Below are 72,089 nucleotides of genomic sequence, written 5' to 3'. Positions count from 1 at the left end.
TCTCTGTTGAGCAGTCTGGGGCTGAGTTGGTGGAACAAGGATAGTTTGGTTCCAAACGTCAGCTATTAGGAGAGCTCCGGACAAAAAAAACCCTGTAAACCAGAAAACAGTAGTAGCTCCTCCTGGTTTTAATTACATTGTGGGACCATCAGCCTCACAGTGACTGGATATTATTATTGTTATTGTTGTTGTCGTTTCTCACACCATTGTGGCTACCAGCACTATTCATGAGGCTGGGCCTGTTGTGCTAAACTCTGTACAAACACAGGCCAAGAGCTGACAAGTGTAAGAAAATGAACCACAGGTGGAGCTAGACAAAGAGCTGGGGAAGGTGTCAAAAAGGAGTGGATCCATATCGGTCGGAGAGGGAGCAGAAGGGAATAGAGGCTGCACAGCTCTGTTTCTGCATCTCACCTTGCACTGCATGCTAGAGGGGGGAAGAGGTTCTGTAATTCATTGCAGGAGCTTCTCCAGAAGCTGCAGGGCTTGCTTTGCACCCCTCCTTGTAAATGCAACTCTTCAACAACCAGGGATGCTCCATGGTATTTGGGGATTCATGTTTCTTCATTACTTCATTATACATGCAATTTATCTGCAGCTGGATTGCAGTCATCCTCTGCTTGCTTGCCCTGGCTTCAGAAACTGAAAGTTAACATGATTTTTCAGCTGATGTGTATTTTGAACATGGGGATTGGAAAAAAACAAACCAACACTGTGTGTGTTTGTGTGCATGCACACACATATATGTATGTGCACTGCCAGTTAGCTGGAGCGCTAAGAAACTGGAGAGCGGAATTAGAAAGACAGGTTGATGTGCTGGGGAAGATCAATGAATATGAGAGGTTCACTGATGACAGATGGCTGGTTTCATACTCTGAAGGAGTGACAGAGGAGGAGGAGAACCAGCTGTGAGCGAGTTGCAGGATGAGTGCATTGGAAGCACAGCCTTGTGCAGGAGAAGCAGCCCTGTTCCAGCAGAAACAGGAGGATATAAAGGGCAGGGGCTGGGTAACTGAGAAGTGGTAGTAAAGGAGGGAAGAAGTGTAATAAAGAGATGGGGGGTTGTGCCTGCGCCCAGTGCATTTCCCAGAGTTTTAACGATTTGGAAGACAGGATCTCACAAAATGATGAAATGAGCATGGGGAAATCTGCAGCAAAATTAGATCAGGGAAGTGTTGATAGCAGAGTTGATGTTGCAGATAGTCACTGCTGTTTAAAACACCAAATCCTTGCGCACACACACACGAGTCAAATGCTTCCAGAAGAAGGGGCTGGGGATTTTTAGCCAGTGGACTATGGCAAATGAAATAGCTTTAAAAAGAGCCTGGCATAACTGATGGTGATTATACAAATGATATAGAGGGAAGGCGTGCAGGTATTGTAAAAGAAAGCCTTACACCCCTTAGCTAACCAGTGGAAGAAGAGATCAGCATAATGATGTTTTCTAGTATGTAAGTGGCTCTTTTTACTGAAGATAAATGTAGTGTCGGGGGTGGGGGGGGAGAGATGTGAGAGGTTTGGGGATTTATAAACAACAACACTGAAAAAGCAAAATGGCAAAGGAGAGATGGCCCGTATTATTCCCAACCCTATGGGAGCAAACAGATTGTCCACTAATAAGGAAATGATCTAGCCATTTTTTTAGATTAGTGGTGTGGGAGGAGAAGAATTTAAAGGAGGGAATGCATGGATCTCACAGTAATGTATCCGCTGGTTGTCGTTGTAGGAGATAATGAGAATGTAAAGCAAAGGTGGGAGGAGAAAATATCTTCTATACAAATGCTGTGAGCATATTAATAAGGTCACCAATTGGAAATATGCATTTCCAAGGCTAAGTGTGATATTCCTGGAATGTGCGAGCTAAAAGGGACTGAAAATGGAGTAGGGAGATACAAAGTTTATTAAAGGGGACAGGCTGTGTTCTTCAGTCACAGCAGAGGCAGCAGTATATATCCATGTCCAAAGCAGGAAACACTACAAATGTTTTGCCTGTCAGAGCAGAGGCTGTTTGGGCAGAAGCTGAGGAAGGACGATGAACGCAGTCGTGTTATTCTTGGATGTTGCTACAGACCCCCAGGGCAGGCAGAGAAAGTAGGTTGGCAAATCTTTTTACAGACAAGAGAAGTCTGTAAAACAGCTAGAACATTGATCATGAGGGATTTTAATTACTTGGCTATCGATTGGGATAGCCACGATGCAGAAGTGAAGCAGAGGAATGGGTTTCCAGAAGTAATGCAAGATTGCCATCTCACACAGCTTGCTGAACAGCCAAGCGTGCATAGTCTGAGGCTATTCAGGTCCTAAGTCTAGGAAATGTGCCAAGTCTGATCAATTAAGTTGAAGTTGGGGAGTACTTAGGATCCAGTGACACCATCTATCATTAGAAAGAAAATGTACAAGAGGTAGCAACACAAACACTCCTGACACAAGGAGAAGTTAAGCAAATGAAAGTTGTCCTAATGAATTTTGACTGGAATATTGTAACGTGTTGGAACTATGATAGAGAATATTTCTTGAAAGAAGCCATAAAGGGGGAAAGGAAGGGAGTGGAGCAGTAATTGAAATTCATCCTAGTTCAGCCTGGAGAGGGAATACGGCAGCAGAGGCTAATAGCTGCAATGATCCTTGGCTAATGGAGAGATCAGTGGGGGTCATGAACACCTGCATATTTTAGAGCACCCCTGACACTCTTCTAAATTATGTGGCCATCTCTGGCTGTCCCTGGCAAATATAATAATACCTTTACACCTTGTCCCTCTCAGGTATATCAATTGATGCTCCAGAGCATCTAAAACATAGCCTTCCATTTTTCTGTGGCATGAGTAGTCTAAAGTCTAAAGTCTGTGGCAAAAGTAGAAACAAGAAAGAAAACTAATTCCTGTCACAAGATATGAGAATAGAAAAGGACATAATTCAGCTAGGAAATAACAGCATTAAGAAAGAGAAGTTCTGTTCCTTCTCTTTTAGCTGCAGCAAGTGAGGAAAAAATGCCTTACTTCATGGTAAGTAATAAAAACTTCTAAATCTGACAGGTGATAGGACAAGTTCCTAGCATGGAAAACGCTAATGTTCTGTCAGTTTAAGGAAATTATTGGGCAGTACGTGATTGTTCCCATCACAAACTGCGCCCATGAAGCCTTCTGGGGCAGTGTGGAAATCAGTGTGTATACATAGGCACAGCATGAAAAATGCAGTGGTAACTGCAATGCGAGCACATGACCTGGTATGGACTTTCTGGAGGATGAACTGACAGGTATGAGGTATATCACTGAACAAGGATTAGAGCAATAAAAATAAGTGGGAGAGCAGACCAGGAAATGGCATCGCCCAGCAAATTCTCAGTGTGGAAGTGGTTTGCACACATCAGAGAAGGGCAGATGACATTGGAGGAACAGAGCAGCAAGGATCAGGGAAAGGCAGCTCGTCTGGGCAGCTGGCTGTACCTACAGGTGTTGGAATGAGCCTCTACTTTTCCTCCTCAACCTCATTCATTTTGTAAAGTTGACTGAGTGGTCAGTGGTCAGACCTCTTCCTCAGCTGCTGAGGAAGACCTCTCCATTTGATTCCCCCATTTGCCTCCATTTATAGTTGGTGGAGAGCAACAGTCATACTTAAGGCTTAAATAATGTGTGCTAACAATTCCTTCTTTTCTCCAGCAGCCATAAGGCAATATGGATGATGAGTTCAGACGTGGAAGGCTGTACTGAAGGCATCTAAAAGTGGCCAGATGAAGCTTGACCAGATGAAGCTTACAGTCAGCTTGCACGACCAGGGCCACTGTTTAGGTTGTAGGATGTTCCTGATTATGTTAGGTAAAGCAGGAATAGACTGTTGTCTCCTACCTCCCTCATTACTGCCATATCTGCTGGGCTTCTGGCAGACTGGGATGGGGCTGTCCCCTGAACCTTGTTTCAGTACCTATCAATAATAAATGTCAGTGTTGAAGAAAGACATTGCTCCAACTAGGTCATAGAATTGAATGGTTCCAGGTGAATTCCAGTAAGAAACTCTTTGCTTGCAAATTTGTCCCCTTTTGTTTCATGCTGATCAATATGTAGAGAGATCTAACAGAAGAGAGAATGCCCTGAAGCATATATATATTATTGAACATGTGATATGAAATTATCCATTGCTTTTTGATCAAGTATTGTAAAGAGTGTGCAATAGTACTTGAAAATGTATCAGAAGCTGATAGTGTATCTTAATCTACACAGACAAAACCCAACTTAGAATAGTGATCCCTAGTGCTGCTGTACCTGTAATGCAGCCAAAGACTATTTCCCAAATTCACAAGAAATATCAGAATAACAGAATTAGAAAATATAATATGGAAAGTTCATTCACACATAAGCAATACTAGCCTGACACTGAGCAGCTGCCTTTTTCTGTGGGTATCAAAAGACATATCAGCCTATGATGTTGTCAGAGGAGTTATATAGAGGATACTCCCTTATGCTTTGGAGTATGCATTTAGTTCTCATTTGCCTTCAGCTGCATGAGTGGTTACAAAGACCAGCATCTGCAATTTTGGTGTGAATACTGTGAAAATTACCTTTTTTCTGATGTATTAGACACTCTAGTTCTAGTACAACACTGTCAGAATCATCCATAGGAATATAAGAGAGTAGCTCAAATGACGTGTTTCCATGTGTCTGTATCTCTACTCGTGTGCAAAACTCTACCTACTCTTTCCACTTATATGTAGAGATGGGGAGGTAGGGAAGGAGCTGCAATGAGGAGATACAAGGCAGAGGCCAACCCCCAAATTAAAAAGTGAACAAACAAAAATATGTTAGACTGTAGACCTTAGAAATAGAGTTCATTGTATTAGAGCTAGAAAATTGTCCCAAGGAAATACCCACAGAATGGAGGAGGCTGGCAGGCAGGTTTCAGCAAGGAAACACATATCATGTAACTTCATTTTTTATTTTAACTTCTTTTGTTCCTGGCAAGGTAATTTTATTTGGGTTAAGGACTATAAGTCCATGATCAGCCCAAATTCAGATGCAAATCATATTTCAATATTAACATTGATAGAGTATTTTAGAAGGAAGTAAAGATGAAGAGATCTGTGATTTAGCTTCAAAAGGGAAACAAGTGTAGAACATCATTTGTCCTCCAAACCCAATGATTAATGAACAAATATATAACAAATATGTGAGAAGTGTTGCATGTGAGATATTAAAAAGATGTTCTGAGCATGACTACAAAATGAGACAGCAAAACAATGACAAGGCAAGAACAGGTAAAAAATGCAGTAAGATTGCAGAGGAGGTTAACATAAATAATAAGAAAGTACTCAAGTATGTAAGGAACAAGGGGTCACTGAAGGAGATATGGTGAACATGATTTATTGACAGCATAGGTAGACAGCCAGAAACATTAATGGATTCACTGCCTCGGTGTGCTCACATTAGAGGATGGGAAGCAGGTTCAGAGGCAGACAATAATTTCCTGGGACTGTGGTGCTGGGGGGAGGGTGAAGAAAAAGAAACACTAAAGAGAATCAGAAAGCTCCTACCAGCTTGCCCCATGTCAGAACAGATTTTTCAAAAAGTGACTGATTTATAAGTAGAGCTGAAGCAAGAGTTGTCTTTCCTGTAGAGGTAAGTAATGCAGATTCTGCAATTTACTACACAAACCATTTTATTTGAGGTAAGAAATTGGAAATGCATTCAAATGGGGATGACATGGTGACAGAGAGGAAACATACATACATTTTCAGGATAAATTAAATGAGAGTAATGCCTAAGAGTTGTACACAATCCCGGTAATAAACCCACCATGAAAGGAAAGAAAAGCAAAACAAAACAAAACAAAACAAAAAGAATAAAACTTATGTGGATCACCAGCGAAGGGAGAATATAAACTAACTGAAGGAGGAGGCATCTGATACAGTAGAGTGTATATAAAGAGTGGAGAAGTGGCAAGTCGAGTTCAAAGTCTGGCAAAGTATAAAATGGTGTGTGGTGAAGGACATGGAGCTCACATGAAGAACCTAAGGATGTGCTCTTGGAACCAGCCTGTGCCGAAGGCAGAATGAGAGCAGGGGCCTCAACTCACCACAAACACGTTTGCTCTTCTGGTGAATGATCTTAGAAACCATGTGGTTAAGGAGAAAATAAGGCTGATTTGTGCTGTAACCTCACTGTCCTCTAAGGATCTTGTTTATGAGTTGGTGTCAGCTACAGAAATTTTTTTGGAGTGGGTGTTTAGTTTTTTTTTGAAACTTCCTAATACTCTTTGCTTGTCCTGTGACCCGGGGTTGTGCTAACTGTGCTGATCTTCCCAACCAGGGCCAGCCAGCAGGATCAGGAGACACCTCACCTCATCCTGCTACCTTGAGCTTCACCATCACTCATCCCACTCCACAGCAAGGAGATACCCCACGGGATGTGCTGCCATCCTCCCCACTACCCAGGGGTACATTTTACCTCGTCGTGAAGAGGTAGAGGAGGTGCTAGGCTTTGGACAGAAGATCTTCTCAAGGTATAAGAGATATTGTGTATTAAAGCATAAGAATTACTTGGATCAAGATGTTGGCTTTTATGCTGGGGAAGCCAATGCTAGGTTTCCCCAGGGTCATGTTTCTCAGAGGAGGATAAAAGAAGGCTTGAGTAATCACATTCATGCCAAATGAGAAATGAGTCAAAATGCTCCAAAGCAGGCAAAGAGCAATGTTCATGGAGTGCTCACCTTCTGATTGGGAAGCAAGTGTCACATCAAAATTAAAATCTTATTTGTGAAGACGAGGCTTTGGCTTCTTTGCTAAACCTGTTCTTTTTTTTTATTGGCTCATCCCACCTGTTTTTCTTTTTCACACTCGAGTTGTTTCCTGACTGCCTTGTTGACTATCTGTTTTGTGGGGGCAAAGGCCGTCTCCTTTGTCGCTTAGCCTTACCGTGTCACACAGGCCCTGATCCATAACTGAAATTTGTAGATGCCACCATAACCTAAGCGTTTATCACGAACGAAGCAGCTAAGCCTTAACCTAACTACAATTACGAGTGCTAGGCTTCTTCACAAGCACAATCTCAGTGGGCTGTTGGGTGAGGCCTCCTGTTCAGGTGAAGATGAACACGTGCAGGCCCAGGAGCGGCTGGTGCCGGGGGAAGGTGGCTGGGTGCTGCAGGGAGCAGTGCGTGGCCGGCTGAGCAGGCACCCTTCCAGCGAATGTTTGCTGAGAGATTTGGGGCGAGAGGCGTTTTAAGAAATAATCTGAAGTCCAAGGGTTCTTCTTATGCAAACCATCAGCAGCTGGCAGCAAGGAGGAAATGACTAATGTTGTATTTGTTGTTTCCCGTGTAGCGCTTGTGTGTGCAGAGCCTGCAGGAGGGGGCAGAGGGAGATTTTCTCAAACCTCCTCTGCAAACAGCACCTGCTGATTGCTTTGCTTTCGCTGCTGGCAGCCTGGAGGGGAAGGTGTGGGGCTCATGGCGGTCAGCCCCCCTTCACGTGGGCAGAGATGCACTTTTCCTCAGCAAAACGACAAAGGCAGTGACCGGGGGGAGGGAGCTGTGCAAGGTGTTTGATGAGTAACACTCCAGGTGTTCACCACGTTTCCTGCAGGGTTAATAAAGAGGCATGAACTCCTCCAGGTTCGGAGGTCTGCCTCGCCTGCTCTGGTCTCCAGCAGTCACACACAGGGAATATACCCCTTACTTAAGTTATTTAAGTCCCGAAGTTAGGCCGAGTCAAAACTCTCCCTTACTTCTGAACTTCCACTCCCTCCACAGAGCTGGCGTCACCTGCTCACTGCCTCACCTCCTGGGTGGCTGTTTTGGCATGTAGAAGGTCACCACCATAATCCTGCAGGGAGAGAAGATGAAGATGTAAGGGAGAAGGAGGCAGACTCCCCTCTCTCTTCCTGGGAAGCATCGGTGCCCTCGGGATAGGGCCGGGTGCTCCAGTGAGAGAGAGAGATTTATGATGAAAGCGTGCTGTGACTGAAATAATAAAACAAATCCTGAAACAGGGATGTGCAACTGGGAATGGGGTAGCGAGAGCTGGAACAAAAAGCTTGACAGAGGCACACAGAGACTTTCCTTTGGCTTCCAAGGGCCAGCAGCAGGGCTGAAAAGGCAACTGGTAGTGACACGTTTCGAGGGAGAACAGAGATACTGCAAGGCTGCCTGAGAACTGCACCAAATGCAATGATAAAAAGAAATGAACACTTAAAAAAAAAAAAAAAAAAAGCAACCTTATGACATTCAAGGAGCAGCTGAACACAAAGGAAGGGGAAATTTCGATAAATACATTAGGCTCCCTGCGGCGATATATCAGTTTTACTGAGTCAGGTCTTGCTGTGAGCGGGTGTCCACTCAAGCGCAGTCCTTGTGAACAAACACAGAAAAAAGCTGGAATGCACTCAGATGTGCCGAGGTCAGGTGTTTCTATTGATGGGAATATTTTCTCCTCAACAGTTGGGGCATTTGGGGCAGTTGGTTGTTGCTGCTTCATATCTGAGAAAAGTTCCCAAAATCAGAAGTTTTTTTCTGTCACTGAGGCCACCTGGTCAACTTTCCTTCAAAGAGGCACATCTTGTTTTGTTTATGCTATTGTTGTTGATTCTTCTATTGTTACAGTATAATCATTTTGAAATGGTTTTAACCCTAAACACTTTCAGGATTATTTTGTTAAGAAAAGCCATAAACCCCATTTATTGAAACTGTTCTGTAAAGCCTTTAGTTCAAAGAGCTTTCAGTAAAATAAAAGGATATCCAAGTAATTTAAGAGTATTCTAAATAAGAGTGCTATCCTACCTGCTTTCAGAGAGGGCATGGAAGGAAAATGTATTTAGCAAGAACTGGTGGATTATTAAGTGGTTTTATCTCCACTCAACATCTCTCTGTAAATAAGTCAAGGTTTGTTGCAACCTTGTGCAAGTGCTGGAAAAATTTTAAGCCTTAAATAGTGAACTGCTTTGAAGAAAGCTTATCTTCCTAATGGAAACAAATTGTGCCCATTATTTATGTATGTGGTAAAGCCTTATTAAAACAAAGTGGGGGGGAGCTTTTCTTTCCCATTTAAATAAGTTGACTGTTTAACACCAGAGTTAAACTGTAGATTACAGCACATTGATAGAAAAAGAACCATACACTGTAACAAAAGCAAATAAACTCATTCTTTATATAACACCAGCAACATTTTAAAACAAAGGTGTTTGTTCAAAATTATCCATTAAAGAAAATAATGAAGCACCAGGAGGATATTAACTTGAACGAATGCCTGTAGAAGTCACCGGGATAATCCTAGTTGTCCTCCATGGGTGTTGGATCACACCCTCAGGAATCTAATGTATCTGATACATGTATTTCTGCTCTTGAATGAAGCATACAGTCATCACAGAGAAATAAATGCAGAATACATTTCTTATTACCACCAAAAGATTTCACAGGTTTTGATATGATGGATAGCAACTGGCAAAAGAAACAATTTTGTTTACTTTTGATTATTTAAACTCTTGAACAGTTTTTCTCAGCTTTATATTTTTTTTGTTTGTTTGTTTGTTTTTTCAATTCTACAGTCTTGATAATTGCAGCTTTCAGTTACAGACTTAGCGTGTGGATTTGCAATGTTAGGAATCCCAATACCTCAAGTAAGTACTCCCCTATTATTTTTTTCTTTTTAAAAAAAAGTAAAAATGAACACCGTTGGAAGAGGTTTTGTTCACAGTCTTAGTTTTAAGTTATTTAGAGCTTGCCCCGTGCTTCAGTTTAAGGTCTGCCTCTACCGTTTTAGGCTACCTATTGCAGTGCAGAGGACATGTGTCAAAGTCAATACATCTGGCTGACTATTAGTAATCAGCACGAAACCATACCAGTGGCTCATAGAGGGTGCAACTGCACCACTATTTTACCTGTTAGTCTGCTGAGCGACCTCACAGTCTTTCAGGTTCGCTGGCATGGACCAAAGCTGGGCATTTCTCTGGGGTGCCTGCTCTGATCAGCACCCAAGCTCCTGGGTCCAGGTGAGGTAGAGCAGAGTCCCCGTAGCCCTGCACCCCGAGGTACAGCCTGGGCACCCCATGGGCACAGGCTCCAGAATCTCCTCCACTGGATGGGACCTTCTGGGATGGTTCCCCAGATCTGTGCTGTGCTGACAGCCTTGAGTGGGAGGTTTCTGCCTGCTGCCTGCCAGTCTGACCACCCCCTGCTCCCGACCACCATGTATATATATATATATGGTTTGTATTAAATTTCATAAGAATAAAAGAAAAAAATATTTAAAATGAAAATGAGAAAACAAGTTGGGATAGCCAAAAAAAAATCTCACAAAGCAAGTATCCTTACCTTGCACCCACAGTGCTGTAAGCCAACAGCTCTGAGCTGCTATGTTCCCAGAGCAGAGCAACCTCATCGCCTGTCTGCCATCTAGATGAGTTCTCCTAGCCTTTGGGCTATTGTCCATTTTTGGGAAAGATTGTTCAAGATGACGTGTCTTGTGTGCTCTACAGTGAGGTCTTCACTACACAGAGCCTCAAACGTTCGAAGTTAGGTGTTTTGGGACTTGCACAGCCACTGAGGACCTTACAACCTTGCTGTATTTGCTTCCTCGACACCCAACACAGCTGGAAAGCAAGAAGGTCCTACTTGTATCCTCATACTGGGTGGGGAAGGAAGGAAGGGACAAACTGAGGGACAGACCCTTTAACACATAGCTCACTTAAGAGCCTAGGACACGGTGGCTGGGCCTCTGGCCACAGAGGGGAGAAGACCAGGGAGCTGTACCTGGCCTCTAAAATTATGCAACCCCAGGCATGGGGCTGGTTTGCCTTCCTTTTAACTTTGCTTGCAAACAGATAGAGAAGTACAGAGAGAATATTGTTATTAAATGTAACATGAAAAAACAAACAGAAGCGTCTCTCTCTAAATGCAGAAAAATAAGTTTGGTCAGAAGCACTTTGTTGACCTTACTGAAATAACTCCTTCTCTGACCCAGATACAGCATGTGTAATCCACTTTGTAATGTCACTACAATGCTCATCAAGATTTCTACCTTGATATGACATCTATAGATCAGGCATTCATTGTTCTGATCAGCAGCATTCTCGTGGTTGTGTTGCTACCTGGGCAGCTGCTGACACCAAAGAGACTTTGGCTGTATAAGATCATTTGAAATTTGAAGCAGCGGAGCATTTAGGATCTGCAGACAAAACCATTAAAGTATGGGCAGGATAGTTTTCTTTCCCTCTAAATATGAAGGAAGAGGACACAGGGATGACACTTTATTTAATTTGGACTAAAAGAATGCTGTGAGGTTTCATTTTTTTGGAAAGGTGAGTTTTGATGTTACCTTAAACTGGTTAAAAAAAAAAAAAAATGAAAGTTCTGGTTGAAACTGTTTCCTCTGGAGTTTATTTCTAAAATCAAAACGCCTCTCTGATTTGAAGTTCTAAAACCCACTGCTGTGAATAAAAATGTGCAGCCATTTCATTTATTCATTTTGGAAGAATAAAAGAGGCAATGAGTAAAACTGCAGTGGGGTGAGGAAAACCTGCTGATCAGAATGAAGGTTACTTATATTACAATAAACATGTGTTGGTCTTGGCTAATATTGGTTTAAGTCACAGTCTCATTTGAACTCAAAGTGCCTTTTGCTTTGGCTGCTCAAAGGACACAATTGTCATCAAGGAATTGAAATCTCTTCTGTTCCCCCAGCTGGAAGAAAAGAGATTGGAGGTGGCAGTGGAAGGGACAGGGCACAAGAAAGAAAAGGAAAGGAACGCGGATGCTCGCACACAACTTCTTACAATGGCTCTAGCATGCCCTTCCATTGGTAGGAATCCTTTTGATCAAATCCTTGCCCTGGGCTGGAAGTGTTTTAATGAGCATACAGACATCGTCTTTTTTTCCTTGGTCTATTTTGTGTTCTTAAGGATAGATAAGTAAAGTGTGCACTTAAATGATCATGTGTGCGCTTCTTAACTGTGCTCTAGAGGGAACGCGTGGTGCTTGAACGCAGAGGCTGAACAGTGGCAGCCTGAAGGACAAGAAAAATAGCAGAGGAGGAAACTTGAACTGAAGTGAACTTGTTTCTTTTAACATTTTGTTTTCTTCTGGAGGAGGAATAAGAGGCCTGCAGACAGGTGGGGATTTGGGGGCGAGAGGTGTTTTGTGCAGACTTCCATATCTTGCCGAATTTCCCCAGCACTGTTTTTATTTTTTTGAGATTCCCATCAAGGCTACTGTGATTCCTCCATCCTTTTGCCTCCATCCCACTGGGGGCGGGTGACACCATGATGAGTGGCATCTTCCAGCCTCTGCAGCAGGATGCCCTGCACAGCTCCTGGTGAGGGGTTGCTCTTCAGACTCAGTCCTAGTCCTGTCGGAAGGGACATGCGTGGTTTGGAGTTGGGGTTTGCAGTGGGGTTTCTGCCCTTGCAGCATGTGGGTGCCAGCATGTGGGGCGAAGAGACATAGGAGAAACACTGTCCACTGGTCCCTGCTCTCCCCACCACGTTAGGGGCAGGTGTGGGACCACGTGGAGGAGCTCCTTTGGCAGCAGCCTGACTAGCTGTTTTGTGGAGCTGAACCTGGGCTGACAACCTGGCTCTTCCCAGGAGCCCTGAAAGACATTAAACATTAAAAAATAAAGATTATGCTTGACAAAAGGCAAATGTTGTTTAGTTTGACACATCTCATTATTCTGAGGTGTTTGTGGGAAAAGGCAAACTTTGTCAGCATGTCACAAGGTACTAGCAGTTACTGGAAATCAGGAAAGGGACTCACCTTCGGAAGAAAGGCTTTGCACTAACTTTCAATTTCCCTGCTAGGTTTCAAAGGCAGGGGTGCAGGGAAGATGGAAGCCAAGACCTCTGTGCAGAAGAAGCAGAGCTTTCCCCAAACTGGGATGGCAAGAGTTGAAAGAAAGTTTAGCCTTGAGAGCAGCTGCCAAAATCAAAACCTTTTTCAAAGTTTTTTTGATGTGAATCGCAGGAGGTGTGACTACTGGGATTTGCATCCAAACGGGAACCCTGCAGATTTCTTCAAATCCTGGTGACAAAGGTATGACATTTATGATTTGGGACTGTTATTCTACATGTGTGAATTGCCAAAACAAAGCTTTTGAAAACAGCAACTTTTATTTGTGACTGATGCTTTTTGTAAACAAGAAAGTGCCAACGTTGACACGTGGTCTGTTCAGCTCAGGGTACCCACTGCTTCCCAGGTACGACTGCTGCCCTGAGCTAACTGCGGTATTAACGATGCTCCTTCGATAAAGGGAGCACTGTTACTGCATAGCTTTGGCTCAGGTAACAGGTAAGTGTGAAGTAACCGTACACTTTTAGCGATGTGGTACTGGGTGAGCACTGGAAATTTATCTCATAGGAAATAGTTTTGGATGAGTCCAGTTTATTGAGTTAGATATTTTGCCTCCAACAAGTGTACAAACAGCTCTGGAAAAAAATTAAGCTGACACATGTGGATACCAAGAAAAAGTTCCCTAGTTTACAATATTTAGGTGTTCATATAATTTTCTGTAACTGCTGGTGGTAATTCAGCTCTTGTCATTATTAGTGTCCCATTACTGCCTTTATAACCATCTCCTCTGTTATTGTTGCACAGCTTAAGTATATGATATATAAAACAGTTGTGCTTCCATTTTTGATTTTACTGCATTAGTTTATTTAGGAGCCTCAGATTTATCCCATGTAGATTAGTCATTAATCCATACACTTCTGCTCATCTTCATGTGGACTAACCTGAAGTACAGAAGGAAGGAGGCCCATGCATCCAAACACTTTTATTGCCATTCTTGGCAATGATTCTTCCTGCTGCATCTTTTTGCAGTGAGGCAGCCAGATGCGCAACATTAGCTAAGAGGATGCCTTTTTTTTTTTTTTTACTTTAAAAGTACAATACTTTTAATGTCATCTTCTTTTACTTAACACACCTTTACAATTCAATGGTAAGATTTAATTTTAAAATATTCATCAATTTTTATGATAGTATTTCCCTTCTAAATTTGGGGTGATTTTCTTTCTCTCTATCCAAATAATAATCTGACCAACTGACATATGTTTACACACATATATAAATTTACAGATAGATAGATCCGTATCTGTTATGTACACACACACACACACACACACATCTGAACAGGCTCTGCTTATTTCAGTCAGCTTTTCAAACAACCCTACCTTCATGCTTCCTGACTATGAGCTGCATTGGCACAGGGCAATTTAGAAAATAATTAATTCATTAACTAATCTCAAGGATACCTGAACAAAATACCAAAACCAACAGAAACAAAAACTTCGGGGGCTTCATCTGTTAGAAGGAACATGTAGAGAATTCAGATGGTATGCAAGTAACTCAGAAAATGTTTATGTGGAAAATTGTCCATGCATTTTATTACTTGTTCACAAAAAAATCTCAGTGCACAACTTAGCTAAATGACCAGCAGAGTTAAATTAGGCATGCCCACTTAAATTAAAAACACCCCTTCTGCCTGCTACACAGAAGCTGCTAGTTCAAAGGGAATGGGAACACAGACATACCTGCTCTTCAGTCCATTGGAAGATGGTCTGGGTACCCACAAAACAAAATATTCTGAGTACTAAAACTGGACTTAAATGAAGACATCTAAAAATTACAACAGGATACACTTCTGTTATGGTATTTTTAATGAATCTAACAAAAGCATCAGTTCCCTTATCAAAATAATGCAATAGCCACTGCTGATAAGGTTGCAGTGTCCCATTTGTAAGTTGTATTGTTTTGGAAACATATCCTACAACTGAATTTTTGGAATATTTCTGTATTAAAAAATAACAACCAGTGCATATTTTTTTTTTCCATTTCCTTGTATGTGCTGTTTGCTCAGACAGTAATTAATATATGCAGAAGCTAGTCTCTTTTTTATCACGTAGAAATGGTCGGAATCAAGTATTTTCAAACTTAATTTTACTAGTCAGATTGCTGGGGTTCATCCACAGCCCAAATGAGGCTCAGCCATGCAGTGATGCATATAGAGGGAAACCTCCACACCCCAAAAGGGTGAAGGGTACTGAATATCGGTGGATGCAGCAGAGAGTGTAAGACCAGGCTTGCACTGCAGTACTAGCAAAGCTTCTTGGAAGAAATTTGTGATGCTCCTTGGAAGTGCCTGCCACTATTTGTGAGACTGCAGTGGGGTCACACGATGGCTTTATTCAAGGCAGGGCTATGTGGCAAGTGTTCATGTGAATTTATAGGCTCTCATGTGAATAAGTGGTATTTACAGTGACCAGGGCAGGGATGAAAAATGCATTTGTATTTCTGTGTTTTTCCTTTCTTTGAGCAGCTCACTGCCAGCCAAGCTTGAGCAGGCATTTGAATACTGTAAGATATGTTAAGTATCTCGTGAAGCTTCCAGGCGTGTTTTTTTTTTTTCTTTTTTTTTTTTTTTTTCCAGCAATAATGACATATGGTCATAACAGAGACTACAGAAGCTAACCAAGAATTTTAAAAGATCTAGCAAAAGAGCTCTCTGAACCATTAATGATGATTTTCAACAAATCTTGGTGCCCTGGGGAGGTTCCAGAAGGCTAGAAGAAAGCCTATATAGAGCCAATATTTAAAAAGGTTAAACAGGATGACTTCAGTAATTATAGGCCTGTCAACCTGACATTGATCCTAGGCAAAATACTGGAACAGCTGATATGAGACTTGATTAATAAGGAATTAAAGGAAGGTAATATAATTAATGCCTTTCAACATGGGTTTGTGGAAAATAGATCTTGTCAAACCAGCTTGATATCATTTTTATGAGATTATAAGCTTGGTTGAGAAAGGTAATAGCACTGATGTAATGTACTTAGATTTCTGTAAGGCATTTGACTTGGTACCACCTGACATTTTGATTAAGAAATGAGAATGCTACAAAATCATTGTAGCAAACATCAAATGAATTAAAAAACAGCTAATTGGTACATCTCAATATGCAATTGTAAATGGGAAAGCGTCATTAAGCAGGTGTGTTTCTATTGGAGTCCTGCAGAGAAAGGTTCTGGATGCAAAGCTGTTTAACATTCCTAACCGTGTCCTGAAAGAAAAAAAAAAAAAAAGCTGTCTCTATAGGTAATACTTACAGACCATGTGAACACCAGGAGAGTAGACAACAATAAAATGAATATGTGGTTGATAAAGAACAAGCTAGATGTTTTGTCAAACTGGCCAAACTGTAACGTTTTCTGTCTAGAAACAGCGAAGGTAGGCCTTTACAGGACTTTACTTGTTCTAGGTGTGACTGTTTAAAAGGCTTAGGACTCATTATGGGTGGATGATGAGCAAAAGAGAAGCTTCCAGCACAGTGTAGTGCCTAGAAGTGGTAATCACTTCTAGCAGCAAATGTAAGATCATGGAAGGTTCAGCAGCAAATGTAAGATCTGAGCAGGGTGGATTTATGTCACCACTGATACTGGCATTGATGCCACCCATTGGGAGCACAGGGTCCCATCCTGAGTCCCACCTCAAGAAGGGCACTGATAAGCAGAGGAGCACTGAGAGAAAACCCCCAAGAACAGGCAAGGAACTCAAAGAGGAGATTTATCATGAAGAGCTTAATGAATGCAGTGTTTTGCCCGGTAAATAGAGGACTAATGAGGCGAGCTGATCACAGTCCAAAATTAAGGGATTTGTTTTGTCCAACTTTCCCCACCTTAAAGCTAGGAATATAATCTAGGCTCACTGTTTTGTTATCCTTACGCATTCAGTGCAGAAGTTAGATATCTCCAGTGGGCAACCAATCCCATATGGAGATAGCTGCAATGAATTGCCTTCTGGTAGTGCCTGTTTCTCTCAGTTGATTGCAGGAGGATCCCAAAACACTAGGTGAGACAAGATGCTTCATTTTTGTGTGGTTAAAGTTAAATGAGATAATCCCACACTAATTGCCTCCATGGGGAATGTAATTTTTAAAATGAAGGCTCTTCAGTCTGTAAAATAACAGGCTCTGAAGGTTGGAAGTTTTATAGGGACAAATTCAGATTAAAAATCAGGTGCACATTTTTCTCAGGGAGTGTAATTAACCTTTGGAGCAAATTACTAAGGGTTGTGGCACTTTCTCCACCAGTGGAAATTCTAAAAACAAGGTGGGATGTTTTTCTAAAAGATTTGTTCTACTTAGAATGAACTGATTTGGGGAAGTTAAATGGCCTACGTTGTACAAGAGGTCAGAGAAGATCATCATGTTTGTCCTTTCTGGACTAACAGTACGTGCCTCTAAATCTTGCGATGCTAGAACACCTTTTTTTTTTTTTTTTTTTTTTCTTAAGTCTTTTGATATTCCTCAATTTCCTTCCTGCTAAAAATAATTAGAATTCTCTGCCTTGCAGGACAAATACATTAAGGACTTTGAAGTGTATAAATATCCTGGACATGCAGGCCATATAAAAATTTAGGATATGTTGAAGAAATGTAGACTAGTATAGTAGACAGAGTTCAAGTAACATTTACTGCTCAAGTACTAATTGTGTGTTAGTCGTGTTGGGGGTGGTTGCAGACTGGTTACCAAATCTATTGCCATCTTCCATATAATTAGGGCACAAGTGTCTTGAAAAAGACACCCAATGTTTTCAAAAATATCCCACAAAACATCCCACGTTTTCCTTTGTGCAATAGGCACTGGAGTGAGTCCAGATCCACCCTGCTCTTGGCCTCCCCACCCTGGTGGTTCATGGTTCAGGCTAACAAGGTCACACTGTTGATGTGGGGTTAAGTGAACAGGAAACCCATTAAAATTTATGTGATTTTGGCAACGTGCTGTATTTTCCCTGTCTGAATTCTGTGGCTGGATAAATAAATAAATAAATAAATAAGACTGAGAAAAGAAACAGCAAAGAGATTACAACCATTCAGAGAAAGAATTTTCTTCACTTTGACTTTGACTTGATCATCTAGATTAAAGTCTAAATCCCCATTGCAAAACGACTACAGGATGTATTGATGGAGAAGGGAGAAAGTACACTTCATAAACATTCAGAGAGAGAGAGAGACTGAACAGTGCCTAGAGCTGGACATGAAGTTTCCATTTTAAACTGTTTACGGTGACCAATTGGTTTTGTGTTTCATGACACTATCTGCCATGGAAATTTTTAAGTTTTCTCTTTAAATAGGTGAGAACATAGAAGTGAAATGTTTTTAGTTTTCAACTGGAAATGATCATGAGCATGTATTTTAAAAGCTGCTATGCAATCTGGTAGAAATTTAAATTCAGATACCTTAATTTCTTACTCAGTTTCTCAGTTTCTGCCTATCTTTCCCATGTTGGTCTGTAATCTGAGATCAGAACATCCTCTCTATCTAATAAATATAATATATCCTTACAAATAGTAGTTGTTCAGCAGGTCCCCAGTGAGACTAGAGAATCATGGAACCAAACAGCTAGCAGAACATCAGACTGGGAAACACAGGAGCTACAAGCCCATGAAGTACCATGGCATTTTAAAATGAAAACTGTTAACTTTTGGATAAACATTTTTTTTTTCTTCTAAAGATGAATATTGATGGAATTGAATATTGAGAGGAATATTCTGAAAAGTAACAGGTATATAGGTAAGAAAAAGCACATGAATAATGAATAGGAAAGATAAACTGAGACCAAACGGAACTACCACTACCATCTTTGATTGTTCTTGAATGAAGTGATTTGAGGGATGAAAATGATGTTAGCTGGAGTGTGCCGTGGTTCCTCAGTCACGTCCCTTGATGTAAGTGAGGGCAGGATTTTGTTGCTAAAAATTTTGATGTACATCCTTCAACAATTTTTTTACACGTAAGTCTCAAGATGAGGTAGTTCACAATTTGCATGAATGCTAGCAGGTTTCCATCCCCACCTGCAGCATAGGAACCTACAGCCCACACACAGCATCCCATACTATTGCGTGAAGATCCTGACTCTCAGGTATAAGTAGAAACCAGCAGAACTCTGACAAAGCCTTACCATTCTGCAGGGCAGGGATCCTGGTGTTGGAGTAGGTGGCCCAGCACTTCTGCACCTCCTTTTTTCACATGCTATGGCAGTTCTTTTAGAAAATTCTCACCGCGTACTAGAAAGGAGGGGAGGACATGAAAATCCTTGGAATGTATGGTCACATCTTCTCCAGGTGCCTTTGAGAGTGCCGTCTTTAGTCTATGTGCTGGGCTCTGTCTTTCTTTATGTTAGAGCTGGGAACACTTAAGCCTTTGGTTGACAATGCTGAATAGTTGGAGGGAGAAGAAATTTGAAGTCATCCCAGAGAGACATGCTGGTGTGGCTGAACATCTGAAAGCAAGATCCTCACCAGGGAAGAACCTCACCAGGGAGGTTTCCCCACCTGAATCACAAGGAAATTGCACCTCCATGACTGTCACTTATCCTGCCCATACAAGAAGCTTGTGCCTGCCCCTGACACTCAACAAGCTGTTGGTCGAATGCTACCTGGTAAGTTCAAAACAAACCCAACCTAAGAGTCATAGCCAGACCTTGCTTCCCAACTTCAGCTTTCCATGATGATTTTCTGCCTGAATACATGTAAAAGGAAGCAAGCGGGAATTCAAATTCTGTGACAACTCATTATAGTTTTTTCTGCTTCAGTAACCGTATTGATTACAAAAAGGACCGATTGAATGTATGCTTCATATTTTTTTTTCCAAACACTTCCAATAAATCCCCTTTATGTTCTGTAAAAATAAATAAATAAGTAAAGTATGTCTTCCTGACAGCTGGCTGCAGAGTAAACTTAGAGCACCTGCTTTCTTCTCTTTTGTTCATTTTTTACTGCTAAGTGAATAACACTTAACACTAAATAAAGAAGGAGGGTGACCATGGCTACTGAAAAAGATTCAAAGGCAGTCTGTGCATTGCTTGTAAAGAACTGATTGCAAACACATAGTGTATGGCAGATAACAATATTCCTGCACAATAATCTAGCAGTAATTCACATTGTGGTTTAAGTGCCAGATTCTCATGAAAGCCACTGAATAATCTAAGGCAACTCTACTCTGTCAGGTGCCACACGTTTCTTTGGCAAATTTAACTGATAACGCATTTAAAGGTGCAGGTAGGACAGGCAACGTCCTTGAAAGCTGGCAGAGGGGGACACTAGCAACTTTACCTTATTTTGGCCTCATCTGTAGGGGGGTTTAGGGGAGGAAAAAAAAACAAACAAAAAACAAAAAGCAACCTTCTTGAGGTCTTGATTATTTTATTTGTAAATAACCATCTGCTTCTTTCTGATCAAGAGCCAGCATAGTAAGGTATGACCCCAGGGAAAGCTGTGATTGATACTCCGCCACCTCTGTTAGCGGGGGTGCCGCACAAAAGATAGCGTTAGGCTCACCAGCGGCCCATGATGAAAAAGAATACACTTTCTTTAAAAATGTAAATGATCTGATGTTGTAAAGGGATGCAGGTGGCAGAGGGGAAGAGACCAGCCATCAAACACCTCGTGTCTGCCGTACCTACCTCTGCCACCCCCTTGTCGGCTCGGCTGCTGATCGCGGCTCAGCCTGTGCAGCCGGGCACAGCACCACATCGCCCCACCAGCCGCCCGGCCTCCGGTCTTTACTGCCGGATCACCGCTGGCTCAGAGCATGACCTTGGGCAAGTCCCCCAAGCTCTTTGTGCGTCACTTTATCTACTGGTGAACTAGATATAATACCTTTACCAGGGATTATGGCAATTAATTGCTGTTTGTAAAGCATGCTGAGATCCGCGATGCTACAGAAATGAATATTCTGGCGAGGAATTTGATCGATCGCAGGATACCAGGGAGAGCAGCTATTAAGTTCCAGTGCTGCCTTCCTCATTTCTAAGGACTTTGGGGACCTGTCCTGGGAAGCAGGAATGCTTAAGAGATCAAGAGCTTTTCTACAGAACAAAATGGTTTGGGTTGCTGTTGTTCTATCACTTGTGGCAGTCTGTGCAAATGCCAAGTTTACAAAAAAAAAACAGTAAAAAAAAATAATCAGCTGCTGAGAAGTGTTTCTGGCTATTCAATATTGAAAAAAAAATTGGCTGCTAAGAATTATTTCTGGCTATTCAGTGTTTGCATCCTTTGCTGCAAACCAGTATTCACACCGGTGAAGTGCTAGTTGTTACCAGGGAGAAACTGGTGGGGAAACTGTTCAATGAATTTAAGAAAAAAAGGGGGGAGAGAAATATAGGTTATAAAACCCTCCGGTGTCTGGTGGATTTTTTCACTTAGGTATTTCAGCCTAATGTGCTTTTAGTGGAAAGGTTCCAAAATGTACAACCAGGAAAAAAAAAGGTGGTGGTGGTGGGGGAAATTCCCAAGCAAAATAACTAGAGGTAAATTCAGTGTTTTTCCACTCCAGCGACCACAACCTTTGCTTTTATTCTGGTGCAAACAGCTGCAGGTGCCTCAAGTCAGCCAGTTCTATCTATCTGCAATGTCATCCATGTTTACTTGCAGCACTGGACTTTCGATTCTGTCAGGATGCCAATCCAACGGGCCGCCAGGCACTGCAGCTGACAGTCAAATCTGTAATGCTGAATCCTTCTTCTGGAAAAAAGGGCTAAAGAGGTTAATACACTCAAGTAAGGATAAACACACCAGCTGTTATAGTTTCTAATATTTAATGTCATTATCAAATAAAATAACTCCTTAGAAATAAAAAATATGCAGTCTCCAAATCACTCATCTTTGTTAGTATTAATAAATTATCCGAAAAGACTACACTATAAAATAATAATAGAGAGCCTACAATTAAAGTCGTATTTGCTCTTCTACTTTGCTGATGTTGTTCTGCGCTGCTACCATTACATTTTGGTGTTTCATCAATACTGGTATCACATGCTGCACAGTATCTATAGGATAATCACGGATGGATTATTGGAATGCAGACAAATGCAATTTAATTTTTTTTTTCTTTAAGGGTGCTTGTTGAAATCTTTCATCTATCTGATTTACTAAACTTAATTATTCAAAGATTTCAAAACTCTTGGTCTTTTTCTTTTAGAAAAATCTGCATAGATCTGAAGAATAATGAGTCCTGCAACAATAGGAGCGCTTTTGTGTGTGTTTGTGTGTGAAATCTCAAAGGACGCCCTCCAGAACTCATTACTGGGGCTAAACACTTTTTAGAGAGTCAGGAAGTGACTATATGTTTTCCTCTCATCATTACAGCTACAGCTTCTACTGCTGGTAGTCAGCGCGGATTAAATAGAGGATAACTTGAACACATTCAGGAAGGGTGAGAAATACACACAAACACACAATGGAAGAGGCTTTGCAGCCTGCGAAACAGCCTGAAATGAGCTCAGCTGCCAGTTTATGATCTATGTTATAGCAAGACACATTCACTGTGTTATACTTAAAGGTCTATGACCAACTCCATAAAAATCCCTGAATTCTAGGATTTATCAGTCAGCCATTCCAAACTGCATCAGACTAAAGCTTGTCAATCCGGTTACACTTCCTCTTTGCTTTTACAAGATTTGATTGAAATCTGTTTCTCCAGTTATTGCCTAGTGATGGGCAAAGGCACAAGGCTCCTTGGGACTTTTGGGTAGGACTTTGGCACTGCTGGTGCTCAACGAGGCAGCGCTGTGCTCACCAAACACATCTTAAACATGACCGGTGTTGTTCTTCTGCTGGCCCTCTCCACAGGTGCATTTATTTCCTGCACTATATTTTTAACAATGTATGAATTATTGTAAGAAATAATAGGGTTTGTGTGTTTGTTTGTTTGGTTTTTTGTTTTTGTTTCTCTCTCAGTATAAGGTAGAGTGGGCTAAATCACAGGAATTCCTTTCTGTGAAAAAATGGTCATTTTGAAATTATCCCTCCCCATTCTCCCCTCAAATTGAGGAAAAAAAAATACTATAAAAATATATAAAATACTATAAAAAATACTATTAAAAATATAACTAAAATCAAAATCTCTTTCAGGGGAAGCAAACTGGAATGTCTTGGGGCTTGCCAGCTGCCTGCTGAAAAGGGGGAGCAGCAGGCAGCAGGAGCCCTGTCGGCAGGCTGCTGCGGGCTGGACACCCTGTGCCTGCCTGTCCTCCTCCTCCTCCTCTTCCTCCTCCTCCTCCTCGCCTTCCCCCTAGTCTGGCTGCTGGGGAGGCAGCTGGGCTGCAGGGCCGGCAGAGCGCCAGGGCACTCAGCCTCCCCTCCTCCCTCTTCCAGACCTGCTGCATCTCCCCAGCTGCCTGCCTGGAAGACTATTGTCAATTCTGCTCTCTCCCTGCAGACGACAACAGAACCGACAGGGGCCTTCCAGCCAAGCAGCCATGGAGCCATCAGTTTAATTTTCCTAATAGAAAAATCAGAAATTTCTGGCAAAATTGAAATTTTCCCATAAAAGAAATCCCGATTTTATAAGAGGCAGATTTTCCACCAGAATGTCATTCCAACAGAGCATTCCCAGCTGCCATAGTTTGAGAGACCTTTGAATTAAAGTCTATAGAAAAAGATGGTTGTGTGTTTGGCTGTGAAATAAGGATGGGTGAGCAGAATCAGATGCAAATATAAATGGCCTCAGAACCAGTCCATGATTTCCCACCATCTGAGAAGTATTTGCATGACCCTAAAGGAGCTATAGGAGGTTGCATCTTTACTATAAAGTACTAGAGATGATAATTAAGGCTTACATAGCAAGGTTATGTCTCTTTCTAATAATTTATGCATGTCTGAAGTCTCGTGAGAATAATTCCCAGCTCACAGTTACCACCAAACTGGTTCAGAAAAGCATTCAAGCTTTTGTGTCTTCATCAAAATAGAAACCTTTTCAGCAAAGGCACATCAGACACCGCAAGACACGAAAAAAAAAAAAAAAAGTGGAATTTCACCCAGAGTAGTGCTACAAAGTCACCTTTGTCTCTGTTTTATCTGCGCGCTTTTGGGGGCGATCCTCTGGGTGGTGGACGATGCAGTGCTCCCTCCTGCATCACCATGGGAGTGGGTTTTGGGAGTGAGAGGCCCCAGTGCCAGCAGCATCAGGGAGCCTTGGTGTGAGGCTGGGCACACCTATCCCTGCCTGGGATGGGAAGGGGCAGGCAGACACCACCAGCATCCCATGCAGACTGCCCTCTGTGCTGTCCCTAAGGACAAGCTGAACACATTGTCCTTCCTTTTGACTTGGAAACGCTTTGACTTTTACAATTTTCCCCTAGCTAGGAAGCCTCTGTTGGCTCAAATAGCAGCTTTTGAGTCCTAAGGAACAAGGAGAAACACCCTGCAAAAAACCCTGTTTTGTTTTCAAACGTTCATTAAAACTTCTCCCCTCTATATTTTATTCATATAGATCAGTCTTTGGCCAACGTCTTCCATAAAGTGCTGAAATTTGCCCTTGAGGCATCAGATGGAGTAGTCAGATTGTCAAATAAGTCTCCTAATTGAAGTTAATGCTGGCACAATATTTGTCTTTTGAAAATAAACATTGCCAGCAAAGTTGCAGGCCCACCACTTGTGTGTGCGCTCTGGCAGTGCTGGAGGGCCCCGGAGCTGCACGCAGAAGGGTGGGTTCGATGGGAGGAAGAGCGTGGAAACGAGTGTGCTAGCAGATTGTTTCAGTGAAATACCAAATGGGCTAGAGTTTATCAAAACAGAGCAAACAAGAGCTTCTTATTGCTTTAAAGTCGTGTGTTAGCAGGTGCAAGGAATAAATAAATATTCTCTTTCAGCAATGTATTTGCATTTTTATATCTTAAAGGGTCAGAAGCAGGCACAAGAAATCAATAGTTCTCCTTGTACTGTGTGAAATTAATCAGTAACTTTGGCTATGCTCTGTGTTTAAGAAAACAAACTGAACGAACAGCACATGGCCTTTAAAGATGTCCTCGTGTGGTGTTCCTGGTGGATTTGAGATGATAAAGGACTGAGCATTTTCCAGCACAGAGTCTACAAGAAAACCTGAGTGACAGCACCAGACAAAGCCGTTTGACACTGCCCACCCCAGGATGACTCAGGAAGTAAGTGTTATTGCAGTCATAAGAAACCTGATAGCACGTCGTGCCTATCAACCATCTGTGGGGGAAAAGGTCAGAGACCTGGGTTTTGCCACTCACCTGGAGCGCTATCTTACCACCCATCCAGCAGCTGTCTGCAGCAAAGTGCCTGAAATCACGGCTGTCCTGAAGCCTATGCTGGGCTCCCGTGGGGCATGTGCTTCAGGATGCACCAGGGCTTCTGTGGGCAGCTCGAGTGACCAGACAGGACCACTGCAGGTACCAGTGGATGTGCAAATGTAGCAGGATGTGGCACATAGTGATCTTCAGTCCCTGGATTTCCTCTTTTCCTGTTTGAATGCTTTGCAATTAAAACACTGGGTTGTGTTTGCTGTTTGCTGTTATCCTGAACGAGAGTCCTCCCGGAATGGTTACTCATAAATGCAGAAAACCTGCTCTGTAATGGCCTGTTAGGTACAGCACACGACCCTGTTACTGCTCCCCAGCTATATGGTTTTATGTAGCAAACCCAGAAGTGCTACAGGCATGTGCAGCATTTATTGTTCAGCTCCATATGACCAGCAGATCTCTTGAGTTTGTAGTAAGTGACAATTCAGATAACTGGGCTGAAAATTCTCCTTCAGTGAACAGCGAGAGGGTTATTAGATAAATTGATGTCATTAGCAGCAGGTGATCTGACAGCCCACTCCTGTCCTGGGGAGGATGCTCCCTGGGCATTCCGCCTACACCCCCTTGGGCTCTCTGCTAGGAAATCCCATTCCTGACCACAACCACCTGAGCAAATCCAGATGGCCTAAGAGTGCAAGCAGAGTGACTTCATTTAAAATAACTGTGTATGATGACTGCAGTCCTGTAGCATACAGTCCCCGGGTGGTGTGGGAGTTCTTGGTGCATCTCCTCTTGCCCCCATGCTGCATGCCATGATGGTTTCAATCCATCCCAATGCAGAGCTGCCCAAAAGCTGCTGTTGATGGTCCTGGTGCCAACAGGGCTCCAGATACACCTGGGACTGGAGAAAGGGAGAACAGGAAGGTGTTGCGAAGCTGTCTTGTGTCTCTCAGTCTCTCCAGACAAAGAGCATTGGGGAGCTCATTGCTCTTGCTCGCCCCATAGTACCAGCACACTCACAGTGAGAACCAGGGGCTCTGAACCACATGAACCAAGCCTGGGAGTTTCAATTGAAAGCACTAATATCCCAGTGGGGCTCCCACTGATAAAACAAAATCTGCTGACTTTGAGACGAGCACAATGAGGATTTTCTATCAATGTAATACAGAACATGAATTGCTTGATGGGAAGTGAAGACTCACTGAGAGCATGGGAGCAATAAAGAGCTGATCCTACTTCCATTAACTTTATTGGGAGCAGACCCAAAATATTTAGGTGGAGATTGGCATATCACATCTATCTAATCTAAAGTATCTCAGGATTTATGTAGTGGTATCAGGCCTGAGGCAGACAGATGAAATATTACTCCAGCTACATTTAATTTACAATCTTCATCTCACTATCCTTGCACCTACCTACTTATATAGCCTCCATTACCAAAGTAGCTGAGTGACTGCCAAGTATTTAGACATATAAATAAAATAGCAGAGATGATTTTGTTCTCTGTCTCCCTTCTTCTTCTGTTGTTTATAAGATGTCCCCTACGGTTTGTGTTTGTTCTGTTTATGGTTTTGAGCACACTGAATGGGACTGGGAATCTGCAGGGGGGTTTATAAACTTTTTGGGAAAAACAAGTATGGAGCAAAAGAGGTGCACGTTTTGTTCTGAATTGTATTGGAATCAATGGCTATCAGGAAGGACGAAAGCAAATGACGAAGTCTAGATCCAAGAGCTGTGAGAATTTCATTGTATAAGCTCACAAACTCCCCCTTCACCCCCCCACTTGGTCCACAGTCCTGACTGTTCCTGTCAAATGTCATGGGAGGTCATGTTGGTGGAAGGAGATGTGATATTTCAGGAAGCAAAGTCCAGTACCCTGAAGGGCTTTGACTATCAAGACAGAAACATTGAGCAAAACAAAGGAATTTGTGCTACTGAGTAAATGGGATGCTGTGTTTGGAAGTTTTCAGAGCTTTCACAGGGCACGTGGCTTCATTCCTAAGTGTGATAAACAGCCACGGTGAAACCTCAAAGACAAACAACGCATGAGTGTCCGGTCTATGTCTTATCTATGATCTTCAGTGAGGTGCTCTCAGAGAACATGGTGGTGGCTGTGGCTGGAACAAGACACACGGGACTAAAGCTCCTGGGGCAGCACCATTCACTCTCTGGCCTGTGTATTCAGCCTGGTTCTTGCCATGACTGGTGCTCACCACGTGGGGAACAGGCACTGCATCTTGGGAGGGTTCAAGATGGAGCAAGAGTTGTTCTGACATTGGTCTGATAAGAGGAACATGAGACATTTCCAGATGTGTCCTTCAAAGCTGGACAGGCCTCTGTTTTCTCTTTTCTATTTCTGACTGCTGCTGAGCTCATGAATCTCCACCAATGAATAAACAGATAGCCCTGGACCCTTTTCATAATTGTTTCTGGATATATCCTTCCTCAATCTTATTCTGCACAAAACTTCTTGAATAGCTCATTTAAGGAGAAAACACTTGAAAAGTATATTAGCAAACTCTTTCAGTGGGGTAAAACCATCAACATGGAAAATTCAAGTTTTCAAGAGAGCCATTAAGTGTGATTAAACCTTTAAAAAGGGAGAACAATGAATGCAGCCTTGTATTTAGCAATTTCATATCTTTAATTGTACAAAGATTTTCTTTAAAAGCACAAGCCTGAAAGGAAGCTGAATGTTACAGTATTTACTGAAGGAAAGCAATGAGAGAAGGCCTGTTCACTAGCTAATGGAGTGAAGCCCAGAAATAATGACAAAAAAGCGGTAACGACCGCTCTCCAACACAACATATATAAAAGAGGGAGCCATAAAAAGGCAACAATTCTTGACTTAGCTTTGAGTTTCACAATGACTGTGATTACAGATAGCAAGTGGAAGAGCATATAAGCCATGATGAAATCTCATTGGCTTTGCAATTGAGATTCAAGAGAGGAAAGAAAAAAAGCAGGGGCATTGAATTTCTGCAGAACAAATTTTGGATGGGGTATGAGAAATGGAAAGAAAGGAAGAAAGAGCAAGGTCATCAAAAAGTTCAGCAGAAAATGAATATATTCTCATCCATTCCATCTAATAATAAACACAGTAGGGGCCAGATTGTAGGCTGAACTGAACTGGTAATGCCAGTGTTGGAGTTAGTTGGCTATTCCTGCAGATGTGAAGATCAAACAGGCACATGCATCCTGGCATACTTTAGCCTGTGCCATCTTGTCACATCTTTCACATGCACAGAAAACTTTGGCTAATGGGAACTAGACTATAAAAAAAAAAAAAAAAGTGAAAACCAAACTCATTAAGTCATATGATAATTATATTTGATACATTTCGTGCTAGCTTAATTGTAAATGCTATGTTAAAGAGAAAATATTTTGACACAGTTTAATGACATTAATTACCAGCTTTATTTTTCTTGATCAATATTTTTAAAAGGCAGTGTTAACATCTGATCTTCAATCACATATGTATGTATGTCTAATTTCATACATGTAATGCTAAGATTATATGTGTGTACTTAATATGCACTACATATGCATGTATCATGACAGAGTTGTTGAAGCCTTATGCTCTTTAAATGTTAATAGGCATCTTTATTTAGTGTTTTTTTTCCTAACGCTTTCCACTTAGATTTCTATAAATACCTTGAAAGTGCAGCTTTTATTCAAACTTTTGTTTAGAAAACAACAAAAGCAAAGTTTCTTATACTTGTTGTTCTAGCTAAATTTTTACGAAAAAGAGAGAGAGAGAAAAGAGAGAGAGAGAGAGAGAGAGAGAGAGAGACTTAAAGGTGCAGAGTCTGGAAGTCACATAAAAAGAATCCCAAAAGGCAAATTGGAGAGTGCTAGCAGAAGGAGAGCACCAGTCTGGTGTTGGTGATCCCAGGCAGGGAGAATGTAATACAGTGCACTACAAACCAGAAACCTCACAGGGAGAGAGATGACTGAGGTTTAATGCTGTCACATAGAAAGATTGAGCAGAATTATATTAGCTCTCTGAGGAGTTTGCCTAAACAATTTTATTACACTTACACAGAGTAATTCTGGCTGTGAGCTTGTTATTTAACATCATGGCAACTTGCATGAGCAATGAGATAAAAACTAGTCGAGAGGAATGGAGGAGTAGTGTATAGGTGGCAGCATGCTGGCAAGCAGAAGGACGATGAAGATGGATACCATTTCAAAGACTGAAAAGCTAGTGGGACTGTGGGACAAGCATATGAGAAACTTAAGTGGTAGTCTGGTGCCTACCATGGAACCAGTGGCTTGCTGATAACGGCCATATGGGATATGTTTGATAGAGGTGATCAGTATAAAGAATCAGATAATAATGCCATTTCAAAGCAGCCAAAGCTATCTGCAAATGCAGTTCTCAGTGAATAGTTTTAGCTGGAAAAAAGAAAACACGCTGGAAAAAGACAGATAGGAACCCTTCTTCAGGTCCGACACTGAATAGGGTGGGGGTCTGTGAGCCTGATGGCTTTCTGGTAGATCAGTTGGCCTAACACGTTACTTCTTTCTCTGCAAAACCTTGCCTCATACATAGCCTTAGAGCATCAGGACTGTGATAATAGTATTCATTCTCTTTGCACTAGCAAAGAGATGGAACACGTACTCTTTAGACCAGCCTGGGTTATCCTGGGATTTCCCATCCCTCAATGGCCCATTGTATATTTATTTATTCAATACAAAATAAACATGCTTGAACACAGAGATGACAAAACTCTACCTTGTAAGAGAGCTCTAGACCTGATACAGTGCTGGCCACAGTCCTACTCTCAGTGTGCATATAGACTAGAAACTTCCAGAGGTCCCCTCCAAACAACTTTTCTGTGTCTTTGTGATGATATCCTCAGTTAGACAGGCAACCACAGTTCAGTCGTTGGCCCCTGTCTTCCTAGTGAATGTAAATCTATGCTTTAGTATTCCCTTTGCTTTTGCTGTGTAGCAATTAAACAGAGATGGTCCCAGAAAGATTGCTTTGGTTTTTAAGCATGGTAAATGGACAATAATGCTGAAACCAGGCAGTCCTGTTATCAAATTAGAGGAGGTGTCTGAAGTTGGAGACTCCTTCCTTTGAAAATTAGCTCTGCCACCAAGTCATGATGAATAAATGGGCTTAGCTTTCAGAAGAGTCCTGCAAGAGAGGATCTCTTTAGGTTTGGCTATTAATTTCGGACCGCTTATGTTTCTAATTACAAAGATGATTCAAGCTGTGATTGTGGATCCCTGGTAGCTCTGAAAATGACATCCATAGCTGAGCCGCAATTATCATTACAGTCACTGAAAATAGTTGCAAAACAATGTACTGATATTTCCGGTAGTCACACCAGCTCTGGAGAATGTTGACTGACCATAAAACTTTTGCCTGACAAATGAAGAAGACAATGCCTGTAATTTAGATTTCTGTTGTCTGACATCAATTAAGTTGCACGAAAATGGCTAGACCAAAGAGAGTATTTGTGTGGGAAAGGTGAATGCAAATGCTCACCATGGACTACATACATTAAGATTTTGCTAATGAAGAAAAAGTACAAACACAGAGTTCCCCTATTTCCGACAAAAACAAATTAAACTTCATTTGTCTGTGCCATAGCCCTTAACAATAGTAATAATAGGCACTTATGCAAGATGATACTTCGCGATTATAGTAAAAAATGACTTCCTTCTATAAAATGAAATTATGAATTGATTTGTGAATGCTACATCCCTGACACTCCCAGGACTGTGCCATCTTTTCCAATGAAACACTTAGGCAATTACTCTTCATGGTTAAGGCAGAAACGTCTAGATGTACAATGGTTTCTGCATTAGCAAAGTTGATGTGATATAGTCTGCTGTGTGCATCTACTAACCTGTGGTGACCAGAAGCCATTATTTCCATCGGACACAATGGCAGCCAGAAACATTACTCTCACAATACCGAAGAATGCAAATGCATTATCTCATGACCTCCAAGGATGTGGTATGTGGCACTGCTGTTCAAAAAGTTTTGAAACTGGTTTGCTATGTGCTTATGTCTACTTGCTCATAGAAAATTTCTCCTGACACTTGTTTTGCTTTGACCCCCAAGGAGAATAAATGGCTCACATATGTGATCTTTAAAAACGTCCACACGAAGAGCAGGAGGGCTGGGAGTGAACAGGTTGAGAAGGCAGAGTGGCATAAGTGAGTTATTGTGGGTGGGGAATGAAATAAAAGCTTTGTCCTGGGGCAAGGGGGGTGGTGGTGGAAGCAAACAAGGCAGCAAAACTGTCAGAGAGATTTTTTAATTCCCAAAGAGACAATAATGGCTAAACAAAGGTGGTTTAACAAGTGTATTAGCAGGCCCTGACCAGCTGTTCAGCAGTGGTGGTCAGTCAAGTCTTGTCCTTGTGCAAACTGGGCCCCTCAAGCACCCTCAGAAAAGGTGCACTTGCTTGAACTAAGACTGAATTTGGCCCAGCAAAACCAGGAAGAAAGATGTGCTGCTGGAAGAGCACAGCCAGAAGCACTCACTGGAAGCCAGGGACTGCCAGGATGTAAAACACCCTGGAAAGATTAGGCCACCAAGACCATAGATGGTAACTGTGCCCTGATTTCTGATCTGCACTACCACACAACTCTGAATGAGACATTTCAGTGACCATGACCCAAACTTAGATTCAGATGACATTTTCTTCATTTTATTCCTTTTTTTTTTTTCATTTTTTTCCACTCATTATCTTACTGTGAAGAAATGGTAAAGCTACCTCCTTACCTTAATTGTGCATTTCTTATATCAGCAGGCCTATAAACAGACCTTTTTTTTTTTTTTTTTTTTTTTAAGCTCACTGAAGTCCTTGGTTCTATAACTTTATAATGCTAGGATAAATCATCCTCAGCTTGTTTTCATCCTTATTTCTCTCTCACACACACATGCACAGGTGCACTTCTAGTTCTACTTCAGTGTAATTTCCTATTCTCAGGACTTCTTTCCAAACAATTTACGAGCCCCCAAGCAAAATGCTGTACTGTGCCAGAGACATAGCACTTGATCTTCAACTGCAAAAAGATAGAAAAAAGAAAACCATGGTGGGGTCTCTGCCTCTCAGTTAACACATGCCTGTGCAACACAAGAATTGTAACCAGAAATCACAAGGAGTGAAAGTCCCCCATGACTGGAGTAGTGGACAAGTCAGAGGTGGACAGGAAGAGGAAGCAGGAGCATCTCTGGTGCCTTTCATTAGTGAGCTGGAGAGAACAGGCTTGAAAGGCTGTAAGTGGCTCTCACGCATTTCTGCCTCAGAGATGGTTCTCTGTTTGATCTAGTTACATGGACCCTGCATAGATGTCTCCAAGCAGCCTTCACATATTGTGCATGTACAAAATCACTGTTGTCTCCCAAGAACCCCATGAAGTCAAGTCCAGTTCACACTCTGTTTGAGCCTCAGGCTATATAGGTTACATGGGAATTGTGCGCTCTCTTAGAGCCATGAAGGGGGAAAAGTTGCTGGATTATTGAACTGTTAGTTGCCTTGTAAAAACATGTAACCAAAAATTGAGCTTTCTTGCTTATTTCTGATTTCTGTTCCCAATACCTCATTGATCCCTAATCCAAAGCCTGTGGAATATGTCAGGATGCCCAGCACAACCACAGGGCAAGAAGTCCCTGTCTGCCTCCTGCTTTCCCTGATACTGGAGAGGAGAGGAGCTGTGCTGGGTAGGCTGCTGTAGCTGTACCATCACGGGTGGGAAAGCAGAGCCACCACTAGCGTGTGGGCAGGGGTGCTCTCAGCACTGGGGGAGGCATGGCACACTGGTGATCAGGGGGCTGGGGGGAAGCAAACGTCTCCCATTGCCTTGATCCTTTGACAAAGTATAAGGTGGGGCCCATTAAAGCTAACATGCATTTTATGTGAGCAAATTCAACACAAGGAGTGAAAAAAAAAAAAAAAAGGGAAGGGGGGTAGGGTGCACATGGTCTAAATTTGAGCAAATATTTTGTTTCTAAAAATCCCAATGAAAGTCTACAAAACTGCATGGCTTCCTCAACTCTGAGTCTTGTGCTCTTCAGCTGCCTGTTGAAGCTAGGGGGGTCATTAGAAATGCCTTTTCCTTTCTAGGAACACAGAAAGAAGAGTGTCTGTAATGGTACGTCTATTTAAAAATACACCCACTCCTGCCAGTCCCTCTATTTGAATATTTCTAAATTGCAGATAAGGCGGGCAGCAGGACTGCACGGAGCAGGCTGCAGGAATGTGGCTCCCGCAGTGGCTCACCCTGCCCCGGGGCAGGCAGAGCACCACCGCACACCCACACCCCTGGGTCCCTTGGGCAGAACAGTACCCGCAGTTGGTGTGGGTTTGCTTAGGAAGGCTTGACTAGAAAACTAGCCTTTAAAAAAGGAAAACAATCTTCTGAAACGTGATTGTCATCACAGGGATGTTCGATTTCTTGTGACATTTCCCGTGATTTTTAACCTGTATTTCTGCACAGAGGAGGATGAAAACATTGGGAGAAAACATTGTGCAAAGCAGACAACAGTAGCAATAACGATCTGGCAGAAGGGGGACATTCTCCCCTTTTTTAAGTTACTTTCCTCCTCTGATCAAAGCACAAGAGTTGTGCTGGATCAAGACTATTGCCACTGTGATACCTGGGCAGGATGGCTCAGCAGGCTGCTACCACGCTGAGTTTGATAGTTTAGATGATGAAAACCCCATAAAGAAGAGCCCTGCTTATAAGCAAAATGACAGGAAAAATCTGTTTACACAAATCTGACATTATTTAATGGTGCAAAGTTTAAACCTACCCTGACTGTTTTTTTTAAGGGCAATGATGTGGTTTCTCCAGCATTCACGAGAACTTTTCCCCACTAGGGCCTTGCCCATGCAGCCCAAGCACAGCCACCCACTGGTCATTTCTGTCACAAAGCCAAGTGACTCCTGTGCCTCATCAGCAATGCTGGCAAGAAACGATGGGGAACACCATGACTGAGAATAAAATTGCCTTGGTGTTTTAAAGAAGACTGTGTGAGAGAGACGGGCAGGAATTTGATATATGGCAGGACAGGAGAGCAGGAATGTGGGGCATCAGTGGAAATCAGGCAGGGCTTTTTTGCTGGTGTTGGATTTGGGGCTATGCTTGACACTCACATGGAAGAACAATGCGATATGAGGATGGCGGTGAATGCTAGTGGCTCAAACGCAAAAACAGCAAGCACTTGACCAAAAGCACTTTGTGGTTACAATTGGTTATCTCAGCCAGTGGAGATGGGTTTCATAAGGGCCCCCTCTTGTCCTGAAACATCTTATTCTCCTTGTTAAATGGTATTTAAAAGCACAAAATACTTTTATTAAAAATGCTTTTCAGGGCTAAATGACGATGAGAGCACTTTCTATAGCTTGCTTTGCTATTTAGGAGAGCATGTTATTTCTTTTTAATTTGCTCACTCATTCCTGAATAACTTTTCATAGGACTCCAGACACTGCAGTGTGACAGCTAAACCAAGGAGCATTGGATGCGATGGAATTGCTCTACAAGCAACCTTGCCAAAGGCCCTTTCGCTGCACAAAGCTGGCTCTATCTTTGTATATTGAGGGAGCTAAATCAATGTTAAATGCTTGGCTCTTTTCACAGGACAATGACCAGGACCTAAGCTGCGTCCTTCCTTTTTGATTGACACTTGAAACGTTGAGATGGAATCAGCCAGAGGCACTGCTACAAGCTTGAAGCCTCTGCTGGGGATAACAACTGGTGACATCTGCAGAAAGGCCGACAAAAGGCAGTTGAAAGCCATGTTTGTTGCTTTCCCCTCTCAGATCTCCTCTCTTTCATGGAGATCCTTACTTGCTTTAATATTATGATTCAGCACCTGGCTCTTTTGAACCTTGCTTTAAACTTCAAAAGGCGAGGTGGTATTAACAAACATGAAACGAAAAAGTGGCAGTAGTTTGATTTACTGTTGTCGTCTTATCAAGGGGGTTTTTTGTCACCAGCTGCCACTTTCTGTCATCTTTGGAACCATTATCATTTCTCTAAAATCTAAAAGACTCCACTTAATAACAGCTTTGAATACAGGCAGGATCAGTAACGTATACAGTTCTGGGATGACAGGGCCGTCAAATGAAAAGAAAGATGTTGCCAAAAAAAAAATCCTTAAAAAAACAATAAAACAAATAAAAGCTCTAGTACTTCTAAGTGACCTTGATTTTGGAATTAAACAAATCAAGCACACTCCCATTGTTCTTTTTGGATCCATTCTGCACTTTCCATGCAATGTTTCTTTTTTGTTCTCAGCACTAAGGGAAAACAAAGCCAAGGCTTCCAGAAAACTGCTCGGCACACAACGAACACTTGGTATCACATCAGCACCATAAGCTCCTCACTTGTAAGACCGCCAGTGATAATTACTGGTCTCGTTTCACCACCACCCCAGCACAGCATCTCTCATTCAGGCCGAATCTTGAAAGCTGCCTTGCTAATCAAAAATCTGTTTAACTCTCACTTCTGCCATGCTTCGCCATGCCTTTCTGCAGTCTTTCCCAACAGGGCTGTGCCCACCTTTGGCCACCAGGGCAGAACCATAGAACTGAAAATGCCTCTGTACCTGATCAGCCAGGTTTGCCCATTGCAGCTGCCCCCATCCAGTCGCAAGCAAGTAAATAAACACAAAATATTCTGACCATAAGCCTACTGTGCTTTTGCACTTGTCACCTCACTGCCCTCTATGGAATCCCACCATTTTATAATGGTATATACAATGAACTCATCTGGAAGAAGAGATTTCTCCCAGCACCTTCTAAACTCTTAAATTAATAATGATTACAAGCAGTGACTTTTATCTTGCATAGATTAGAACCTGTGCTTTTGTGCATCTCGGTAGTTATTTCCACCTGTTAAAAAAGGATGAAAACCACTGCAAAACCCAACAGATCCCTTAAGCTGTTCCCACTGAAGTGTCCTCCCTCCCACTAGCTGTGTGCAATGCCAGGGGATCCAGAGAGCAATCTCCTTGCTGTGGCCCATTGACCCTCTTCTAGACCCTTTCAATCACAGGAATCTGGAGTAGCTTAGTGCCAGCAAGTCTTGCTGAAACAGGGATGGAAACAACATAATGGGAATCCTCATGAATGTGAAAATGCTGATGTCCGGACCAACGGAAAAACCTTACTGCAAAGAATCCAAAGTTGATTATTTATTTATTTTTGATTGGGTTGTGATGAAACTCATATGAAAGTGAGATGGTTGCTAAAAATACCTATTATCTTCTGACAGAAACACTCACAGTATAATCACGCTGAGGTTTTCTCACAGAGCATGTCCACATTTGAAATTTTAGTCATTTTAACAAGTGTTAATTACCACATGCTAACCAGCAGAAGTGTGTGTAGGGGAGATGTTTTATATTTATTTGTTCCAGACTTGGAACATATTAGAAAGTAGGCTCCATTCCAGGTTACTGTCGTATGAATGAATGTTACCCAACTACAAATGAAAGATATCACAAGAAGAAATAAGTAAAGACCTTTCCCCAGTATATGCTTTTGAAGAGGAGACCCAGAATGTGTTTACCATATTGGGTCAAGTGAAAATCTGCACATGAGTCTATTAAAAGTGATTGTGGCACACAAGAACAGAAGCAAGTGCCTATGGAGGGTGGAGAACAAAGGCGAGGTACTTTTTATTTTATCCATGAAAAACAAACAAACAAAAAATCTGAAAGAAAGAACATACATGGGAATGTGTCAGTGTAGTTGGATCAATCCACTGCCATGCTTTAGGACAAATGATTGAGAAGTTGCTATTATATATCTACATAGACACATATGAGAAATACATACTTTACATGTGTAATTCAACTGTTATATGTTCAGTACATTCATTCACATATATATGTTCAATATATTTATAATGAAAACAGTGTGTATATTTATACTGAAAATGTAGGAGCTGAATTTTGGCTTTATCATTTCCTTAACAGATTTTGAAAATGAGAAAACTGAGATTAGTATTTTCTTAAAATCACTGACAACAGATTCTCAGATAAGTATCTAGCAGGCCAAGTGAACTCAGTACTGTGAGGTCAGAGCATCTGAGGAACCAAAGATGTAATCCTCACATCTGATGTATACCTTTATAGCCTCAACAAATTCCCCCGTCTAAATTCCCAGAGAGAGAAAATGTGCAGCATTAAAATAGGCCCAGAAGGTCTCTAGTGCTGGCAGAACAAGCCAAAAAAATAAAAGGGGCTAGAGAATTATATGGAATCTCTGATTCAAGATTAAAACTACCAGTGTCGGAGGAATCTTGTGGGAGGAGTGCCCGCATGTGTGGAAAGTGATGTAAAAATTAATGGGGATGGAAATACCACAAGAGCCTACACGCTAATAGGTCTATTTCTAGGTGGTTTTCTAGGTGGTTTTTTTTTTTTTAATTTTAATTTTAATTTAATTTAATTTAATTTTTTTTAAGAAGCACAGAAGAGAAGAAGCATTGCAATTTTGTCCTCAGAGACACCTGGGTAATCCATGCAGACTGGGAGATGCAGAAGACCAGGAACAGTTTTAGCATCTAATCAAGGATTCAGTCAAGTCCAGCAACTCTTATGCAAATTTCCATGGGATTAGACAACATGCAACCGCTCCCAAAAGGTTCCTCCCAAAGGAGGAAGAAAGTAACATATAGAAATCTGTATGAATTGGCTTTCTACATTGTCTGCTCCATACTTGTTTTTAGGAAAAGCACTGAGTGTGGCTTGTTTCTTCACAAGGAATGAGGCTGTGGATCTGTTTCAAACACGGAATTTCAGAAAGAAATGGCTCAACTGAACAGCAGAAACCACCAAGTTTGACGGACGAGGAGAACTGAAGCACAGATGTACTGAGTGGCTGTGGTCTGGAATCAGGCTGAGGAGCAGTAGGGACCACACATGTGATCCCAATTTGTGAGGTGCCCCAAGATATCCTGGGGAAAGGAACACCAAGAATCCTGACCTCCAGACTGGTCGCAGGTATACTGAGGAATGAGATTAATTACAGAGTTCAAATATATGTATGGGAAGAGCTGTAAATTCTTTAGAGGGCAGTCATGTCTACGTATCTGTCAGAGTTTCTAAAGGAGACAGCAAACACAAGGATTAGGATAATTTGGTCATTATTATGTAGTGGGTTTTTGAAATCCTGTTTATAACATTCTTCACCATAAACTCTTAAAAAAAAAAAAAACTAAAAAAATCCTATTGTGGTTTAATGAGTGACTAACAGATACGAAATAAAAGTTAGGAATAAGGAGTCACCATCATTTTAATGAAGGAGTTGAGGTTACTGATATGGTTTTAAGATAACTGCTGTTGCGTACAAGCATTAATCATCTAGAAAAGGTGTGAACTCCAAAATGGCAATGCCTTCTGACATATAATTGTACTCAAGAGCTGCAGCAAAAGCTGACACTGAAACTGCTGAAGAAACTCACAAACTCACAAATGATGGGGTGACAAAATGGCAGGTGAGATTCAGTGTTGATATTTGTAAAGCAAAGAAGATAGGAAAAAAGAAGTCTAAATATACTCTTGCCATTCATGAAGGAGATCTTGGAGTCATTATAGATACTGTAGAGTCATTCTCTGAAAACCATCAATTCAGTACTCAGTGACAGAAAGAAAAAAAGAATGTAAGGAATCATTGAGAAAAGAAGTGAGAGGAACATGGGCAACACAATAGGCCAGTGAATAAAGCTCTCCACATCTCAAGCTGAGTGCAGCTCTGCTCACTCCTTCTCCTCCAACATAAAAAATATTCAACAGCACAAGTGAAAAAGAGTGAGAAAGGGTGACCGGAGAAGAGTGAAAATAATGAAGACTCTCTGTCTTGAAAAATGGGTAAATTTAGAAAATCCTAAGAAGTACAAAGAAGGTGACCAGGGGATGACCATGATTATTTATTATTTCTCAGAACTTGAGAAATAACGTAACCTGATGAAATGAGCAGGCAGCAGAATCAAAAGGAATTATTTTTACATGCATTGCCCTATTAAATTTCATGACTTACTCCCAAGTGATGTTGTAGAAACCCCAAGGTACAAATGGCTTCAAAAAGTAATTACACAGAAAGATCCCTCAAGTGAGGACAACTTTTTTAACCGTTATATTTGGACAGTCAATTTTTCTTCTATAAACATACTTTTAAAAAATCATGTGTGTTAATATGCTAAACTGAACTACTTTTACCATCTGTGATCTTTCCTGCGTCTATATTTCATGCAGCAATTGTCCTTCCCCTTTGTCAAAATTTGCTTACAAAAGTTCAGCTTTCAGCCATATGTATGAGAATTAACTTAAGCCACCCTTTGAAAAATGGAGTTCTACCCAGTTTTAATTGGTTGCATAGGTGATCTAAGACTATGCAGTTTTCAGTAAATGCAGGACATAAATAGCATATATTTAAGATTTTCTGACAATAGTAAGAATTTGCAGCTATTTACTATAACAGCAATAAAAATGCTGATGCGTTTACTTCTTCAGCTGCTTATGGTCACTTATGTTGTGGACACTCTTCCTTCTGCATATGAGATCACCTTAATGAAGCACCTACGCCAATCACTTGTTCACTCAGTTTTCTGCAGAAGTGTCTGGGCCAGATCAAATGAAGGATTTAGATGCTAAAAAGTCAGGAATTGCACAACTGAGAACTAAGATCCCAAGCTCCCAGCAGTACGTTGAGAATACTCCAGGAAAACGCTCCAAAAATCCTGCTCACTGTTAATATGGGTACTAAGTGTATGTTTGCCTGACCTCTAGTCCCCTCCCAGAAGTTTAATGGCCTCCCTCATTCCAAGACCCAGTCCCCGGATCCTACCCTAGAAGAGGGAGCTGTAGTCTGCTACAGAAGAAGCGGATCATCCTGCCCCGTATGTCAGCTGAGTACACCTGTATCAGCCTCTGGGGAAGTGAGGTGATATTTCTTCCTTATATCTGAGTGCCCATAGATGCTGTACGTGGGCTGGGTGCTGCACCACTGAGACCAGGGCAGGTCTGTGCACACAGGGGTGGGTCAGCAACCCCTAGGCAACCCCAGGTGAAGCAGCAGGAGGGCTGGTATGCTCAGGTGCTTCTGAGGTAACCTGGCTGCTGAGCACAGCCCTTCATGCCGTAGGGTGTGTCTGCATGCCTAAAAGCTTGTCATAGCACTGTTTTAGGTGGCCTTTTTTTGGCTCTGGCCTCTAGTTTCTTTGCTAGCCTTGGACCTTAGAGTATTTGAGCTGCACCGCACCACATAAAACAAGATGCACGGAAGGCATTTTTTCTGTCTGCTAACAGACAGTCAAATAATATGGTCAAAACCAAACTGAATCAAACTGTGTTTTCTCATTTCTGGGCACTGCACATCAGTAACTACATTGGAGGCTGGTGAGCAGAGTGCTTGCTAGTGGGAGCTGCTTTGGGCTCCTGGTCAAGGTTAGTGCCTGCCAACTTAAAGGTATCATTTGTTTTTATTCATATCCGCAATGTGCAGCTAATCTCACACCACAGTGAACTCCACAGTGTGCTGAAATCATGTGGTTCATCAGGAAAACTCCCTCACGCACGTGCTTATTCCTCCAGCTAAAAATATCCCAAAGCAAAACCTCCATAGGGGCACCCTCCTCTGGCTCAGCCGCACCCACAGCCAAACACACTTATCTGGCAATCACAGCAGCTCCGACGGAGCCGAAAACCACAGGAAACTCCGTAGCAAAACAAATAGAATGGTGACGGACGTGCGCAAAGCTCTGGAGATCCCGATTCCTGTCACCCGACCGCAGCGTATCAAATGTCGAGAACTGACTACTCCAAAACAGAGGCCAGGCCGCATTCCTGCCCCTTGGCCAGATGGGATCAGCGCGTGGTGCCCTGGTCTTCACTAAATCACAGCAGTGAGTGCCCCTCCTAGGAGGCCAGCCTCCGAACTAAAAAATTCCATTTAAAACACAAACGCTCCGTGGAGGTAACCCCGAGGACACCACCACTTCCAGCACTCACATGGTTTCTGTAGGGATTGCCATGAAAAAGCAGAGTGCTGGGTTTGGCTCTCCCTACTGTAATGTTGTAAAGTACACATTATTCAGGAATTTATACATACAGGCCAAGGTTTGACAGGTCCCAGTGTTCACTTATGTGTTACTGTAAGGCAGAGATACGAAGCTCAAAGTCTCCTAGCAAATCAAACAAGTGCTTGGATCTATGTATGATTGAATGCCAAAAGGTATGTGTGAATGCCCACTGTGAAGGCTGTCCAGTGGCAAGGTGCATGAAGCAAGCCTCTGCCTGACTTCGTGTCACACCTCTTGCTCTCCTCCATGTAGGTTGTTTCATGCATTTAAAAAAACTTGCATCCAAATGAAGTTCCCGAAAGCTTAACCTGTTGCCTCCCATGATAGCCTCAAGTAGATGATGTGTCACCAGAAAAAGGAGCTTCCCTCCAAGTCACCGAGACTCTTAACATAGGCAGTTCTTGTAAAGCACATTGGGATTTGTCTTTAAGATAGATCAGGAACAATATTTTATTTATTTTATTTTATTTTTTCACATTCTCATAGGATTGCATTCATGCACATGCAAGGACAAGTCCACTTGCAACGCTGACACTGAAGGACTTGCTCTGAGCAGCACAGGAAGACGGTGATGGCTTGGCCTCACACTCACCTACCTCTAGCCCCAAAGCTTGTCAGAAGCAGCTCTGGGTTTCTGTCTGGTGCAGCAGACAGCTCCCGATGCACTGGTGCACTTGTTGTGGTGCCTGAAAGCAGAAGCAAGGAGAGACATACAGGAAGGTGGTCAAATGAACACTTGCTTCCCCTCTTGCAGCTTCCACTGTGACCCTGTTCTCAGCAGAAGGTGTAGGGGGTCCTCCGCATCACCTTATGTGACAACATGACCAGGCAGCTGCCTGGCTTTGGCTCTACTAGATTATGTTTTCAGCAATACCCAAAACAAGTTAGGTTCATTATCAAGCTAAAAAGTGACTCTTTTGTCTATTTCAACTGCTTTTACTTTGAACCCCAGCACAAGACATTAGGTAGAAAATAACCATCCATGTAAGTTTCATACCAGTTCCATGTTCAACTGGGTGTTTTGTGAAAAATGGCACAAGTTTAGAGATACCAGGGCTGTGCTTTCCATCTGGGCCTCAACACACAACTGGGTGATTCACACCACCCAGCATGCTGGTGGGCGTGGGGGTTTAAATGGCAAGGCAGATTAACACCAGCTTGGAGGCTGCCTTGTCTACTGACACTCAGGCATGTTGGCAGCCGACGCCAAAGCCTGGAAACGCCATGCAGACTAAGCTGACCACTCACTAGGGCAGAAGCAGAGAAACATAACACTGTAGGGAAGTTGCAAATTAAGCTACTTCTTGTCGCCTTCATTCTACAGCTGGGAAGAAGGCTTTTAGTCTCAAGGGCTGTCAGCTGAGAACTATTCACAAGCAATAAAATTTACTCCAAAGGAAAACAAACAGAAGACAGAAGGCATTTCAAGTGACTTAAGCAATGCAAGACACAAAAAAGTGAGAAGAATATGCAATCGTTTCTCACCACCCTTGTGCTTGCAGGATTCCGGTTCCATTTTAACATTTTTGTTGAAAGGAAATCATCATTCCAAGATAATGAACCTTATGGTCTAGTGAAAAAAAGAGCTAGCTTTGTAAACTCATGACATTTTTATGACCAAAATCTTAACAACTTATGTGGTGACATATGATTCTTTCTAGATTCATCTCAGTTTTGTTTTATTTTTAAATTATTTAATATTCGTGTCATTTCCTAGTTCCAATCATCTCAAAATTTCAAAAGCCCCAAGCCATTACCAACAATACTAGCTGGCTTTAGTCAACTTTGACACTGCCAAAAGAAAATAAGCTCCTATCTAGAACCTCTTTTCCTAGACCTTTTTAACCTTAAGGATTTTGCCAAGCCAAGGCAAGGGTTTTCACACCTGAGATACTAAATTTGGGCAGCCAGCTTCATGGTCATGGGTTATCTGGAGAGCTGAAGGGGCATTTTCTATATCACCTCCTGTTAACCACAGCTGAGAAACCCCAAGCCACAGAACAGATAGGAGCACCTCTCTCTTCAGTGAAATATCTCAGATAAGTGGAAAAGATCAATTTAATAACCTAGATTGCCCTAAACTATTAAGTCAGATTAAAATGTCAGGCCCCTCCCACTCCAGAATTTAGGGCATTTCATATTCCTCGCTTGGCCTTTTGCAGAGACAGGGGCCATCTGCACATCCTGGGCCCTGTCCAGCTTCACACTCCCAGTGCCTCAGCGCAGCGATGTTCAGTTTTGGTGTTTTGGCCCTCATTTAATTTCAAAAGAAGTAAAATGAAATGATTTTTTTTTTCCATTTGGCCTAATATGCTCTCCATATTTCTAAATTACCATCTCTTTGCATGCGTTCTCTTAGAGCTGCCAGTCAATGTCAAATGAGGTGTATAAATCAAAACTCTGGTTATGTTCTGATAGCATTATATAGACTGGCAGAAAAACACAGGTGAAATAGTGTCAAATCTACATGAGATTTTTTCTTCTCCCTTTTTAAATTGAGACATCTGTCTAATCTCAGTACTTACCAGTAAATGAATTTAGGCACCTCAGAAGCTTATCTGAGCTTGATGTTAAAGAAAAACATTTCTATGGGAACATTTGTACCTGTCAGCACTTACTGCAGGGTTCTCTCTCTATATATTAATGTGAGTGACATCAGAATGATTACAATGATTGTTAATGTTGACACTGCTTTAGCACCCATTTTACCCTATTTTGAAAGGGAGACTTTCCTTGAACCCAAGCACAAGTGGGTATTGGATCATTTTTCAGAAACTTTGTGGAAACCAGGGAAGGACAAAGTCAAAGAGAAATACATGCAGCAATGCACATTGCATAGGATTATGGATGTATACATCTGTCTATATGCTTGACTGATAAGCCTTCTTTCAGCTGTTTTTCCAAGGCAGTCATTTAATGCTGAAAAAAAGTGCAGCTAAGACTTTCTTTCCTCCACACCTAACCGCATCCACACTTGAGCAAAATGCTTTACGTGCACACCGAGCCCACTCAAAGACATCTCAACCTTGACATTTTGTTTTCCTTTGCGAAACTCGACTTCTTTAAACCACCACTTGCCTGGCATGCTCCCACACAAAGCACAGTTGTCAGAATAATAATTAACAGGTTCTCATTAATTTGGGATCAAACAATACCCCCTAATGAAGTGGGGACCAAGCAATGTGATCCCTTAAAGTGAGGCGTATGCTTTTCTTACACCTCGTGGCACCTAATCTGCTGTAGCCATTAGGCACCGAGCTGACCGTAAAGGCCTGTATAACATTGAGTCAAGGACAGTTAATGGATGCCGGAGCACAAACAAGAGTGCTCCAAGCATGTCAGTCAAGACTAACCTGAGGCAAAAACATCAAAATGCAGGTTGGAGTTTTGACATTCCTGCAGGCTCTGTACGCCTCGCCAGCGAATTTTTAAAGTCAATATCCCCCTTCTGCTTGCGAACACTTTCTATCTGATGAGTAGCAGTAATGTGGATCTGATTGAACTGTGACTAAAGTATTACTTAAAAGGCAGCTTTGGATGTGTGTGCGCGTGTGTATTTTTTTTTTTAAATGTCTGTGATAACAATAAAGACAGTTTACGCAGATTATCACAGGCTGTGTCTCTAGACTTCAAGGTTATATGATTAGGAAATTAGAAAAGAGATGAGATTAGAAAAACCACAGAACATTTTGAAAAAGAAAGCTTTTTACAAATTATCTGTGTACTGAATTTACACAGAATCTGAGAGATAAATCTTCTCATATTTGGAAATGGATAAATGCTGCAATGTAAATAGAAGGAGCCGGCTTGGGAGCCCTCGCCTGGCAAAAGTTCAAAAAACATATTAAGTATTCTAATTCGCTTAAAGCTTACTTATAAAAAAATGCATATTGTGATATCAAATGTAATGATTTCTGCATGGAAATGTAATGAGCAATAATAATTGCTATGGATGAGCAGAGCATACACTGTTAGAAAGTACAGTCCTTTTGCCTTCACATCTCACATTAAACCTTTATTTTCTTTTTCCCCTTTGCACAGTGGAGTGAAATGATTAAGGCAAAATGGACATAAAATTTAAGCCAAGATTGTTCCTAGTATTGGGCAACACACGTGAGCATGCAGGGTGCCATAAAATTGGGGTGGTGGCAGCAATAAACCTGCTTCCTATTACTGGAAAAGAAGGTGTGTTTTCAAGGGGAAATTATATTAGCTGAAGTGGTACATTAGTATTTAGAAGTCCCAACCAAAATTTCCAAGCAAGCCATAAAACTTGATTAATTTAGGAAGCCAACATTTTCATGCATTCTTTGGAGAGTTTCTGATACTGTGCTCGTGGTGCACATTTTGATGGGGGTCAATTTGCTATTAGAGCATGTCAGTGGGTGAGCCATTTGATGTGTTTTTCATTTGTCTTGTGACCTTTCACTTGGCACTGTCCTGTTGTTTCTTTGGTTGTAACTTTTTTAACCTTTTCATTTTCCTGGACTTGAGATCATGCATATTCCAGAGACACAGCAGCACAAATATTTTGCATTAACTGCACACACCTTGGGCATATTTTTTTCTCTGCCTCTTGGCTTTGTGTAGCATTGCTATGTCCTGTTAAGCAGACATGTTTCAGCCCAGAGGTGGTTGTATTAAGCAGTGGAGAAATTGTCACCTCAGAACTATGTGGCTTGTTAAGAGCTCAGGTTTCTCTGGGCCCTTTAGGAATGCACAGTGCTATACAAATGAATGTGTAATAAAATTTTCAATATTTTTTTTTGCCAACAACAACAAAGTTGGAAAGTCTTTAGTTAAGCCTCTATGTACTGCCGTTTCTTCTTTATGTGAAGAACATTGTCACTGACTGTTCTTGCTTTTTAATGTCTTACTTAAGACTCTCTACACCCAACTTTAATCTGATCCCTGTGCCAGAGCAAAATGTATGTTTTTTGTTTGTTTGATTTTTTTTAATGTCTGTGATAACAACGAAGATATTTTACACAGATTACCACAGTCTGTGTCTGAACGTCCAGTAGGTTTCCATTTACCCCAGTGTTCAAAGATCTCTCTTTTTCCTGACCAAAGACCTGTGTAGTGCAATGAAAGAAATAGAAATGAAATTATCTAATCCCAACAGCAATTTTCTATAACATCATGTTTTTCTCTCTTGCATGAGTCTTAGCATAGTCTAATGATCTCATGCTAATGTCATGGCAACTCTGTGGAGCAGAGACCATATTAAGATGTCATTCTGATGGCAAAATGATGGCAATTCAAGTCTGTGGAGACTTTATGACAAACGATGGCAAAACAAACTCAATACAAGTCTATACAGAGCACATTATCATGTCAAGAGAACAGTATAATCTAATAGATCTTTCCTATCTCTAACTTCTGCGAAAGCAATGTTGATACCTGCCTATGAGAGCAGGAGTATAATATTACGGCAGCTGTGAAACCGATTCAGTATCTGTTCTTACCTCCTCTCTGAAGTATTGTTTATGAACTGCAATACTGCCTGAGCATATTAAAATGCACTAGGCCTTTTTATCTTAGATTTGTTTACAATGCATATCTTTGTCTTTCATCACCTAATTAAAAGAGAAAAGAAAACACCAGAAAAATTCAATGGCTGCAAAGTGAGCAGCAGCTGGGAAGTACAATTGTATCCCTGAGCCTATTGTGACAATGCTTTGGGGTAACACTGGTCTTCAAGAGGCCACAAGCTCCCCCTAAGCCACGGGGTGTGTAGGAGGCTGGGGCACCCCTCTTGGCTCTGACCATGGTGCCAGGGATGGGCAGCATCCTGCCATGCTCCTGTGTCTGACACCTGGGTTGTGCAGGGGGACTGGGATGGCAGCAGCACTCCTCGCGTGAATGGGGTTGTAGGATGTCACGAAGGGATGCAGTGGGGTCCCCACTATGCAACTCCGTCATGGCCAGGGGAGGTTCTGGCTTGAATCTCTTTGCTGTTTGATCCAGTTCAACACAAGACTCAGCCATATGGGTCACTGTGATCTGATTAAATTAAGGATGCTAGAGAAGCCTTAAACCTGAATTTCCTATTTTAATTTGATTTTTTTTTTTTATGCTTAGTTAATAGTCATAATCATGTAGAGTGTGCTAGTCCATTACTACTATGTTAATGGCCAGCTAATACTCAGAAGCCTTTGGCATTGCCTTGGGGCTTGAATTCCCAGATGGTCATTAACTACCTAATAAAAGACCACCACATCATACATAATTACTTAACATCTTGTACTTGAAAACATATTAAACAAAGTGAGCTTTTAAATATTTAGAACTAAATTACATTAAATAAATGTTATTCTTGGTAAATAAATTCAGAGTTGGGGATGTACTATATGGAATTAAAATCTTGCTCCTGCTCCCTCATGACTCAGTTGGTTCAGCATGCAAAATGAAAGCACTCAGCCCATTTGCAAAGGGGGATTTGGCATATCAGTGCTTCATTTCTAGTTAATGCTGCTCTTTAATACTGAGGGATATGTGGCTGGAAGGAGTTGCTTTTGTTTTTCTTTTCATATTGGGTATGTTAATTAATATTATAAGGAAAATCTCTTTGCATGTGTTGGTATCTGTTCAGCTTAGGTATGGAAATGATGAAGTTTGTGCTGTGTTTCTGAGAATGCTCCTTGATTCACGTGGCAAAAGTGATCTACAAATACCATCCCTCACACCTTCTCTTTGTGCCTGCTATCAGTTGTGCCCAGCGACAGGACATCGGGCACAAACTGAAGCACAGGAGGTTCCGGCTCAGTATGAGGGGACACTTCTTTACTGGGAGGGTGACAGAGCACTGGGACAGGCTGCCCAGAGAGGCTGTGGGGTCTCCTTCTCTGGAGGTATTCAGAATCCACCTGGGTGTGATCATGTGCAATGTGCTCTAGGTGATCCTGCTTGGCAGGGGGGTTGGACTGGGTGATCTTCAGAGGTCCCTGCCAATCTCGGCCATTCGGTGATTCTGTGATTCTGTTTGGAAGCAAGCAGTGGTCCTGGTGTTTGGAAGAGGACAGGCATCAACGCTTCAGACTGAAGCATGGGTGGTTTACTGAGTGCTGCTCAGCATGGTGGTGATTTGGGATCTCAGAGCATGGGATGGTCCCTCCTCTCCTGCATGCTCTAGATGTCTCAGCCCACTGGAGAGGGCAGTCCCCAGTCCTGATTTAACCCCTGGGTATAGGCATAACTTGTGTCTGGGTCACTGTGGCTGCAGAGAACATTAGTGCTAAAAAGCCTGGTCAGAAGTTCAGTCTTTCAGTTCTCATAACTCCTTGGCTGACACAACCTATAGAGATAGTGGTTGGTGCCAATTGTTTCCAGCCTGCCTTCTACCTGCTCAGCTGGATTTAGAGCAGTGACCTCGTGGTGAAAGCCTCTGTATTGCCCTGCCCCTCCCTGAACAATAAGGTTCCCCTCTGAGCATACTCATTTGTTAATTTTCTTTTGAAGTTAATGGCAGGATGTGGCTCCGTGTCTGTATTTTTACAGGCTCTGAAATTACTCACTGAATATTTTGAGGGGTCAGAAGGAAATGCAGGTAGATTTTCTACTACAAAAGTCTGATGGTTCCCAGTTTGTGTTCCAGAAGGTGTTTGACATTTTATATGGATATATCTTAGGTCTTTGGTCCATTTCAGGGGAGAAACATTTCGGGAATGCTAGGCTTCTGTATGTATGTTATCAAAATAATAATAATCAAAAGGATACAATCAATTATCCTCTGTTTTCTGATACTAGCCAGGAAGAATTCAGCAGAAACTGAAAATCAGACTTCTGCAGTTCCTGGAGGAGACAGGCACCCCATGGCTCTTTGCGGTGACCACCTGGAGTGAGTGCCTGTCCCTCCTTTGTGCCCGTCCTCATACAGTATGCCAGAGAGCCTGCACAGACAGCACATCTGAGATGAATGTCCTGCATCAGTGTATACTACTGCACGACCCAGACCTCGGACATCCAGCTATTTCCTGCTAAATATGCCTAGAAACAAGTATTTAATCCCCAGACGTTCTCTGATTTTCCAAAGTACAAGCCACTCAGCTAGTCCCAGTAAATCTGGGAGAGCTGCTGTGCTCTCTGCTATTCCCAGACCAGCTTCCTTTCCTACATGCCCAAATGAGGATTTAGGTTCCCAACTTCAGCCACTGATGAACAGACCTCTGAGAACACTGAGACCTCAGTGAAAGTTAAGCATCAAACCTGCTAGGATGTCTGTTGAGACGCACATTCAATTCTCCCCTATAGGCAACAGCGCTGAAATAACTCTGGAAATCTTCTAATACAGTTGAAAAATCATAGGCCTGAGCTTTTCCATAGGCAGAGAAAATAAATTTATTAATCACAAGTGACGACTCCAGGAGAAATATAAATCTTTATAGGTGCTATATCCATATGGGAGAGAGAGAGTACTTTTGCCATCTAGAAGGGTATCTCCACCAAGGAGTATTCTTCTGTCCACCTGCTATTCCATACTCCTATTGAAAGAGGACTATCACTAACAGAAGCTAAAGAGAAAACAATTTTAACCATCAATATTCACCATGTATGTTCTTCATGCTCCTCAAAGAGCACATTGAGCCAAATCCTGATATCAGTTTCTCTGAAGTAAAATATCTGGGAGAGAGCACACAAGGCCTGTTACATATATTAACTTTCTTTGCTTTCCCCTTGTTTCTGTGGGTCCTTCTCATGGGAATGCATAAGCAAAAACTCTTCTAGGGGGAACAGAGAGATGGCAAAGTGTGGACTACAAACAGCTCCTAAGTCATTTCCATATTATGGCAAGAATCAGCAGATGGGTTACTGAAATCAAGGGGCATTTCAATACAAAACAATATGATAGGTGCCTTTGTTAACTGGTGAAAAACACTTCACATGTGAACTGGTTAACAGGAGGCAAAAAAGTGCAGCAATACACAGCCAAATACCCTTACAGAAAAGGGGGTTTGCTGGTATTTTTCAAAAGGTTGTGATGCTGACCCAGATTTACATTTTGGGAAACTGAGGCACCGAGTGGCTAGGAGACTCATTGCAGCTCATCCCTGAACTCATTTATAACTTCCCCTGGCCCAAGGACGCAACGTTGTCATATCCTTGATGATCTAACCTTCAGGCTGCTCTATCTCCCATCCAGTGTGCTCACTTGGACATTAACTTGTTAAGCAACAGATGTTAGTCCAACTAAAACCTTTATTAGTAAAAATATCACCAGATGAGCTGCTTCTCCTACAGGTTGATTATAAAGCCACTCGCTGATGGAGAGCATCACCAACACAACCAGTGGGTGGCCTGGCAAGCCCCATTTTGGTAATGACACGAGGGTCACCCCACACTTTGGGTTGTGTGGGACGTATCATGCATCCCAGCAGCCCTGGAGATGGGTCTTCATACCAGGCACCTCTCCTTTCCACTGTGCACATCGGGACAGGAACCCAGCACGGCCCCAGCTGGTACATGGCTCTGCCCAGGCGAGCACCCTTTTTGCTGGTCACCTACACTCCCTTGCACCACACTTGTGATGCTGCTAACCTGCCACGTAGAAGGGGTGGATGAGCTTTTGTTACTTCTAGGATCTGGTCTGTGGATTGAACTGTCTGGATTAGCACCAAAGCTGGGATATTTTTTATTTAGACAGGTAAAAAATATTTATATATTTTTTTAGCTTTAGAGAATTGATGTCCAATTTTAGAAGACCATTTCAGCTTGCAATCATTCCTCAAGTCACTGTTACAGATTTTGCAGCCTGCTCTTAGCTGTGGAGATCCCTGAATGAGCTAATTGCAGACCATCAACGTTCATCTTCCTCCCTTAGCAGATTGTAAGTATCAGAAAATCTCACTTATCGTGCTAGATTTTAACTTCACAAATGGAAATGACTTGTCACTTGATTCCCCAAACCACAGTTTTGGTTATGAATAGAAGTACTACGCTGTATTTATTACAGCTATTTTAGAAGGGCTCTTCTTTGCCCACAGCGAAATGCAGGAAGCAATGAACATTCACAGCATTTTTCCCTGTCTTAAAAAAGTCTTCGCTATTTCCAGGTTTTGATCACTATCGTTTCAAATTTGGACTTTTATTAAAACTGTTTTGAGTTGGACACAACTGTAGTGGCAGATAGAGTGGGTAGATAAATGCCCCTTCTGAATAGGCTTAATATCAAAAGTGGATAAAAGGTATGGAAAGGTATTTCATCTATGAAAATTCCTCATCCATAAGATTTGCCACTTACTGCTGATAATCCTTTCAGCCTCCAAGGGTCAAAAGGTGAAAATGATTGAGGTACCTTTTGCTATGAATATTTCACAAGCTGCATATCCCTTTTTCACTGAGATCTATGTGCTGACTGAGGGCTTCTTCAGGATGAGTCCTTAGTTGACTGATGAATACAAAACACCTCTCGAACAAAAGGCATTCAAGATTAGCGGAAGACAAGACAGCCTACTTTAGTTTCTGTGAGCAGTACCTGGAGTATCAATGGAGATAAAACACTGAGTGACAGGTAACTGAAATACAGAATAACACAATATATTGTTCTCCTATTGATTGGAGAAATAATGAGAAAGTTAGCAAGTCACAGTAATGTCACAGACAGTGATGAACTTTGGAGAACTCAAGGACCAGAAAGTAACATGAAACAAGGAGCAAAATGAAGATAATATTTGGTTACAGTACAGTTCTCAAATGGTAGTGAAACACATCCCTTCGCCTTTGAGTATGCATGGTTTTTAAAGTGAAGACAATGGGAAGAAATTGCTGGCTGAAACAATATAGCTATTTTATTTTACTACAGGCAGTAATGTGAACTTCTTGGAAGACATCTTCTTTCACCACACTATTGCGGCCAGGCACATTTAGAGGCTACAAACCAAAATTATCCTCTCTATGCATAACCTTTCCAGTGTCATATCCTGCAAGGCACTGTGGTAATTGAACATATTCAGTACAAAGAATCAACTATTGTTTCACTGAGGTATTGAGGTTTCAAAGCCAATCCCTTTGAAGAGGCTACTCTCTCAAAAGCAAAGCAGCACCTTAGCAAAACACACACCTAGAGAAAGGTTTTTTTCTTCTCACACTGGGATGAATCTTGGGAAGATTTAGCTAGTCCATCTCCATTACTCAGGGATGCTCTGACCATTCCAATGGTCCCCAGCCCAGCCCAAGCCACAGATGCTCCCCACTCCCCTGCAGTGCTGCATAGGGGACCCCATCCTCCCAGCGAACACTTCAGATAAATTTAAGACCTGGAGGGATGCAGCTTCTACATGTAGTGGAGTTGAAAAGTTGTGTTTGCCCAGCTCCTTCCCACCCGTCCCCATGCAAGGGCTGGGATTATGTGCCCACCTGAGCCCTGCAGCTTGCAAAGGCTTTTGGGTCCATCAGCTCAGAGAAAGCCTCGTCTCTGTCAAAGAGGTCCAGGTCAAGACTGGCAACTCCATATCCTATTTGGTTCTCTCTTCTGGTATAAGGATTGGGATGCATTTGCTATTCCAAGCAAAGAGCTGGTATACCAGCCTTCAGACCTCTTCAACACAGGGCACTGGAGGTGTATGAGCTATGTAATCCAGGTAATGAGCACGCACTTCCAAAATTGGCCTTTATATGCAGTTTCAGCTAGCTCCTTCACTGACAATATCCCCCAGGCTCCTGTGTACCCCATGTTCCACAAAAATGGGAATTTCTTTCCTAAATATACTACAAAACACCTATTCATGCAATTATCTCCAGTGTGCATTACCTTTCATGCCATTAGTAGCAATGTCATTATGCTGAGAAACACCTGACCATGAAGGTCCTGATTCCAGCATAATACCCTCTGTCCTACAAGCAGTCATGAGGCAATCCATGACACTATTTGCAGCATGTCAGTTCTCTCCTTGAGCTGGAGTTTGGGGCTCCAGCAGGGAATACAAATCTGAATTCTGAGAAGGGCTGCAAGATACGACCTTCTGCTCCTTAGGTGGAGCTGCATGCAGAAGCAAAGGTCATTGCACTGGGGTCTAAGCACACAACATGCACTGTATATTGCCCTTTAAAAGGAACAGTTGTCTTTAATGGGAAGTCTATCCAGCCATCAATTTGTTAATAAAAAGGTGATATGCTAAGGAGAATCTAATGACCAATAATCCCCTATAAAATAATGTCACTGTGCTCAGGTTCAGGTTTTCTGGCTACAAAACATTTGCTACTCATTTTCTGCCCCTCTATTAGTGGATAAGAGAAAAGAAGGGGAATTTGTTCCTTAATGTAGGATATGTATCTCATGCCTTCAAATTACATCAGGTTCATCAAGTCATGCTTATATAACTTGATTTTAATTTATGGGTTTTATTGTTGGCAGGTTTTTGAGATTATGATTTGATTGAACGGCTGTTGAATGTCTGTAAAATATCTGTTAGTTTGTAAATGGACTCTAATGGATTACACTGCTTGATTCTTTTCTTATGGAGCGGTTCACCTTTGCATGGTATAGTAGACAAGTCACATCTTGCTTTGACGGCATGCAGCATCAACTATAATAACTATATGTCAGAGGCTGTAGCATTGTAGATACAATCTGCTTAAAATCACTGTACATGCACCCAAGGAGAAATGCTTCATGTCTAAGAGAGCTCCAGCAGAACAACTCATTACTGGCTATAGTTTCATAAATGCAACCATTTTTGTACTTACTACATTATTTATTGCAGGAGGTTTCTTTTACACCAAAACTTTTAAAACACCTCTTAAGCTTTTTTACACCACCAGGTATGTCTCACCACATCCCACTTTGCTCAGTGCCACACAGCGCATTCCCTGGACCTCAGTGATGCTCAACCACAGTTCCAACACAAGCTTTCCAACCTCATCAAGCAATTCAAAAAGAGATGGTTATTACTCATGTTGTGGAGCCGAGGTTCACCACTACATGAAGACAGGACTGCTTGTGCTGCCTGGCCCTGCTGCTGCCAGCACTTTGAGTGAGTTACTTAGCTGCTCTCAACCTTTATCCTGTCAGCAGAAACAGAGAGATGAGAGTGATAATCCGGCACTAGAAAGCATTTCTACAACGAAAAGAAAATCACTGAATGGTTTGGGTTGGAAGGGACCTTAAAGCCCACCCAGTTCCAACCCCCTGCCATGGGCAGGGACACCTCCCACCAGACCAGGTTGCCCAAAGCCCCATCCGGCCTGGCCTTAACACCTCCAGGGATGGGGCATCCACAGCTTCTCTGGGCAACCTGTGCCAGTGCCTTGTCACCCTCAGATATTCTTCTGAATATCTAATCTAAGTTCACCCTTTTTTAGTTTAAAGCCATTCCCCCTTGTCCTATCACTCCACCCCCTGACAAAGAGTCCCTCCCCAGCTTTCCTGTAGCCCGCTTGGAAGGCCGCTGTAAGGTCTCCCTGGAGCCTTCTCTTCTCCAGGCTGAACAACCCCAACTCCCTCAGCCTGACTTTATAGGAGAGGTGCACCAGACCCTTAATCATCCTCATTGCCCTCCTCTGGACTCACTCTAATACATCCATGTCCTTCTTGTGCTGGGGACCCCAGAGCTGAACGCAGTGGCCCAGGTGGAGTCTCACGAGAGCAGAGCAGAGGGGGACAATCACCTCCCTTGCCCTGCTGGCCACACTGCTTTTGATGCAGCCCTGGATACAGTTGGCTCTCTGGGCTGCGAGCGCACATTGCTGGACGAGCACTAGACAGGCTATTTAATGTGAGAAGAGTTATGCAAGTAATGACATTGGAACTGGACAGCATAATAGCTATTAACAGAGACCTTCCTTAAGGTTATGACAGAGAGAAAAAATAAAACAGGAGACATTTTTCTGACACACATGGAATGAACACAAATTGGCCACACGTTTGGAATTATTTCCCTAAACTCAGCTACATAGACAAAGATCACCAGTTCAACAGAAGCACTGCATGGCTTGTGTTTGCAACCTGCAGTCATTTCTGGGTCCTGCTGACCACCCTGAGCTTTGGGCAGCCTCACTGCATGACTGTGAGGCTCAGCATGCCATGGGGATTGTCAGTTCCTCACCGGACCAGAAGGGACTCCAGCCCTGCAGAAAAATACCTGTACCACAACCAGTTCCCCCAGCTCTCCCTGCTGTGGGAAGCTAGCACACAGTTGCAGAAAAATCTGGTTGGCCTTGAGGCTTGGAAGTTACCTGTCCTGGAGGAAGGCACCAGATGTCGGGAAATTCACACTGCTACTGAGAAAGCAGCCTGTGACAGCTTGTTCTGGTACTCCTCGTCTGCTCCAAGCCCGTATCTCTTGAAAAGGAGCTGAGCTCCAGCCCTTCATCCTGCAGCACTTTCCAGTCCGTTGGACTCCCATGTGTTTCATCCCACACCTTGTGCACAGATGCAACCACCAACCTGCCCTCGCCCTACCACCAGCTCCCCACCATTTAGCACCATCTGGCCCAAGTGGTCTCTTTCATCTGTGGGCACAAGATGTCCTCATCTGAGTGACATTTGGTGGGCAGCACAGCTGTGAAAGGAGCACATCCCAGCACAGCTCGGTGTCAGTGCTGGCAGCTAACCTGAGGAAGCAGTCGCAGCATTGAGCACCATTGGTGGTGGCACCATCAGCTCATCCTCTTCTCTGGTGCGGTGTCGCTGCAGCCCTGAGAAGAGCTGCTGCATGCTCGGGCTATAGAGTCACACAGCCTCCATACCAATTCGACACAACAGTTCCCATACTGTGGCGCTGAGCAAGACATAAATATTTGGCAAAACTCCCCATGTGGAAGACACTTGTTTGACCGACAGCATAAGCAGGACCGTGCAGTGCTATTAGTCTATCTGGAGGACAACCACTCGCAATGAAGTGGGCCAGGAGGGAAGCCAGCACCTCTGTCCAGCCCTGAGGGAAGCCACTCATCACATCCTGAGCTCCTGCTGCTCCTCAGCAAACACCTGAATCTCGCTCTGCCCAGAAGGTCTGCAGGATGAGATGCCATGGCTCAGAGCAAAGCGGTGACACCGCCAAGCTACATAATGGGTCCCCACAGGTCTTTCTGCTTACCTTGGCTTCTCAAAGCCACACCAGATGCCAAGGGGCCTGAGATGGCACCCAGGGCTCAGTGCAGTATGGGGTCACTGTCTGCATGGCCTCTTCCCGTCCGCCGCCCTCCTACCCCAGCAGCAGGAAGGTGGAAAGGAGCAGGGAAATCTCTGTGCTGGCTGGCAGGAGGTGGCAGTTGTGTGACTCCAGGCGGGTGGTGAGCAGGGGGCATCACCTTGGATAGCCTGGAGGAAAAGCAACTAAACTGCAGAATTTAAGCAAAAGCAAGCTTCTCGCTACTGAGCTATCTCCCTGAGCCAGTTCAGCATAAAGCAGCCAGCAAAAGCCATTGCCACATCTAGTGATTTTCACCTATGCTGAATCCTCTCCTGACAAAGCCCCAGGCTGCATCAAATCCCGTGAGTTTTACGAAATGAAAATAAAGTTAACTACTTTGTCACTTGCAATTTTGCCTCCGTTATCTTGGACCAAAATTTTCTATTACCTTTTGTAACATTGTCCACTTGTGCCCTGTGCAAGGATAGAGAAAAATATTAGGAAAAAATAGCTGGCAGTTCTTTTGTCTGACCATGAAATGCCTGTAGCAGAGCCTTCCTATCCTCCTCTGGGAGAAGAGGAGCTGGGGAGGGTGCTGATGGGATGCAGCAGAGCACCAGCGCTGCAGGCACTGAAACCCTATCGGAGCAGAATTATTATTTATACTGCTGGACAGTTTTCTTCTGTGAAACAACTGGAAATGATTTACCCCACAAATGTCTGGCTGTTGGCTGGGTAAGTAGCCAGCAAACACAAGAGGAGTCAAGCCATGCCAGACTCAGCTAGCTGTGTGCGATCCGTCGCCCATCCATCTGCAGCACATGATAGCCGCTGGTTTCTGTGCTCCAGACTGGTTGGGAGAGAGGTACTCGAAGGAACGGGAAGCTGTGCCTCCACAGCTGAATGGTTTTCAAGCCCAGCTCTGCATTGACATGCTTTGCCTTCCGGCTACTCAAAGGGTCCTCAACCTGACCCTCACCATATTATACCACTGTGATTTAATTCCCTGATTTATTGGGTTAGAAGCAGTGTAGAAAATTCAGCTCTCGTCTACTTCCGTGTACAATAATCCAGAATTGAAAGCGTTTTGAACAACCTGGTGAGCAGAGGCCAGGTGACATTCCACTGGCACATCCCAGTTCTGGCCCATCCTTCCTCCCTCCTGAGCTTTCACGGGGCAGCTCTGCTCAGGGAGACGGGGAAGCCCCACAGTGAGAACACACATTCAACTGCAGGTGCTGAGGGGTGTCCTGAGAGCTCATTCAGCCTCAGTAACTCTTTTTAAAATAAATGATTTTTTTTTTTTTTGGTCTGGAGTCCCGGAGAAGTGTGTTTTCCAAGCTGAAACTCAACACAGGAGGCAGTGCACCACTTAGTGATGATCAAAGTGGTGCAGAAAAGTAGATCATTCAGATAAGGCAGCTCTTCAGTCAAAATGAACTGTCCTAGCATAAAGCTAAACTAACTCGGGGGCTACCTATTGCTTAGGCTTAAGCATACTCCACGCGGGTTATATGATGCTCAGACTTGAAAGGTGTCAAGATTAGAGCTCTGCTGTACATCCACATCAGAAAGTGAAGATCATTAGAGTAACGCTCTCCTATACAACAGTGATGCAGGTCAAGGTGATCAAGGCTTTTATCCATTCTCTGAAAACCATCTAGGTCAAAGCTGTTCTACACCATTTATCAGCTTTGATTTCCTTCCCCTCTTATATAGGGGGGTAGGGGTGGGAAAGAATGCTAGGTTTTCTTTTCTTTTCTTTCCATTTTTTTTTTTTTTTTTTTTTTTCACTCCTGGCACAAGTAACTTTTCCTTCTGTTCCTCAGCTTCCCGAGATGCAAAATGGTACTAATGGTCCTTCTCTGCCAAGAGATCTGCTGAAGAAAGTACTTTTGTAGAACTAGGCAGTGCTAGCAGTATCATTTGACTCCAGGTCCCAGCAGGGACCACCTCTGCAGCAGTTCCCCGTGTCTGGGTCACATTTAGTGACACAAAGAGTGGCATCCATCAGGGGAGTCCTGTTGGCTAACACAGGGCCTGGCCACACAGTGCTCAGGAAAACTCTCCTTAAGTTCAGCAGGACTACCAGGCTGTCAAGAAACCACAGTAGAAGGCTTGCTGGCTGACAGGGGCATTTTGGGTCTCCTCTCTGATGACTTTGGCCCTGCCTGAGCAAGGGGTTTGGACCAAACAACCTCCAGAGGTCCCATCCCACCTCAGTCATTCTCTGCTTGTGATTCTGTGACTTGCCGTCAGGTGCTATGGTCTGAAATGTGACCTGGAGAAATCCCAGAGGCAAAAAGCTAGCCCATGGCTGCATCTCGTGCTGATATTGCACATCTGGAAACCCTCTGATGTCTCTGGAGTCTCTCATGACTCAGTCTGGTGAGGGTAGAGTCAGACCCAACATTTCATTTACACGACCACCTTTCCCTACTTGTGCTATGCTCATTACACAGAGCAAAATCAATTAATTCCAACAGAGGAATGGGTTCCTGGCCTGTCTATAAGTCACCGGGTACATAACTGTTCTGTTGCTTACATTAACATCTTATCACATTATTAGTACTGTTTGTGATTCCTCTGCTCGTACAGTAGCTGACGCTCTCCTGGATGCTCTGCTCCTTGCAAGGGAGGCTCTTTTTTAGGCTTCCACATTACAGACAACGGTTGCATGAATGCTACATTCAGTTAAAGACCTCCCGTGGCTGAAGCCTTCAGATGGGTGGAGAGACCAAAAAACATGCCTTTCTCTTGATTAGGTAACTTTAAACCAAATAGGATTAAGGAGAGAGATACCACCATGCTGAGGAACAAAATATGGGCATCTCATTGAAATAGTGTGGTGGAGGGAGAACATCAATTTTCTGAATAATTAAAAAAAAAAAAAAGGAACAGAACACAAAACTAATTTTGGAAGAAAAAAAAATTAGACCACCTTTGTGGTCTATTTTCGTCCATTTATTTGGATGAAACATGCATTTTAAAATTTCACGTTTGAAAAACATACAACCCCGAAACCTGAATCTTTGAGGAACTGAAAATTAAAGAAAAGTTAGCTATGGCTTGTGAGCTTTTTGTCTGTAGAAACAAAGAATTAATGGCCAACAAACAAACAAGCAGCTCAGAATCCCCCCTTTTTAACAAAGAAAACTCTTTGCTTATGACTATTCTTGCTGGATTAGGAAACTAAAAAAAATAAAATCAAACAGGCAACAAATAATTTTACCATTACCAGGTAATATGTGTTAATTGCTCAGTTTATATACTCTGAATGACATACCATTAGAGACTGTGTATGCATTGTAACTAGAGCATTAATAAATTTAAAATGTGCCTATTAGGATGACAGCTTTGGAGGTGCAAAGGAATAACAGTTATCACTTGGCAGAAGCAGATCTCACCCCATCTGCCGAGACTTTGCATACATTTTCAGCTTCCTGAGCAATGATTAGGGCTGTCAGAACCTCTTTAACCTTCTAACTGCTGGTCCCAACTGGCCTTAATTAGAGACTAATGAATTCAGAAGATGCAGGCCGTGAGGAAAACTGCCTTGACAGTTTGTGTACAAATTAAGCACCAATTACTTCATGCATCTTTTGCATTGCTGATACAAGTCTCTGTTATTATTTTTGAATATGGTCATTTTAGCATAAACCAAGAACTTTGCTAATGTATTTTGTCATTTTTATGGCTCATCATAAAAAATAAAAATAAAAAATAATAAAAAAAAAAGAATACCAGGAGGGTCATGAATATGTGAAATAAACTACTGTAGATGATAAAAAGAAATTCATTTCCCTCTAGGGAATATCTTCTAACATTTTTCCCACTAATATCATATTATTATTATGATTAGTCACATAATGATCACAATTTAAGAAACAGACGTAACACGGTACTCTGAATATTTTTATTGGGAATATAGCGGCTGTTATTAACACAGGAAGGAAAACAAAGATACAGGTAAGAGTCTTTCAGTTCTGGGATCTCTCAAAAACTTTTATACCCATAAATGTTAGCAAAAGATTGCTGATGCTGTCGCAGTTGGAAAGAGGAACCCAGGGAGCTGTAGCCGTAGCTACATTGTCAAATATTTTGGGGAGTTTAGGTGTCACCAGTTTCTCCCTCTTATCCACATCTAGAAGATACGAGAGATTCAAGTTCATATTTTTTTGGAAAACCATCCCTAAGCCTAGGCAGTCCCTATGGTATGATAAGACTGGGAAGACTATGTCTTCCTATAAAATTTGGGTAGTGAAAGTCTGAGAAGCTCCTGCCCTTGGTGCTCCTGCCAGACCCAGTGGGAGAACAAATGTGACTTTACTGAAAAGGCAGCAGACCAACTACAGAGCATGTCTGAGATACACGACCCTCCAAGCAGACATACAGCCATTCCTTTGCTGGCCAGCTACCTCTTTCAACTTGGACAGCTAAATCTTTTCATTTCTGTTAATTACCGTCATGTTCCCCATTCTATTTAGTGCAATTTATCTCCGCTATGCAAACCAAGAGGTATTTCAAACTCCACCACAGAAATTCGCATGCCTGTGCTGCCACAAAATCAAGGTTATGCCAGCCTTCTCCCTGGGTGTCTCCTATCCTTGCTCTCCCTGTCTTGCAGAAGGATGCCCCCAGAGGCTCTGTGGGAGGAAAGCCAAAAGCAGAGGGGTGAATTAACAGTGTGCAGTGAAGTTTTGCCACTGGCATACCAGCTTAGAGGGATGGATGTGCTCTTTGTAATCTGCAGATGTACAGAGCTATGGAAGAGCTAGAGCAGACACTGATGGAATTGTTCTTCCAAGAAAGACCAGGTACATATTTTAAAGTATGCTGAGGTAAAAGGGACAGAAAAGCTTTCCTAGCCTGTCTTCAGTTTGAGAGAGGACCTCATCACCGTGTCCATCCTCCTCTGCCTCTTAAGGGTTACCCTGTAATAAGGAAAGGACACAAGCCTTCAGCCAGAAGAATGAACCTTCCAGTACTGAAAACTTCAAATGCGGAGTTACTCTGTGAGAAGGAAAGAAGGAAAGAAGGAAGGAAGAAAATCTCTATTATGTAAATAAAATGGAGAGCATTAGAGCAAACTTGAGAACTGCAGGTCAGACTATTGGTGACAAGTCACAGAGCCGTCATCTGCAGGTCTTGAATTTCAGCTAAATAAAGTTCCAATTAATATCTCACATAATGTTTTGTCTTTGTTCACACAAAACCGTAGATGCCCCTCTTGGTCTAGTCTCTAAAACACACAAGAGCTTCCTCCACATAACTCTTTCTTGAACTTTAGCAAAAGTAATTTTAAACTTCTCTAATGAGGATGACCTAATGATCTCATGTGACACTTTCCTAACTGTCCCCATCATTAAGCATTGGGGTTTTCTCTTGATAACCCAACATTTTCCTGCTTGTTTTTTACAGCAGTACAATATGTTTACAGGAAATACTGTCTTGTCCTTCTTCAAGCCAGGGTCTCACAACTATCTGTACAGTTACTCTAGTTCTTTTCCACAGCCATACTGCCATTTATATAATTTCTTGTGTTTGTCTTTTTTTTTTTTTCCCTCCTTTCATTAGAATAGCACCTGTTATTATGTAAATTATATAGAGATACACATGGAAAGAATATTTCAGTAGTTAAGGATACCAGACTGCAGTTTTCTATTCTGTCACAGGTTTAATTTGCAAATTTTGTCTGCTCCCTTAAGCCTGGATTTTTATTGTATTAAGGACCCAGAGCCATCAGTTTTGCCCAGTACCTTTGCAAGCTGGGTCCTGTTCTCCCTCTTTTTCCTCAAGTGTGAGGCACATGCAGTAGGTCCTTACCATGACCCTCACAGGGGCTCTGTCCCACGCTACAAAGTGAGGTACTTCTCAAAACCCACAGGGTCTCTGGCTTTGGGGGCTCACAGTGCTCGTCCTTTCCTTTTATTGTAGTTGTCTTTTCTTGATCCCCTTGCGTTTCTCAGTGTCTTTCAGGAAAGGGCAGACCAATATCCCAGGAAGTCTTCCAGGTGCAGGCCCACCCAAACTGCCAAAGGCACATCCTCTTCTCCTTTTATGAAGTACATTTTTACATATGACAGTGATTTCTTTTCCCTTGAAAATGCATTATTTCATGGCCTGCTGTTGAATTTAAAGTGTTTATTAAATTTTTGTGTTTCTGTTTTCAGTAAGTAGACTTGTCTCTGGCCTCTGTCTTTGCAAACAGGTCCTTGCTCCAGACTTCGGGTCTGCAAGACTGTGAATCTCTAGACCAAGAAATACCATTGCAGGGAGGTTTGCCATTGAAAATAGCATTTAGAGGTGATGAGCTGACCTCCATAAGTTTTTTTAAAAATAAGTCTAGGATTGTGACATCTCTCTAATCTGATGTATATTTTTCATTAAGTGGTTTATTATTTTAACAGAATTTGGGTAAGCCTCATCCCATTTCCATTGCAGCTGCCCTTTTGTTTTTGCCACTTCTGCTCACCCTTCCCTGGTGTCTTCTCCTTCAGTAACACTTGCACATGGAGTGAATGTAGATTTGACACTGTCATCTGGGTTATCATTATGCTGTGTATGGCTCACTCCTGTTTATCGCAGCTCTAAAAGCTCATGACAGAAAGGAGACTCAGAAGAAAAGAGAGTAAAGGTGACACAGCCCCTTTGTCTGATGAAAAGCCCTGGTGAGTGATGAAAATATACCAGCTTTGACATAAATCCTGCAGTCAGAAGTGAGTCCTACTTTGGTGCTGAAGGTCGAAATACACTGAGCAAAATAGTGAAGTACACACATGTGCTTGTGTGTGTGTGCATATACCCCTGCGTCTAGGGATACGTGTCCGGCTGTATGAGTACCAACATGCCACTGGCTGGGGGAGAGCTTTTTGAAGCTCTTTAGAAAGCCAAGCACCTCTGATTTTGAGTCCTTGCTTTCCAAGGAGGCGTAAGATTTCCTTGGGACAGTAATTCTGGCAGTTGGTCCTGTTCATGTCCTTGTCATATCAACATCTCACCTGAGATGCACCTACCAGTTGGCCTTGTCCACATGCCACGCTACACTACCGCTCTGGTGATTACGACACAAAGAACACAGAAGCCTCTGAGGTGCTCAACCCAAAAGAAATGCCTCTTCCTTGGCATTTCGGAAGAGTCCAAGGTCCTGATTTTTTTTTTCTTCACTTCTTTTTTAAAGTAGTCAGCTTTTTCTGGTGGTGATGTGGATCTTGGTTCTGTTTTCAAGCTTTATTCCTCCATCTCTGTTCTGCTTTCAAGCTCTGCTCCTCCATCTGGTAGGTCCATTCTCTTCATCTATCCCACCAGACCAGCTTTCAAGAAAAAGAAAGAAAAAAAAAAAACATTAAATAAACAGCAAATTCAAAATCATGGAATAGTTAGCATTCCCCTCATAGACGACATTCATATTTAACTACTGTACGTGGAACCAAAGCATCCCCTGAAAAAACAAGCACTCTACGTATAAAAATTTAAAACCACATTGATAACCCATCTGGCATCCTCCTAATTATGAATCTCTTAGTGGAGTAATATTCCCTTTAGAAGCAAAACAGTAAATACAACAAGGGAAACATGATTATCAATTTCTTTTTGCTCTGTCTTTCAAGACAAGCGTTCATTCACATGTGCACCCAAAATCTTTCTCAACTGGAATTTATTGAAGTGAAGGCATAACACAATGCCTACTAATTAAACATTTAAGAAGGAAAAAATACCCTGTTCTCCATCAGGAGATGATATTAATAGGTGCTTCATAATACAGAATGTGTTTGAATCCCAGCTGTCTCACCCCATAAATACAGAAAAATAGAAAGGCTTGGTTTCTCCCTTCATCTTTGTGTGCTAATCTAACCAGCCCAGGTTTCATGGCATCCAGTCACTTAGTGGAAATGAAGCACAATGCTTGATTTTCTGGAGAGAACTTCTTTCCCTTTCTTAGGAATGCTGTTTCTGAGGAGGTGCTACCCAAATGTGACTTCTTTCGGCGGGCACCAGCTCCCTTCTTATCTGAGAAGGTGGCAAGAAGGCAGGCAGTGACTTCTGAGGTGAGCTCTGCCCCAAACATGCTGGAGGAGGGCAGATTTTTTATTAGGCATTACTGACAGTGGAGGCTTGAATAGTTGCTTCTCGTAAAGTCTTCATGTCTTTACAAAAAGTTTTACTATTTTGTTCATTTTAAAACATGTTCCCTCCAGCAGAAGCAGTGGAGGAACACCTGGAAGGAAGTCCATCAGTGGAGAAATGCCTCCTTTAGGAAGTCCATCAGGGTTCAGACAACAGGAGGTTCTGCTTTCACTACTCAAATATCTCAAGATACTTGTAAGTAATTGGATATAAATCTTGAACAAGGAACACACTATGGAAACTTTCAGCATCAGATGGAGATCTTCATGATCCTGAGATCTCCTGCGAGATCTCAGGTCTCGAGCCTGAGACAATGGATAAGGGAAAGTGTTTAGCACTCTTTGAGGGCTTTGTCCTTAACAAAATTTCTAACTCTCAAGTTATTGATACTCAGGTTCCTTACACATTAGCTCTTCGTTACTGTTTTTTTCCCCCCAATAAAACAAAGCTGTCCTGTGGCTTTTATAGAGTCCCTCCTCTGCTGAAATCACCCACTGCAGTACTAGGTGCTTGTAACACACAGCTCTGTGCCAGGCTGCTGCTTTGCACTGCCCTGTTTCATGGACCCTTGGGGTCAGCCCCCCCCCCCCAGCTCCCCTTCACTCCCACCCCGCACACGTGAAGATCTCCGAACCTGATAGCCCAACAGGCTGAGCTGCTCGATATTGATTACCAGCTTTAAGAAATCTTTTCACTTCAGTCATAGGCTTATCTGCTTTGGCTGTCACATGGTTGGGGATGATGCTATCAATACAGATTATGAATCCGTCTCTGTGCTCTATAAATCTGCAAGTTTTCCTGTCTCAACCTCCAACCTTCCTAAACCACCTCAGTAAGTCCTGCTGGGCAGCAAGAGAGGTTGTGTGTGTGCTGTGCTGCTTCATTTAGACTGTACAAAGGGTGGGAAATGAAAAATCCAAGAGAGGCTTAACAATGCTCTTGCTCCGACATCTGCTCCCAGCAAGGGCATCTAGGGACCTGCCGCACAGGTTTTTTTTTCCTTAAAGATGATCACTGTGAATGTTGCAACAAATAATAATGTAAAACATTTTGACAGCCAAGTAAGCCATGAAACATTAAATCTCCAAGGCCCATATGCTCCCCTCTGCTAATGCAAGTGGAGAGGAGCAAAAACTCCATGGAAGCTGGCAGGGAGAAGCAGTTGAGCAACATCACAAGTCTCCTGCTCCCCTCCGTCACATCTGCAACATTCCTGCCCCGGTCCTGGGGACAGGGAGGAAAGGAAGGGGCAGAGGGACATTGATGCTCCCTCCACACGCTTGTCCTTCAGACTTGGAGGAGCTTTCTCTTGCTTGCAGCTTTGAGACTGGTTGTAGCCACCAGGAGACCAAGGAAGCCTGACTCTAGGGAGAGTGGCATGGCCAGTGGAGGCAGGACACAAATCCCAAGGGCCAAGGCACAATATTTTTATGAATGCCTTGAGGTCTGAGGGATTTCCCTGCAGCTCTTATGGCCTCAGCTGGCTTCCCTGCAAGACAGCTCTCAGGGAGGTGCTTCATCACCCAAAATAGTTATCACAAAGAAATTCCAGGGTTTCTTGACTATTCTTAAGAGATTCTCATCCTTCTCCCTACTCACAGCCCTTCTGGGTTGCAGAACCTCATGTTTACCGACAAGAGTAACCCCAAACCAGGGATGAGTTCAGGCATGACTTAGGTTTCAATTATCTAGCAAAGATCCCAGCCTTGGCCTGCTCAAAGGGAAGTCAAGTGGCATTAAAAATAGAGCAAAGGCTCTCCAGAGCCTCAGTGGTGTACCAAGACTTGCTTGTTTCTGAAGCCAGCAGGATGCAGAAGAGCAATGCATTTAATGTCACACCCCTACCCAAAAGACCCCATACCTGTTCATAACTAACTGATTTGGGTGAACAACTTTTTCCAACCACAGCAAGGATCCTGAACCTCTTTGTCACCATGTACTCACAGAAACATCCAAGAAACCCATCTGGGGGGATGGACCTGAGCCCAAGCAGTAGTTGTCACTGCAGTTTCTAAACCTGTATCCAAACAAGTATTGTTTGGTATTGACAGTGGGATTAATGGGGCTCCTGGACATACCCTGTTTCAGAAATAAATATTCATAGTTCCAATGGCAACATTAAAGTCCTGGTGAAATTGCAGTTTGTTACGGATGGTAAGTCAAAGATTAGTCTTAGCATGGGGGCCAGGCAAACCCCAGTTCTGAATTATTTGTACCAAATATTCACTATTCCAGCAAAGAAATATGTCTCCTCCTCTGCATTACTCTGTAACTGCAATAAAGCTGTTGGGCATTGCTCACCCTCCAGTCATGACTGTGTCTCTGTTGCTCCAGGGTCACCCAGGAAGACACAGTCTCTGTCCCACTGACTTTGCAGTCAGATAGTGGCACTTAGAGAAAAACATGAAGTGCAGCAAGCTGAAAGCAGACAAGAAATAGATTAAACTTGATCTCAGGCTTTATGTGGATGCCCAGATCCTTTAATGCAGAGGACTACTGAATTCAGGGAGACAAAACAGATGAAAATGATCCACTCAGTCTTGTGTGGTGCTGAGCACTTTGACCCTAACCCTAAGGCAAGCATTTAAATGGGCTCCCTCAACAACCCAAAGCAGTAACGCCAGGACATGCCCTCCTGCAAGGGGTGGTAGGATTGCTCGGCACCTTCTGCAGTGGTGCTCTTCATCTTCTGAGTCCTCTTCTCACTGGACAGCCACCAGTGGCTGATGTGCATGTGAGCACAGAAGGCATTCCTGCAGCCTCTGAAGGGGAAGTAGAGGCACCTGGGGCTGCTCATGCCTCATTTTTGACAGTAGATGAATATGCTCATACATCCAATGCTAAATATTCAGTGTCTCTCGGCTTTAATGAGTCATTATGACTGAAGAAATCAAAAATCCCATGGGGAAGAGCTGCACTGGAACATCAGACAGGGAAAACTTATGTGCGTGTGTGTGTGTGTCTGTGTATGTGTGTGCGCGTGTGTTTTTTTAATAAAATGAATAGAATTATCTTCATTAATTCAATAACCACAGAAATATTTACAATGTAATTACATCAATTCTTTTTCTGTTCAAATATTATTTTTAAGGGCTTCTTGGCATCGAAGAGCCTCTTTCTTTGAAAATCCTGACCCAGTGTCATGAAGAGAACAGACCTAAGTCTCTTAATCTAATGGCTGTTAGCGGGGGTGACTACTTTAGCAATGCTCGGCTGAAAAATGAACTTTGCAATAAATGACCTTCAGAGAAGAAGACTATTCATGTTAATTAGTAGCTCTTTTCAAGCAGGATTCATATATGCATTAGGCTGTGTCATTTTGAACAATGCCATCATTGTAGTAAACATCAAGACAAGACTCAAGTACAGTTATCAAAATTTTAGAAAACTCTAGTTAGTTTTTTTTCCTCTAAGATTATGAGTTACAATTACTGACGCATTGCACAATAGGATCTCTCCTAATGGCTTTTAGCTTTTGCCACTGCCAACTTTCATATTTAAAATCCATACAATTATGGACAATTTATAAGCATTATGAGGCGCTCAATCCTCCTCACCCCATTTTTTGCACAGGTTCTTACTGATTCAAAGCAGTTTTGAACCCAGCAAATCAAATGCATTTTGCTTAAAACATAACATTCATTCTTCCAGAGCCCACTTTATTCTTATTACTACTTATTACTTATTATGCATATTTAATTTAAGAATGCATATTCTCCATTAAAAAATTAAAATATTTTGAAGTACTAGAAAGTGATTGTTTTGGTTAGTTCCCTTTGATTAACCACTAAAATGTGGATGTTTTCTTTCTAAAGCACGTATGTTACAAGAACTGAAAGTGGGAAGAAGAGGCTACCAAAATGAAAAAAACGAACAAAATAAATTGCTGCACAAAATATGAGTCATGATCTTTACACAGCTTATGTCAAAATGCATTTTAAAAGATAGTTACAGCATATTAAAAATCTGCTATCCAGGGAGAGAGAAACTTAGTACAACAAATCTGATTCAGAAAGATGTTATTAGAAGATACAGTAGGCTGAAGAGAATGTGCAAGCAAATCACATAATTCTGTACATGAATTTTGAGTATATTTATTAATTGATTTTTTTTAAAAAAATCCATTTTAGGAGTGTCTTCCTTGCCACTGACCATTCAAACGCAAACATGAATCTAATTTTAAAAGCTAACCTGTCAGATGCTATGCACAGTTGCTTCACTATCCAAAAAAACTTACATTCCTAACTAATTAGAGAATTAACAATAAATGTATTGTGGAATAGCATTTTAGCAATCTGTTTAATGAAGAAAGTAATCTGTGTTGCAAAACAATTTAGCTAACAAAGGGGAAATTAATAAATATTTATAAGACCAATGCATATCATTTTTTTGGCACCTTACAAGATTCAGAGAAGACAAACAACTCAGTTTAGAAAACAAACTGCAAGACTGGGCTCACCCTATATATCTGGCACATGACGACGTTCATTATTCACAGCTTTGAGGGGCAGCTGTACACCCTATCTGCTCTCTGGCCTGAGCTGGGCATCTGTGAGGCTTTGAGAGATGGGGTAAAAGTGCCTCTCCAGTGGACACCGCTGGCGTGGATGAGTAGGTCTCTGCTCAGCACACTGACTTTTGTGAGTCCTCTTCACTAGAGGCTTGGCCAAGCTTCCTTCAGACATTGCACGGGGAGTTCAGCCACCTACCTTCATATCATGAAGTCTCATGAGCCAAAAAGGTTTCTGAGCCCTGCTCCTGTGAGAACAACCTTTTCTTTCTACTGCCAACTACTTTCCCCTTTCAGATTTTGATTTTGTAACATCCAACACAGGGACTGCAATGGTTTAGATATAACTACCATTTTATTCAAGCATGCAGGGCAAGTAGATTTTTTTACTTTTTTTTTTTTTTTTTTTTTTTTTTTGCTGTTTCAAAAAACAATAGAAAGTAAAACCTGAGGCACCCTTGACTTGATCCTCCCTGCTTGGTTTTGTGTGTGTGTGCGTATGTCATTATTTGCTGTCTTCTGGGAAAACATCTTGAGTTCATTTTGTTCTGCTCATAGACTTGTAGAAATAGGTCTAGAAAGGTACTTCAGGAGCTCATCTTGTCATCTTACTGCCTCAAGGCTGACTCACACCCAGTGCTCTCCAGCAGCATGCTAAATTCAAGCATAACAATAACCTTTAAAAAAAAACTGTAATAGAAAAAAAAGTTAAGAAATAAGTTAGCAACATCTCATGAATCTGCCACAGGATTTAACTCTGTTTTTCAGGCATCCAAGGTTGTTATCTGCTAGAGTCAAGACGTTGTCCCTGTCTTGGGTATGCAAGTTGCGAGGGTAGCTACACCAGGTCCTGCATATTTACCCTGGCTTCAAGTGAGACAGCCTGGCACCCACAAGCACGCCCCGACATTTGCTCACTGGTGAGGTAAATGGTTGCTCTAAGGCCGCTCTAGTGTCTCCCAAGACCTGCGCTGCTGCAGTGGGGCTGAGAAGGTGTGATGGCATCATGTGCCCTGATGGCACAAGTTGGAAGTTGGCCAGCTCAAGACATTTTTAAAGGGCTGTTCTCCAGAGCAAAAATAGAGTTGTGTATAAGCCTTTGTAATTTCAATTTGGAGTTCCACAAGATGAGGGACAAGTTGGTGGCCATTTGGCTCCACAGGTATAAGGGCCATTGGAGCATTACACTGCTGTCAAAATTGTTTCTGGTCCCAAATACAATGAACATATCTTAAGCAGGACACACAACTAAGATGACGGAGCATCTGTACCTGGTCATGGATTCCCACTTTATACCTACACATGGTATGTCAGAGAATATAGGGAGTCTAAGTGTGTAATAACACAAGTATAGTTTAGGACAGGTCAGAGAGAAGTTTAGGACAGGTCAGAGAGAAGCTTGATTAGCTGTGATCACAGTGAAGAGAATATTTAGACAGCATCAACTCCTCTGCTCTCCTGTTCTCTGCCAAGTAATAGCAGAGACCTGTCTTGCAGTGCTCATTATCTTGGGAAGGAGAGGCATGGGGTGAGGAGAGACACCTGAAGCATGATCCAGCTGCCAGACCCATGTCTTCCAGTCCCAGCCTCACCAAGACCCACATCACAACTCTGCAGAGATGCTTCAGTTTTGCTGCTTCTCACCTTGACCCAGGGTGTGGCACGGGGTGATACAGTCTGGGGCAGAGACAACATCCCAGCTTGGGACAGTAATGGTAAGGTGAGGGCAGGTCTGTGGCTTGGAGGAAGCAGAGGAAAAAAAGTGTGCAGGTGGCTTAATCCCTCTCACAGCACTGTCTGTCCCAGCCCCAGCCTGCAGGTTTCAGGCTCAAACAATCCTTGGCAGTCTTTCTTTGGCTGTTAGTACCCTCCCTGGCACTGCTGTGCTCTGGGCCAGCCAGCGTAGGTCCCAAAATAACCTGTTGGGCAACAGCCAGGCAAAGAATGAGGAAGAAATGCTGACTCCATAATAAAGAATGTGGGACTTGTAGTCAGCCTAATCCAGCCCTGACACAGCCCAGGGCAAGGCAGCCTGGAAACAGCAAGGGAAGCAGGGAGAAGGAGAAAGAAGGGCAAGAGTGAGAAGGAAGGGCTGGAAGCATGCTGGGTGTGATAAAAGTCTTAAATTCATGAGGGATTTTGATTCCTCATGGCAATTAGAAGCCTAAATAGAAAGAACAAGAAGAGTGGAGAAGAAGATAGCAAAAAGAAGATTGGGGTCCAGCAACAGAGTGATGGGACCCAGGATGCCTGTGGCGATGCATCAAACTTGCTTGGTCTCAATTATTAACCAAAGTTTACTTTTGTGTAGTAGGGGTTAGACAAATTAGTGCGTATAATGGTTTCTACTATAAAACCCCATGCTGGGTGATGGGTGTTTTGTTCTGTTTGCACTTCAAGGTCTTAGGCTGAGCTGTAGTAGATGTTCACTATTGTTTAGGCTGTTCCCTCACTTGTCCCTGTAAGAGGCAGTTGGCAAGAGACCCGAAAACCTGGGCCTCGCTGGGCAGCGGCGGCATCTCTCCCAGTTCGGATGTGCCGCCAGCTTGCTTTCAGGTGGTACTCAGGCAGAGAAGAGGGAAAGAGCTTCACTTCCAGGCACTGTTCCCAGTGGGCAGGTCCCACTGGACACAACCACCCTCTCTATAGAAAACATAGGCATGGACAGAAGTCATGATACTTCGGTGCTAGAGGATGGGCCCTGGCCTAGCCTACTTCCAAGCTAGACATGGCTTTACAAGCTAGCTACGGGCCTACATTTGTGGATCTGAACACTGAATTTCAAAGGGACTTCTGCCGCCTTTTAGAGCCGACCAAAGGCAGGCAGGAGTGAGGTTATTTGGGCATGGTGAGGATAGGGGGGAAGCTAGTATCAGCTGGTATCTGGGTATTTATCCAGTAGGTAGAAAGCTCGTTTACATTTTATCCAGCCTTTTGGATTTGAATCTAGTTGTCTATCAACTTAAGATAGCATCCTAGCACAGTTGGAAATCTTGATCATAGCCCATTTAGTGGTGTTTAGTCATAAACTTTTTATGGCCAGGATTTCACTCACGGGAAAATATTTTGGTCTGTGAGCAGTAGCCTCAGAGATATCTGGTTTCTGAAACAAGAAATAGGCAGGTGGTGCTTGATGGGATAACAGGGTGGGATCAAAATAATTCCTGCTTGTCCCTCTCTTAGTGTGCATGAAGAGTGGGGGCTTGCTCCTCCTGTCTCTGTGTAAGTGATAGGATCACTTGTGTACTGCTGAGCCAGACCTAGGTCTTGGGAGCTCTGGTAGAAAGCATCCAAAATTGGAGCTTTCCTCT

The sequence above is a fragment of the Cygnus olor genome, chromosome 3 (genome assembly GCF_009769625.2).
Source record: "Cygnus olor isolate bCygOlo1 chromosome 3, bCygOlo1.pri.v2, whole genome shotgun sequence".
Classification (NCBI taxonomy): domain Eukaryota; kingdom Metazoa; phylum Chordata; class Aves; order Anseriformes; family Anatidae; genus Cygnus; species Cygnus olor.
Note: the sequence above shows the minus strand (reverse complement) of the source record.